The sequence below is a fragment of the Triticum urartu genome, chromosome 4A (assembly GCF_056163025.1).
Source record: "Triticum urartu cultivar PI428250 chromosome 4A, HENAU_Tu73, whole genome shotgun sequence".
NCBI lineage: Eukaryota > Viridiplantae > Streptophyta > Magnoliopsida > Poales > Poaceae > Triticum > Triticum urartu.
Genome location: NC_141876.1, coordinates 293,654,566 through 293,726,654, shown reverse-complemented (window position 1 = coordinate 293,726,654; position 72,089 = coordinate 293,654,566).

Below are 72,089 nucleotides of genomic sequence, written 5' to 3'. Positions count from 1 at the left end.
ACAGGTCATAACGAGTGGTATCCGGACCAGTGGGGGCACGCCAAGTGCACACACTGGGTGTAGTCCCCGAGACCGCGGTCGACTGCGGGCAGTCGGCAGTGGTCTGAGAATAATTGCTGGCTCCCTCTTTTTTTTTCATTTGACTGGGTAGACCATGTCGAGTGGAAAGTCGAACCAGTGGGGGCACGCCAAGTGCACCCACTGGGTGTAGTCCCTGAGACTACTGTTGAATGTTTGATTCGGCAGTAGTCTTAGATCTCTTTTAGCTGTAATGACTTGAACTTGTATCTTTTTGCTCAGAAGTAATTGATCTTTTGTTCCTGTCGACTGATGTATCTTATTCATTGACTGCAGAAATCTTGTCAACTCGGGGTTTAGTTTGCCAACTTAGAGAGGAAACATATCCAGCTCAATCTCGACCTGGAACTGGCCAAGGAGAACTTGCAGAAGGCAAAGGAGAACTTGTTGACTGTTTCCCTTGTCATCTTTTGCTTTCATTTTTTGAATCGAGTGACTCTACTCAAACAGATGTCTGTAGTGAAAACAGACAACTCCAAGCAGGCCTTGGAGCAGAATGACCTGAACCTTGCAGCGGCTCAGAAGACGGCACGAGAGAAAGCCGAACTTGCTGACAAGAAGCTGGCTTCAGTCGGCAAGTTGGAAGAGGAAAACGCCAAGCTGAAGACCGCCATTAACAAAGCCAACAAAGAGGTCATGCAGCCGAAGAAGAACAAGGTTACCCTGACTGACAAGGTGGGAGACCTCAGTCAGAAGAGAAATGAACTGGAGGCTTATCTGGGAGGACTCACCGAGAAGGTGTTCCTTATGCTTGAAGGTACTTTCTCTTGTCCGTCTGATTTGCAACTACTGACTCATCGTGTGACTGCCGACTCATCGTGTGACTACCGACTCATTCCTTTCTTGTGTGTGTGCAGAATTCTGTCAAAACTTTCAGGAAGAGACTGGGTGGATTGAGACGCGCCTAGACCCCATTAACTCCCCCATCAAAGATGAAGCTGCGATGAATGTGCTGCGACTGGAATCCCGCCTCGCTAGCGTTGTGGAGTATCTTGCACAACTGAAAGTGGCGATGTCACGGATCGACACAGAACTCTGGCCAAAAGTGTCATTCCAAAATGACCTCTAGTCTGTGATGACTCGACTCAATGAAATCCATGGTCGAGTGGACGCATGGAAGAAGTCCTCTGCCTGGTGTGGTGTTGACGTGGCTCTGTCTCTGGTCTATGTCCATTGAAAAGAAGCTAGGGAAGAGAAGCTGGCAGCTATGAAGGTCGCTAATACCAAGAAGCTTCAATTCCAGTCCTTCATGGAGACCTTCATCGAGGCTGCTACTCGCATCGCCGATGGTATCGACCTGGACGAATTCGTCGAGCCAGCTAGCCCTCCTCCTGAGGAGTGAACAAACTTGATGCCACACTTTTATTTGCCTCGAAAAGCCGAGTGATTTTGTAACCGTTAAACTCCTTCGGGTCTGATGCCCGAGTACTTCCGTTCATGGTTCTGAACCTTGTTGGATTTATCTGATCTTGATTCTCCTTTCAATATGGTTTCTTTGTTTCTACCACTTGTTGGATCGACCCCAAGGCCATTGTGCTTGTGTCGCAGCTCCGACGAGAGTGCCGTGGACATGAGCGCCAGGTGTCGCATACGACCTGCACCTCATCGTCCTTGCAGATCAGGATGGAACGGACATTGTACTTGTTTCCGAGTAGGAGGATTGCTCTCCACTCGGAGTGTTTTTGTAACTTAGGCGAGTACGGGATTAGAACTAAGCCTCGGAGTGGGAGGATTGCACTCCACTCGGAGTAGTTTTTGAAACTTGGGCAAATCGGATTCACGGCTAAGCCCCCGAGTGAGAGGATTGCTCTCCACTCGGAGTAGTTTTTAACTTAGGCGACTACGGGGTCGTAGCCAAGCCCCTGAGTGGGAGGATTGCTCTCCACTCGGAGTGGTTTTTTTAACTTAGGTGATTACGGGGTCGCAGCTAAGCCCCCGAGTGGGAGAATTGCTCTCCACTCGAAGTGGTATTTTAACTTAGGTGATTACGGGGTCGTAGCTAAGCCCTCGAGTGGGAGGATTGCTCTCCACTCGAAGTGGGTTTTTAACTTAGGCGATTACAGGAGCTCAGCTAAGCCCCTGACTGGGAGGATTGCTCTCCACTTGGAGTGGTTTTTTTAACTTAGGGGATTACGGGGTCGCAGCTAGGCCCCCGAGTGGGAGGATTGCTCTCCACTCTAAGTGGTTTTTTAACTTAGGCGATTACGGGATCGCAACTAAGCCCCCGAGTGGGAGGATTGCTCTCCACTCGGAGTGGTTTTGAAACTTATGCGAATCAGGTTCGCGGGTAGGCCCCCCGTGTGGGAGGATTGCTCTCCACTCGGAGTGGTTTTGAAACTTAGGAGAATCGGGTTCACGGCTAAGCCCCCGAGTGGGAGGATTGCTCTCCACTCGAAGTGTTTTTAAAACTTATGTGAATCGGGTTCGCGGCTAAGCCCCCAAGTGGGAGGATTGCTCTCCACTTGGAGTGGTTTTTTTAACTTAGGGGATTACGGGGTCGCAGCTAGGCCCCCGAGTGGGAGGATTGCTCTCCACTCTAAGTGGTTTTTTAACTTAGGCGATTACGGGATCGCAACTAAGCCCCCGAGTGGGAGGATTGCTCTCCACTCGGAGTGGTTTTGAAACTTATGCGAATCAGGTTCGCGGGTAGGCCCCCCGTGTGGGAGGATTGCTCTCCACTCGGAGTGGTTTTGAAACTTAGGAGAATCGGGTTCACGGCTAAGCCCCCGAGTGGGAGGATTGCTCTCCACTCGAAGTGTTTTTAAAACTTATGTGAATCGGGTTCGCGGCTAAGCCCCCAAGTGGGAGGATTGCTCTCCACTTGGTGTGTTTTTGAAACTTAGGCGAATCGGATTCACGGCTAAGCCACCCACTGTGGGAATTGAAGACATGTGTTTACGATATAACAATCATTTAAGATACTGCAAAAATCTTGTCTTTGATAAGCAAACTGAAGGATTCTTATTACAACTCATTGATCTGAGTGTTTAGGTATAGAAATGGCAGAGCAACTCCGCATTTCATGAGTGTGGATCATCTTTCTTCGTGGCTACATTGTAGAAGTGATACGCCCCATTATGGAGCACCTTGGTGACGATGAAGGGGACTTCCCAGGCCGGAGCGAGCTTATGAGGTCGCTTCTGATGCATTCCTAGCACAAGGTCTCCTTCCTGGAAAGCTCGACCTCTGACATTACGGGCATGGAATCAATGCAAGTCTTGTTGGTAGATGGTCGACCGGATCAGAGCCATTTCACGCTCTTCCTCCAAGAGATCAACTGCATCTTGGTGTGCCTTTTCAGCTTCAGCTTTTGAGAAAAGTTTCACTCGGGGAGCGTTGTGCAGCAAGTCACTCAGAAGCACAGCTTCAACGCCATACACCATGAAGAAAGCGGTTCGGTCAGTTGATCGATTTGGAGTTGTTCTCAGTCCCCATAGGACAGATGGCAATTCAGTCACCCAAGCTCCAGCAGCATGCTTGAGATCGCACATCAGTCGGGGTTTCAGCCCTCGAAGGATCAAACCATTCGCCCTTTCTGCTCGCCCATTCAACTGCGGGTGTGCAACAGATGCGTAATCAACCTGAGCACCTTGGGAAGCACAGAATGCCCTAAAATGATCAGAATCAAACTTGGAACCATTATCTGTGATAATACCGTGAGGAACTCCACATCTGAATATCAGCCCTCTAATGAAACTGATGGTTGTGCTTGAATCAAGATTCTTGATAGGCTTGGCCTCGATCCATTTGGTGAATTTGTCGACTGCCATAAGCAAATGAGTGAAACCAGTTTCTGCCGGTCTTGAAAGGTCCAACCATATCCAACCCCCAAACAACAAATGGCCAGATGAGTGGAATAGTCTTCAAGGAAGACGCAGGCTTGTGAGACATGTTTGAGTAAAACTGGCAGCCTTCACACTTGTCGACTATATCTTTTGCTATCTCATCTGCACGCGGCCAATAGAATCTTGCTCGGTATGCTTTGGCAACGATGGTCCGAAAGGACGCATGGTGACCACAGTCCCCGAGTGGATATCATTTAGAATCATTCGACCTTCTTCTGGTGTGATACATCGTGAGTGACCCCGGTGACACTTTCTCTGTAAAGTTGACCACCTATCACCTTGAAGGCCTTGGATCGATGGACAATCTGACGGGCTTCATCTTCATCTTCCGGAAGCTCTTCCCTGAGAAGATACACAATGTTTGGCACTGTCTAGTCTGGGGTGAAAAAAACCCAAACTTCCATGATTAGGTCGACTACGACCGGGATTTCAATCTCAGCTAAATCGATAGAAGTTTTTGGTTGTGGGGGCTCCTCTGTGAAAGGATCTTCTTGGACTGACGGGGTAAGGAGATGCTCCAAGAACACATTGTTGGGTATAGGTTTCCGAGTGGAACCTAACTTTTCCAGATCATTAGCGGCTTGATTCTTGATTCGGGGTATGTGGTGGAGTTCTAACCCTACAAAGTTCTTTTCTAGCTTCCTTACTGCTTTGCAATAACCAGTCATGGTTGGACTCCTGATATCTCATTCCTTCATTACTTAATTGACCACTAAGTCTGAGTTGCCGTAGACCATCAGGCGACGAACGCCGAGTGAGATAGCCATACGCAACCCATACAACAGTGCCTCATACTCAGCTTTGTTTGAGGAATCAAAGTGAATTTCAAGGACATAGCTGAGCTTGTCGCCTCTCGGAGATACCAGAACTACACCAGCACCAGAGCCATTCAACATCTTGGACCCATCGAAGAACATAGTCCAATGTTCCAAGTGAATTTGAGTCGGTTGTTGTTGTTCAATCCACTCGGCGAGGAAATATGCTATTGCTTGGTACTTTATTGCTTTCTTTGCCTCGAACTTGATATCCAATGGAAGGAGTTCAATCGCCCATTTTGCCACTCGACCAGTTGCATCTCTATTGTTAAAAATTTCTGATAATGGAGCGTCGCTGATGATTGAAACCGAGTGGTCTGAAAAGTAGTGTGCAACTTTCTTTGCAGTCAAGTAAATTCCATAGACAAGCTTCTGATAATGTGGATATATCTGCTTGGACGGAGTTAAGACTTCACAAATATAATATACTGGGCGCTGAACTTTGTAGGCTTTGCCTTCTTCTTCCCGCTCGACCATGAGCACTATGCTAACAACTTGTCATGTGGCTACAATGTACAGTAGTAGAGGCTCTTTGCTGACTGGAGGAGCAAGCACTGGCTGGGTGGAAAGCAATGCTTTGAGCTCTAGAAACGCTGCTTCGGCTTCAGGAGTCCACTCGAACTTGTCAGACTTTTTCATCAATCGGTAAAGAGGCAATGACTTTTCACCAAGACGAGAGATGAATCGGTTCAATGCAGCCAAACATCCAGTAAGCTTCTGAACGTCATGCACACGCATGGGGCATTTCATTCAGAGGATTGCACCAACCTTCTCTGGGTTTGCATCGATCCCTCATTCAGAAATGAGGAAACCGAGTAACTTTCCACCTGGGACTCTGAATGTACACTTTGACAGATTAAGCTTGATATCAAATCTTCTCAAGTTGGCAAAGGTTTCAGTGAGGTCAGCCAGTAGGTCGGAACCTTTACGTGAGTTGACCACAATGTCATCCATGTACGCTTCCACATTCCGACTGATTTGAGTGAGCAAACACTTATGAAACATGCGCATGAATGTGGCGCCAGCATTCTGAAGACCAAAAGGCATGGTAACATAGCAAAAACACCTGGATTGGGTGATGAAGGCCGTTTTCATTTCGTCGGGTCCATACAGTCAGATCCGATGGTACCCGGAATACGCATCCAAAAAGGATAAACGCTCACACCCCGCAGTTGAGTCAACAATCTGGTCGATTCGGGGGAGAGGGAAATGATCTTTCGGGCAAGCCCGATTGATGTGTTTGAAATTGATGCACATACAAAGTGAATCATCTTTCTTGGGGACCAAGTCGACATTGGCGAGCCACTCAGAGTGGTATATCTCTTGATGAGCTCAGCTGGCAAAAGCCGAGCCACTTCCTCACCAATGGCCTTCCTTTTCTCAACAGTAGACCGACGAAGATACTCCTTAACATGTTTTACTTTTGGGTCGACTCGCAAACAGTTCTCAGCCAGTCCTTGGGTACACCCAGCATGTCAGACGGTTTCAATGCGAAGATGTGCTAGTTCTCACGGAGGAACTGGATGAGCGCTTCTTCCTATTTGCTGTCGAGTGTTGTTGATATATGAGTCGGAGTAGCATTGGGATCGGTCGGGTGAATGTGAATAGCCTTTGTTTCACCGGACGACTGAAATGCAGACTCCAAAGCAGGCTTCTTAGCGTGCAACAAATCACTCGGATCTGCAGTCTTCTTGTATTCTTCCATTTCTACTGCTGCCAACTGTTTATCGGCAATTTTTTTAGCCTTTTTGGAGGCACTCTTCTGCTCTTTGGCGATTTCCCGTGACTGTGATCACACCTCTGGGGCCAGGCATCTTCAGCTTGAGATACACGTAACATGGTCGAGCCATGAAACGAGCATATGCAGGCCGACCTAGAATTGCATGATAAGAGCTGTGGAAGACCACCACCTCGAATATCAACTTTTCCTTATGGCAATTCTTTGAATCACCGAAAACCACGTCAAGAGTGATCTCACCAAGTAAGTCGGCTCTATTTCCTGGGATGACTCCATGGAATCGCATGTTGCTCTCGATGAGTTTGGACATCGGAATGCCCATCCCTCGGAGGGTCTCAACATACAAAATGTTCAGACCACTGCCACCATCCATCAGAACCTTGCTCAGTCGGGTGCCCCCAACGACTAGGTGGACCACCAATGCTTGCCGCCCAGGGGTGGCAACGTGCCATGGTTGATTGGACTGGTTGAATGTAATGGGAGTCCTCGACCACTTCAAATACGTTGTTGTTGCCGGAGCGACCATGTTTACTTCCCTGTTAATAACTTTCAGTCGACTTTTCCTCTCGATGTCAGCAAAAATCAATAAAGTGGCATTAACATTGGGATAACCTTCATCCCCCTCTTTGTCCTCCTCCTTATCAGATTCTTTTTCTTTTTCATTGGTCTGACCCTCTCGGAAGCTCTGAATCAGGAGTCGACATTGTCGAGTGGTATGCTTGGGGTAATTCAGGTTTCTCTCTTCATCCTTCTTCGTGTGTATGTGACATGGCAAATCAAGCATGTCATTTCCCGCTTGATCTTTCACTTTCTTCGGGACTCATGGCCCCTTAGGCTTTCCTTTGAATTTCCCTTGATTCACAACTACGGCCTCTCCGGGACCTGCGGGCTCCGCTTTGCGCTTCTGCTTCCGACTGGAATTTCCTCCTCTGGTGTCCTGGGTGACTGGTTTGTTCTTGCCACTGCGGAGTCGGTCTTCTTCCTCGCCGTTAGCGTACCGAGTGGCTATTTCCATCATTCGAGCTAGGGTCATATCTCCTGTCCGACCGAATTTCAGGTTAAGTTCTCTGTAACGAACACCCTCCTTGAAGGCGCAAACTTCTTGGTGTTGTGACGTATTTTCCACAGTATGATGAAGAGTAGTCCACCTTTGGATGTAATCTCTTAAGGTTTCATTCGGTTTCTCGACACAATGGTGTAATTCAGCCAGCCCTGCAGGCCGCTTCCAAGTGCGCTCGAATGTCCTGACAAACACTCGGTCCAACTCTTCCCTACTAAAGATACTACCAGGAGCCAACTAATTCAACCAAGCTCTGGCTGAACCCTCCAACATCAGGGGGAGATGCTTCATGGCCACATCGTCATTGCCACCGCCAATCTGCATAGCCACCCGGTAATCCTCTAGCCAAGTTTCGGGCTTTGACTCATCGGTGAACTTGCTTACTCCCGTCGCCAACCTGAAGTTGGGCGGAATTTCAGTAGCTCTGATGGCTTTGCTGAAACATTCAGGCCCAGACATGTGAACTCTGCTGCCACTCAGGTGATTCCTATCTTGTCCTTCTCTATGTGCCCGGTTTCTGTCGACCAGACCTTGTACCAAAATTGATCTTGCATCAAACCCGGGCTCTCTTGGGTCGACTGGGATCCTTTGCTCATCGTCGTACAGGCGTCTATCATCGTACTGCCGCGGCACATACGATCCGCCCCTCGGAGGGGGCGTTGGCACTCGACCGTGGCCATCACGGCCGAGTCGAGGATCGTACTGCTCATGGCTCCGACCTAGGTACTGCTCTTGGCAGTGGCACGACCCTCATGTCGCAGAGGCGATCTTGGGTTGTGAGCTGACTGGACCATGTCCACCACCATAGATCTGCTATGGATCCTGTTGCATGACTGAGAAACAGTTGTGTTTTGCTCACCTGCTGCCCGGAGCAGCGCTCCGATCTGCATCAAACCTCTTCCAGCCTCTGATTGGGACGGCTGAATCGACTCTACTATATGGGCTGCAGCTGTAAGATTCTGAATCGGAGTGCGATATACCTGGGGCTCAGGCGGAAGCAACTGTCGTTGCCATCGACTGGATTCGGGGATCAATCGACGGGCACGCTCATCGAGTGAATGCTGAAGGTTCTCCAGACGCGCACGCTCGGCCAAGGTGGCTAGATGTGCGGTCTGCAGGGTCCGAGCCTCAAAAGTATCCCCCACGAGAAGGGTCCGGAGCACCTCCATGTTACGGTGATGCTGCTCATCCCTTTGCTCCGAGGTGAGGGCTTGGGGTTCATACTCATCGTGAGCATACGACGGACCATCGCCGCCACCGCCACCACTGTGACGGTATCCAGGCGGGCTGCGACGGGACTCGACCATAAGGACCTCTGCCACGGGGTCACTTCTTCTGCACTCGGAAAGAGTGCCTATGGAACCAGTCGACAGGTCGATTGGTCCATAGATGGGTTCATCTAGCTCGATTGCCGCAACTTGGGGGGTGGCAGACTAGCGGGCCACCGCATGTTTCACCCAATGCTAAAGCCACGATCGACCAGAGCGCTTGTGATAGCGTATAGCAGGGAGAGTGGACGATGAAGGTACCGGCCGATACTGGGTCGACGGCTATCGTAGGAGCACGCCGCAAGCACTCGCGCGAAAGTGTGCCGCGCCGCGGGCGGGAAGGGCCTCGACATCGAAGGGCCCCCCCTGGAGCCAGGCGGAGTCGTCTGTGATGAAGACGAGCGTGCCGAGTCGGATCTCGCGGCCCAAAGCTAGACCACCACCGGAAACCATGATGATGAAGATCGGAAAAATTGCAGCCTCGCCTAAAGTCGCTAAGACACCTGCCCCAAGGTGGGCGCCAACTGTCGTGGGAGTAAGTGTGACAATAGAATAGGGGGTACGTAGGTGGAGGCAAGATCCTAGATACGGCGAGGTTGTGCACGCAAGGTTTACGAGTTCAGGCCCTTCTCGGAGGAAGTAACAACCCTACATCTCGGTGCCCGGAGGCTTGGTCGACTGGATTATGCGTGAGAGTTACAGGGGGTGTGAACCCTTGTGCTAGAGGAGGGAGTGGCTTATATAGAGTGCGCCAGGACCCCAGCCCTCCCACGTTACACAGGGTTCAATGTACATTAAGACAGGGCGTTGCTGGTAACGCCAGTTATAAAGAGCTATAAATGATCTTTAGGAATATAGAGTTAATGCCTGACCGTTGCCATCCTGAGTGACTTTAGTCCTTCTGTATTCTTAGTGGTTTCTTGTATGGTCGAGTGACTTCATCTTGGTCGAATGGAATTGGGGTTTCTGAGTGAGGTTGGAGGTCAAGTGGATTGCACTCCTTGGTTAACTCAGTCGGTTTCTTTTGTTGTATCTTGAATGTCTTTGACTATAGCGCAGTGTCCTTGGGTAAGGCGTCTAGGTCAGGCCTATGACCCTACTGTCGGTGTCAAAACCGGCGGATATCGGGTAGGGGGTCCCGAACTGTGCATCTAAGGCGGATGGTAACAAGAGGCAGGGGACACAATGTTTTACCCAGGTCCGGGCCCTCTTGATGGAGGTAAAACCCTACGACCTGCTTGATTTATTCTTGATGATATGGGTATTACAAGAGTTGATCTACCACGAGATCGAAGAGGCTAAACCCTAGAAGCTAGCCTATGGTATGATTGTTGTTATTGTCCTACAGACTAAACCCTCCGGTTTATATAGACACCGGAGAGGGTTAGGGTTACACAAGGTCGGTTACAAAGGAGGAAATATCCATATCCGTATTGCCTAGCTTGCCTTCCACGCCAAGTAGAGTCCCATCCGGACACGAGACGAAGTCTTCAATTTAGTATCTTCATAGTCCAATAGTCTGGCCGTCCGGAGACCCCCTAATCCCGGACTCCCTCAGTAGCCCCTGAACTAGGCTTCAATGACGATGAGTCCGACGCGCAGTATTGTCTTTGGCATTGCAAGGCGGGTTCCTCCTACGAATACATCACGGAAGAATTTGAATACAAGGATAGTGTCCAACCCTGCAAAATAATTTCCACATACCACCATAGAGAGAATAATATTTCCACAAATCTAATCTGCCGACACGTTTTGGCAACATAACATTATGCCATAGCCTAGTGATTATTCGAACCGTTTCCTTTGACTAGCCCCGCTCATAATGCGAGGCAGTTTCTTGACACGTCTTGTCAAAGCAGAGATCATGTTCCCCTTATTACGGGATTTTCATCAATACGGGTGCGGGTAACCCAACCGCGCCATCGAGTACGGTGCTTGGGGGGTAAGCGAGTTTTACTAGGCTAGTGGGGGCGCATAGTTCTGGCCGCCCTTATAAAGGGATAAGGTTTAACCTTTCTCTACCCACGCCTTCTTCCTCCTTGCCTATCTATTCTTGCGCACTCGAGCTCTAACGCCCAAGTCCACATCCTACCCCTCAACCTTCTCCAAACATGTCCGGAGCGGGGGGCAAATGGATGGCTTCCTCCGTTATGGAGGGGCACATCAAAAAGCTGCGCGGCGCCGGATACTTAGCCGCGAATATCGTGCATCGGCTGCCCGCTGCGGGGCAGATCGTTCCTACCCGGAACCTCATGAGAGGGTATTTTTCCTCCACCACTTCCTCCGTGGACTGGGGTTTCCCCTTCATCCATTCGTCCGTGGTCTCGTGTTCTACTACGGGCTGGACTTTCATGATCTGGCCCCGAACTTCATCCTCAACATTTCGGCGTTCATCGTCGTCTGTGAGGCTTTCCTCCGCATCCGCCCCCACTTCGGCCTATGGCTAAAGACCTTCAATATCAAGCCAAAGGTGGTGGGCGTTGAACAAGCAGAATGCAGCGGAGCCATGGTGGGCAAGATGCCCAACGTTATATGGCTTGAAGGCTCCTTCGTGGAGACCATAAAGGGGTGGCAATCGTCGTGGTTCTACATCACCGAGCCGCGCGACACCAAATGGGTGACTGCCGCCAAGTTTCGATCCGGATTCCCTACACGGCCCACTTCCTGGAAAGAGAAGGGCTTGTCGTGGGGTTCATCGGTGGAGCTGGACGGACTCCAAAAATGTATCTTGAACATGACAAGCAAGAAGCTTAAGCTTGTCGACATAGTCCAGGTCATGCTCATCCACCGGATCCTCCCGTGCCAACAACGGGACTTTAACTTGTGGGAGTTCGACCCGGCCCAGCACCAGACTCTGAGCGAGCTCTTCTACACGACGCACAAGGATGTCTGGAAGGTGCTGTTCAAGGGTGCCGAGGTCCATTCCTCTCTCACCGAGGACCGCAGGCTAAGCGCGAAGTGCCGAGCGCATTCGGTGAGTTCTATACATCTGGTAGGATATTTATTTCCCCTACTTTAACCGTGTGTGGGGTCTGATCTCCATGCCTTTGACATGACTGGGTGGAGACGTCGGGGCAGATTAACTGTCCGGCCCGTCTGCCCGAAGACACTGTGGACGCTCTCCTGACGGAGATGCTGACTTTGGCTCCTTACAAGGTGCCGAAGAAGACCAAGAAGGCCAAGGGAACCCGAAAGAGCTCCCGGCGCCAGGTGTTATCGGACTCATCGTCCGATAACTCCGCGATGCACTCCTCCCTCGAAGACGAGGAGGAAGATGAAGATGTTCCCCCTCCAGTCGGGGGAGACAAGAAAAGGAAGGCCGCCCCTACTAGGGGGCCGAAGGGTCCAAGAAGGGAAGGACTCTCCTTCCGGACTACTCCACCACCGCCGCCGAAGGCGAAGACGAGTGGCTGCTCAGGGCCAAGCCCCTGGCGAAGTCGTAAGTATTCGGATACCAGAGTAACTCATAACATTCCTTTGTCGCACTGCTTCTCCTAACGCCGAATTATTATTGTGCACACCGCCCCGAACCCGTATCGACGTATCCTCGTCGGACGGTTCCCTGGGCTCGTCGGATATGGATAGCGATCCACTTCCGACCGCCACCTCCCCTTGCCCTACGGACAAAGCCGAGGTGTTGTCTCAAGAGGCACTGGGTCGAGGGGAGACAATCCCGGAGGCACCTCAAAGCGACCTTCCGGACTCCGGGAGCAGGGGGAGCAAAGCCCCCGAGGGCTCCGAGTTCGGCCCTCAGCCGAACACCACGCCGGAACCTCCAGTGGTTCCGGACTCGGGCAGGAGGCCTCCTTCCAAGAGGGGCAAGACGCCTATGCCGGTGACCTCTGCCCATCCAGAGGCACCGGACAATATGCTGGGAGCGCTTCGCAGCGCTTCGATTGACGAAGAGCACCGCACTATTATGAGTGCGGTGGTCCAGAAGGTTCAGTCCGCCAAGAGCGGACTGACTGAAGCCTGTGCCAGCCTTCTAATAGGCTTTGATGGATGTTTTTGAAATATAGGAGAAATATTACCGCATAGACAGTAGCCCCTAATGCTCTGTTCGGTGTTCACAAAGAAAAGCCGAACAGAGGATCAAACAATATCGCAGGAGTCTAATATAAGTATGTCTATATGCGTATGCAGGCTTCGCTGCTGGTCTCTGCCGCACTGACTACGGAGGTCGCCGCACTGAAGCAGGAACTTAAAGGGTACAAGGAAGAGCTCAGCCTTGCCAAGAGGCAGCTCGAGGAGAACAAAGGTAAGTAGTACCTAGTCTATGGATCTATATAAAAGGAAAGCGATTGCAAAATGATAGGAGTATCGTAAATTTGCCAGGGGCCACGACCGAGGTGGCGACCCTGAAGCAAGCGCTGTCCGAGGCTGAAAACAAAGCGGCCGAGGAGCGCACCGAGCGGGAGAGGCATGAGGCATAGGTGGGCGAGGTGCGGCAAGAGCTCCACGCTCTCGTGACGAAGCACAAGGCGCTGGAGCTTGACTTGAAGAAACGAGAGTCCGAGCTTGCCATGGCCCTTGAGGGTGCAAAGAGTGCCAAGGCCGAAGCCCAAAAGGCCCTCCAGGAGATTGATGCGATGAAGAAGATAGCGGTGGGTAAGGCATTCTATATGCAAAGTAAGCATGTGAAAGTAAATTACTTGTTACTTACTCGAATCCGGAGCTCTCCAGGAGCATTCACAGATTTCCCGGCAGGGTGTCGGATGCCGCAAAATTTTACTGGGCTGAGGAGGGAAGCTCGACGGAGAAGTTGTTCTGGGCCCAGTATACTGGGACCGAACACCCAGTACCTATGAGCGACCAGCTAAAGCAGCTGGTCGAGCTACACAAGGTGGCCGAACAGGCCTTGAAGGGCTTGATAGTCCGGATGTGGCCTGGCGACGCCCTTCCCAACAGCTACTTCGGCTTGGTGAGGCGGCTTGTGGATGCCTGCCCATGGCTGGAAGTTATCAAGCGGTCCATTTGCATCGAAGGTGCACGCCGGGCTTTCGCCCGTGTGAAGGTACAATGGGCCAAGCTGGACGCCGTGAAGCTGATCAAGGAAGGGCCGCCGGAGGGCAAGGAGCATCGCCACCCTGAGATGTACTATGAGGGTGTCCTGAAGGGTGCCCGTCTCGTAGCGGACGAGTGTACGAAAGATATAATATTTGAGTGAACTCGCTCGTGTAATCCTGTATTCATGAAAACTTGCTCATATGCGCTATGCAACGCTTGTTTGAATTTAAAATATTACCTTCTGTTCGGCTGTTTATCAGATCTGAGAGATGGCTAGTCGTCGGCTTCTGCCCCCATGCCACGAGTGCTGGGGTGTTCGGGATAAACCTGAGCACTCTTGTTCCCATTTTTGGGTCCTTTGAGGGAGGTGCTCAGCACAACGAACAAGGTAATCGGACTATAATGCGTTATCACTCTCACTTAGCCATAGAATTCTATAATTTTAAATTTCGGCGAAGCCCCTAGTATTCGGAAGGCCGAATCTGGGGCGCAATACACGCCTTAAGCCGGACAGGGCCAACTCCTCACTCTAAGCGGCATAAGTCTTTAAGGACTCGAAAACCTCTCGAACAGCGACCAGTCTCTCGCCTTATCATGACAGTCAGTTTTAGCTTTCTCTTCTGAGGTGCTTAGCCCAGCAGAACCGGGGCACAATCGCAGTAGTTCTCCTAGTGCTACCTTAGCTGATATAGCGGAACGTAAGGTACCAAAACATGGGAGCCGGGCAAACCCAACTATTGACCCAAGACATGATTCGGAGCTGATGCATATAATGCTATAAGTTCGGGGTGCCGCATTGTCGAAAGTGTTTGGACTTCTCACGCCGTACTGTGGGGTATGCTTAAGCCCCTAGCGTATTGGCCGTACCAGAGTGTACGGGTGCTGGATGTCACGAATGAACGTATATATGTATAAAAGAAGAATACAATAAAAGCCTTAATGCAATGCATTGTTTATTAAAAACGTGCGTTAGAGCAGAATGATACAGGTAGTGCGATAAGCAAAAACTAGGACTATGTCCCCCCCAAGGGCAAGCTGAGGAATAATATTAAAGCAAGTATTTCACTCGTTATCGTAATCCACCTGGGAGTTCCATGGTGTGATGTAGCTTTCTACGTCCTTGGTTGCTGCATTATGTGTTCGGCAATCATGCTACCGGACAGGGTTTCCAGAGATTAATGTCCTGAAAGAGAGAAAAATAACAAAGCGGGAAGCCCCTAGTGCGGTTTAAGCCGCGTCTTGGGGCGTGCCGTAGTCGTGCCCCCTTCCCCGCCTGTGCCCATTGTATTTTTAATGCGTAATTACGTACGCGTGGCACGAGTTTCGCCGTTTGGCTGGGACCAGGGTGGGGGCCGCATTGCTATGTGAGCTCGGAATGTGCCAGGCGGTCCAGTTGTCGATTACTCCGGGCGCGCTTGAAGTTGTTCGGGTCCTTAATCGCCGAACTAGTGGGTTGCCTTAAGAGGCTGCTTTGTGCTTCTGCTGCGAGGGCGGCAGTGTGCTCCTCCATTTGGAGAGAGTGCTCTATGTTTCCATTAACTATAATGACCCCCCGAGGTCCTGGCATCTTGAGCTTGAGGTATGCATAATGCGGTACTGCATTGAATCTCGCAAATGCGGTTCGCCCAAGCAGTGCATGATAGCCACTGCGGAACGGGACTATATCGAAGATTAACTCTTTGCTTCGGAAGTTATCCTAGGATCCGAAGACCACTTCCAGTGTGACTGAGCCTGTGCAATGGGCCTCTACACCTGGTATGACGCCTTTAAAGGTCGTTTTTGTGGGTTTGATCCTTGAGGGGTCTATACCCATTTTGCGCACTGTGTCCTGGTAAAGCAGGTTCAGGCTGCTGCCGCCATCCATAAGGACTCGAGTGAGGTGAAATCCGTCAATGATTGGGTCTAGGACCAGTGCGGCGAATCCGCCATGACGGATACTAGTGGGGTGGTCCCCGCGATCGAAGGTGATCGGACAGGAGGACCATGGGTTGAACTTTGGGGCGACGGGCTCCAACGCATATACGTCCCGGAGCGCACGCTTCCGCTCCCTCTTGGGGATGTGGGTTGCGTATATCATGTTCACCGTCCGCACTTGTGGGGGAAACCCCTTCTGTCCTCCGGTGTTCGGCGGTCGGGGCTCCTCCTCGTCATCGCTATGTAGCCCCTTGTCTTTGTTTTCGGCATTTAACTTGCCGTCCTGCTTGAACACCCAACAATCCCTGTTGGTGTGGTTGGCTGGCTTGTCAGGGTTGCCATGTATCTGACACGAGCGATCGAGTATACGGTCCAAACTGGACGGGCCCGGAGTGCTTCTTTTGAATGGTTTTTTCCGTTGACCGGGCTTAGAGCCTCTGAATCCGGCATTAACTGTCGTATCCTCGGTATTCTCGCTGTTAATGTGGCGCTTGTGCTTGTTGCAACGTGACCTGCCATTACTGTCCTTGGTATCCGAATTACCAGGGCTCTTTGACATGTTATTGCTACGAGCTAGCCAGCTGTCTTCTCCCGCGCAAAAGCGGGTCATGAGTGTCCTGAGGGCTGCCATAGATTTCGGCTTTTCCCATACAAGGTGCCGGGAAAGCCACTCGTCGCGGATGTTATGCTTGAAAGCTGCTAGGGCCTCTGCATCCGGACAGTCGACGATTTGTTTTTTCTTAGTTAGGAACCGTGTCCAGAATTGCCTGGCCGATTCCTCTGGCTGTTGAATTATGTGGCTCAAGTCATCGGCATCTGGTGGTCGCACATATGTGCCCTGGAAGTTGTCGAGGAATGCGGCTTCCAGGTCCTCCCAACAACCTATGGATTCTGCTGGCAAGCTGTTGAGCCAATCCGGGCTGGTCCTTTAAGCTTGAGTGGGAGGTATTTGATGGCGTGTAGATCGTCACAATGGGCCATGTGGATATGAAGGAGATAGTCCTCGATCCATACCGCGGGGTCTGTCGTACCATCATATGATTCGATATTCACGGGTTTGAAACCCTCTGGGATTTGATGATCCATTACTTCATCTATGAAGCATAACGGGTGTGCGGCGCCTCTGTACTGGGCTATATCACGACGCAGCTCGAATGAGTTTTGTCTATTGTGTTCGGCCCGGCCGGATTTACTTTTGTTGTATCTGGCGTGACGGTTATCGTCTCGTGTCATGGGGCACCCACGCGATCCGTAGATCAATCTTGTTTGTCTTGCTTTGTCCTCCAATATATCTCGCAGGTCTAGAGCGTTTCCCCGAGCCTTGGTATTTTTTGAGTGGCGCCGGGGTGCGGCTTGAGTTGTGGGCCGAGAGGCCTCTCTGTCGCGGCCACAAGGTGGCCGGTCAGCCGCATCATACGCTTCTTCCTCCAGTTGGGGTAGCAACCTGCATTTTGGGTAACTCTTGGAGGGGCGTTCGAGTTTATATTCCTCGGCCACGAGGACTTTAGTCCATCTGTCAGCTAGCAGATCTTGATCAGCTTGAAGCTGCTGCTGCTTTTCCTTAAGGCTATTTGCCGTGGCTATAAGCCGGTGCTTGAAGCGATCTTGTTCGACGGGATCCTCTGGCACGACGAATTCGTCATCGTCGAGGCTTGCCTCATCTTCGGAGGGGGCATGTAATTATCATCCTCTGCCTCTCCATCTGCCGCTCTCTCTGGAGGGCTGGCCTCTCCATCCTCTTGTCCTAGATCATGCTGGAGGGGATTGTTGCCATCTTCGGCACTATCCGGAGTGTTATTATCTCCTGTGCCGGTATCACCACTTTTGCTTTGGCAGGACTTAGAGCGGCGCCGCTGACGTCGGCGCTTGGGTTGCTTCTTGGAGAGGTCATCCTCCGCTGTCTTGTCGCCGTTGCCTTCTTTGGGTGTGTCCACCATGTATATATCGTATGATGAGGTGGCTATCTAGTGCCCTGTGGGCAGTGGTTCCTCTTCGTCTCCCGCATCGTCGTCCATACCGTCGATGTTTTCGGAGTCGAAGTCGAGCATGTCGGTTAAGTCGTCGACAGTGGCTACTAAGTGGGTGGTGGGTGGGCAGTGAATTTCTTCGTCATCTGCATTCCAATCCTGCCGGACATAGTTCGGCCAGGATCCTCCTGACAAGGAGAGAGACCTTAATGAGTTCAGTATGTCGCCAAAGGGCGAGTGCTGAAAAACATCCACAGAGGTAAACTCCATGATCGGCGCCCAATCAGATTTGCTAGGAACGAGCGCAGGCGGTTTGGAGTCCGTGGCCGGAGAAGGATCCGGCAGTCTGACAACACGGCTCTCGTGCAGGGTAAGGTCGATGTTCTGCTCGATCGCTGCTAAGGGTAAGGCCTCCATGGTGGGGTCCATCCACCCGTCCATGGACGGCGCAACTGGCTCCGAATTGGGGGTCAGAGCGGCTGCCGGTGCGATCTCCTGAACACTGTCTGATGGTGGAGCTAAATTGTACTCATCGTGACCGCGTGACGCACGAGGCAGAGGCTCGAATCCATCGAAGATCAAGTCTCCGCGGATATCGGCCGTGTAGTTTAAGCTTCCAAACCTAACCTGGTGGCCAGGGGCGTAACTTTAGATCTGCTCCAGATGGCCAAGCGAGTTGGCCCGCAGTGCGATGCCGCCGAACACAAAGATCTGTCCTGGGAGAAAAGTCTCACCCTGGACTGCATCGCTATCGATGATCGTAGGAGCCATCAAGCCTAACAGCGACGACACAGAGGAACTCTCAATGAAAGCACCAATGTCGGTGTCAAAACCGGCGGATCTTGGGTAGGGGGTCCCGAACTGTGCGTCTAAGGCGGATGGTAACAGGAGGCAGGGGACACGATGTTTTACCCAAGTTCGGGCCCTCTTGATGGAGGTAAAACCCTATGTCCTTCTTGATTTATTCTTGATGATATGGGTATTACAAGAGTTGATCTACCACATGATCGGAGAGGCTAAACCCTAGAAGCTAGCCTATGGTATGATTGTTGTTATTGTCCTACGGACTAAACCCTCCAGTTTATATAGACACCAGAGAGGGTTAGGGTTACACAAGGTCGGTTACAAAGGAGGAAATATCCATATCCGTATTGCCTAGCTTGCCTTCCACGCTAAGTAGAGTCCCATCCGGACACGAGACGAAGTCTTCAATTTAGTATCTTCATAGTCCAATAGTCCGGCCGAAGGATAGAGTCCGGCTGTCCGGAGCCCCCTAATCCTGGACTCCCTCACCTACCCTAGGTACATGTCATCGTCAGTTGTAACCATGGAATCATGTTTACTAATAAGCTTAGGATCATTAACGATACCATTCATATAATTACTCAGGTGGTCAAGCATGTAAGCATTACGTTTCAATTGTATACTAACATAAGCATTGAATTTTTCTTGTTTAACAATAAAATTATCAAACTCATCCAAGCATTGTCTAGCAGACTTATTATGAGGAATATCACCTTCATCAAATGTACGGAGAGAGTTTACCTTTTCTACCTTTGTCGGGTTATCAAGACCATGTATTTCTTAAATAGGTGGTAAATTTTTAACATCTTCAGCTTTAATACCATTTTCTTTCATAGATTTCTTTGCCTCTTTCATATCTTCAGGACTGAGAAATAGAATACCCCTTTTATTTGAAGTTGGCTTCGGAGTTTGTTCTGGAAGTGTCCAATCATTTTTATTGATCAATATATTATTCAACAACAATTCATCTTGCTCAACAGTTCTTTCCCTAAAAACACAAGCAACACAACTATCCAGGTGGTCTCTGTAAGCATCGGTTAGTCCATTATAAAAGATATCAAATATTTCATTTTTCTTGGGAGGATGATCAGTCAAAGCATTAAGTAATCGGACAACCCTCCCCCAAGATTGTGGGAGACTCTCTTCCTCAATTTGCACAAAATTAAATATTTCCTTTAAAGCAACGTGTTTCTTATGTGCAGGGAAATATTTTGCAGAGAAGTAATAAATCATATCCTGGGGACTACGCACACAACCAGGAGAAAGAGAATTATAGCATATCTTAGCATCACCCTTTAATGAGAAAGGAAACAATTTAAGAATATACTAATAGCGAATTTTGTCCTCATGGGCAAATAGGGTGGCCATATCATTTTATTTAGTAAGACGTGCCACAACTGTTTCACATTCATAACCATGAAAAGGATTAGATTCAACCAAAGTAATTAACTCAGGATCGATAGAGAACTCATAATCCTTATCAGTAACAAAGATAGGTGAAGTAGCAGAAGCGGGATCATATTTCATTCTAGCATTCAAAGATTTTTCTTTTAGCTTAACTAACAATTTCTTAAGATCCTCCCTATCATTACAAGCAAAGAAGTCCCTACCCGTTTCTTCATCCATCACATAACCCTCAGGAACAACAAGCAATTCATATCTAGGGGGAGAATCATAATAATAATCTTCAATAATATCATCAGTTTCAGTAATTTTATTATTTGTAACCCTTGCAAGTTGTTCATCAAGAAATTCACCTATTGCATTGTATTATCAAGCACAAAAGCAGTATCATGATAAGCATCATGCATAGCAGAAGTGGCATGATCCATAGCATGTGACATATCGGAACCCATAGCAGGTGTAGGTGTCACAAGTTTACTCAAAACAGAAGAAGAATCAAGTGCAGAGATAGATGGCGGTTCCGTACCTCCCCTTGTAGTTGTGGCAAAAATCTTGGTTCTTTGATCTTTCAAATTACTCATAATGATCAACAGATATAAATCTCAAGTGACTCGGAGAATAGAGCTATGCTCCCCAACAACGAGGCCAGAAAAATTTCTTGATAACCCACAAGTATAGGGGATCGCAACAGTTTTTGAGGGTAGAGTATTCTACCCAAATTTATTGATTCGACACAAGAGGAGCTAAAGAATATTCTCGAGTATTAGCAGCTGAGTTGTCTATTCAACCACAACTAAAATACTTAATATCTACAGCAAAGTATTAACTAGCAAAGTAGTATGGAAGTAACGGTGATAGTGGCAGAAGTAAGAGTAGCAGTTTTGTAGCAATCGTAACAGTGGCAACGGAAAACTAACAAAGCAAAGATCAATATGTGAAAAGCTCGTAGGCAATAGAGCCATGATGGATAATTATTTCATATGGCATTCATCATGCAAAGGATATAACATAGGGTGACACAGAACTAGCTCCCGTTCATCAATGTAATGTAGGCATGTATTCCGAATATAGTCATACGTGCTTACGGAAAAGAACTTGCATGACATCTTTTGTTCTACCCTCCCGTGGCAGCGGGGTCCTATTGGAAACTAAGGAATATTAAGGCCTCCTTTTAATAGAGTACCGGACCAAAGCATTAGAACTTAGTGACTACATGAACTTCTCAAACTACGGTCATCATCGGGAGTGCTCTCAACTATTGTCACTCTGGGGTTGCCGGATCATAACACGCAGTAGGTGACTATAACTTGCAATATCGGATAAATAACACAAATATATTCATGAAAACATAATAGGTCCATTGTCGCTCTGAACCTTCTTGATCTTCACTTCAAATTGATATCGGGCCTTCCTAGCGAAGTTTTTGAAGATCTTTTGGACCTGCAATTTATCATCCAGAAAGAACACCCATGTAAATGTTGAAAAATCATCAACTATGACTAGACCAAATGAGTTACCACCGAGACTCTTGTAGGCGTTGGGACCAAAGAGATCCATGTGAAGTAGCTCGAGCGGTCTTCTCGTGGTCATGATATTCTTCACGGGGTGGCTTCCTCAAACTTGTTTTCCTGATTGACAAGCACTACAAAGTCTGTCCTTGTCAAATATAACATCTTTTAATCCAAGGATATGATCACCTTTAATAAGCTTATCAGGATTTCGCATGCCCACATGAACTAACCTTCTATGCCACAGCCAGCCTTTCGAGGATTTAGCAATTAGGGAAGTTCTAGGTTGAGCCTTTCTAGTGAAGTCAACAATATATAGATCACCTCTATGTATACCGGTAAAGACCATTTTATGATTATCTCTATGAAACACATGGCAATCTACTTCAGTAAATAGGACATTGAAGCCAAAGTCTGCAAGTCTAGATACGGAAAGTAAGTTGTAGCCAAGAGATTCAACGAGCGTAACATTTTGTATGGAGCTATCATGTGAGATGGCCACCTTACCAAGGTCAGCCACCTTACCCTTTGAGTTGTCACCAAAAGTGACATACTTTCGAGGGCCGTCGTTTTCAGCAAGCTCACGAAACATATCTTTGTCTCCGGTCATATGATCGGTACACCCACTATCAAGAACCCATTCCTTTCCTCCAGCCATGTGGCCGTGAAGATTTGCCATAAGACCAAAGTGTCTCATAGACTCATCAAGATCAAGGTCACTATCATCATCCTCATCATAGTATCCATGTTCAACGTCGTCTTTTGACGAATCAATTCCTAGAGAGGGCAATTCATTAGATAAATGGTCATCACAATAGTCATCTTTATGGCTTTGGAGATGATATTGCTAATGATTCCAACATCTCCTTTGGCACTCGTAAGATTAGTAAGCTCAAATAGACAATCACCAAATTTGGGATCATTGGAACTCATCTTACTCAAGGCAATAGACTTATGAAGGATCTCATCTAAGTTTTTCAAGGAATAGTTTGGAAATCATTCCTCAAGGAATCTCCATATGGTGTATGCACAATCAAGAGCAGGCAAGCTAGCAAGCAAGTTTCTAGGCAAACCTCTACTGATTAAATTGATAGTTCTAAGATTACGGATCATGTCAATAGACTCATCAAGGGTAGGATGCAAAGGATCAACATGAGGTGCACAAGGGCTAGTAATGTACTTGTTCAAATGATATTCATTGAAAATCTCAAGCATCTCAATTTTCCACTCATGAAAGTACTCTCCATCAAGAATAGGCACTCTACGTCTAAGACTCCCCAACGTAGACTCATCCATCTTCCTCCAATGGTGGTTAAACCAAAGATATGGAGAACAAAGCTCTGATACCAATTGAAAGGATCGAGAAGAGGTGTCTAGAGGGGGTGAATAGACTCCTAACAATGAAAAGTTACAGTTTTTAATTTCTTCAAGTTGAAGTGGAGTTTTAGCACAAGTTTAAACATTCACAATACATATCAAGCAAGCATGAAAAGAGTATATGAGCAGCGGAAAGTAAACCATGAAATTTGCAAGAATGTAAAGAGATGGGATTGGAGTTTGCAAACGCAATTGCAGACATGGAGATTCTTGGCGTGGTTCCGATAGGTGTGCTATCGTACATCCACATTGATGGAGACTTCAACCCACGAAGGGTAACGGTTGAACGAGTCCACGGAGGGCTCTACCCATGAAGGGTCCATGAAGAAGCAATCTTGTCTATCCCACCATCGCCGTCGCCCATGAAGGACTTGCCTCACTAGGGTAGATCTTCACGAAGTAGTTGATCTCCTTGCCCGTACAAACTCCTTGGTTCAACTCCACAATCTTGACGGAGGCTCCCAAGTGACACCTAACAAATCTAGGAGACACCACTCTCCAAAAGGTAATATATGGTGTGTTGATGATGAACTCATTGCTCTTGTGCTTCAAATGATAGTCTCCCCAACACTCAACTCTCTCTCACTGATTTGGATTTGGTGGAAAGATGATTTGAGTGGAAAGCAACTTGGAGATGGCTAGAGATCAAGATTTAAGTGGTTGGCATGGAATATCTTGACCTCAAAACATGAGTAGGTGGTTCTCTCTCACAAAATGTATGATGGAAGTGTAGGCATGTTCTGATGGCTCACTCCATGAATGAAGAGTGGGTGGAGGGGTATATATAGCCTCCACATAATTCTAACCGTTACACACAATTGTCCAAACTCGGTGGGACCGAATCGTGAAACTCGGTCGGACCAATTCAGTTCATAATGTGACCGTTAGGCTTTTCGGTGCGACCGACATGATCAACTCAGTGGGACCGATGTGCTAGGGTTGGGGTAAAACCTTATCTCGGTTTGACCGATTACACAAACTTGGTGGGACCGATTTGGGTAATAAGTTAAATAGAGAGTTGGTCGAGCAAACTCAGTGGGACCGATTGCATATCTCGATGAGACCGAGATTATTACAATAGGCAACAGAGAGTTTGGAAGCCCATCTCGGTGAGACCGAGATCCCATCGGTGTGACTGAATTGATTAGGGTTTGTGGCAATGGCTATGTCAAGAGAACTCGGTGGCGCCGGATGGAAAATTTTGGTGGGGCCGAGTTTGACTTTTGGTTTGGGACATATGTGGATATGAGAAAGTGGTTGAGGGCTTTGGAGCATATCACTAACCACTTTGAGCAAGCAAGCCATTAAGCAACACCTCATCCCCTTTTAATAGTATTGGTTTTCCTAAGGACTCAATGTGATCTTGGATCACTAAAAGCAAAATGTAGAGTCTTGAGCTTTAGAGCTTGAGCCAATGTTTTGTCCTTAGCATTTTGAAGGGGTTCCACATCTTCTTGTCCACGCCACTCCACTATTGAACTTATGTGAAGTATACTAGGTAGAAGTATTAGTCCAACAAGAAATATGTTGACATTAATTACAAAAATCACCCAGGGAGCACTTGTGCTTTCAGGAACTACTAGTGATACTGAAGTCTCTTTGCAAAAACATAAATTAAGCAAATGTGAGTACAAATGTACCCAGCAAGATTACATCAGAACTATCTACATATGCATCAGTATCAACAAAGCGGTGGTGGAGTTTAACTACAACAAGCCAGCTTTGACTCAGTGGCTATCCTGTACTACGACTGCTGGTAACTCTTTCGAGGTGGCGCACACGAGTCCACATATTCACCGTATCAATAAACCACTATGGATCCGCTCCCGTCTCCCTACGAGAAGGCCATCCATAGCACTCACGCTTATCTTGCGCATTTTAGAGTATCCACTTTCACTTGTCTATGAACTGCATAAGCAACCCAGTAGTCCATTACCATGGACGCGGCTATTCGAATAGATCATGTTAACCCTGACTCAAAGGAACCCGTCCCCGTCCCATCAGCAACGTTCCCTCTTGCAAGACGTATCTACGTCCAGTCCGGACACTATGCCATGCCTTGTGTCACCATGACACATGCGTCATGCGTCACCTGCCCACACACCTGACCGCAAATGTCCGTGTAACCGCAAGGTAGGCTTTGATAAGCAAGGAACTCAATTGCTGTGAGTCGTATCACAAGAAATCCACCATGTACTCCTACATGGCCTCTCACCACTACCTTTACCAAATCGTGTTCACACATTTAGCTCTTAACTATAGGACATGTTCACACCATTCCAATCCATCCTAGATTAATCAGACCTGATGCAACTCAAAGCATAGCATGCATAACAAGCAAACACGAATGAGTCAGCACATCATGGTTCAAACAACTCCTACTCATGTTAGAGGGTTTCAACTATTTACTGTGGCAAAGACAGGTCATGCAGAGGAAAGGGGTTCAACTACCGCAGCATGTAATAGTTGAATCGTTGTTGTCCTAATGCAGTAACAAAGGGCAGGAGCAAGAGAGTGGGATTGTATCGGAATGAACAAGGGGATTTTGCTTGCCTGGCACTTCTGAAGATAGCATTGTGTCTTCATCGGCGACATCGATCTCAACCCTGGAACAACATCTACAAGAGGGAACAATCACCGGCAAAGACAAAAGGGAACAACATTCAATGCAATACAAACCAAATGAATGGCATGCCATGTTAAGGTACTGAATTGACCTAATGCAATGGTTAGCCATATTAATTGAAGTGGAATTCAAACAAGTACAAATTCCAACTCCAAATCTATTTCCCAAATATTCCATAATCATGAATTGTCCTAGTTGTTGTTGTTAACTTGCTGAAACATGCATGAACATGGCATAAACAGATTCTTCATATTTTTCTGATCATTTTTCATATACAAATTATTTCATTCTGAGCTACAGTTGAATTTCTATGATTTTTTTAAGTTTGTGCTAATTTCTGGAAATAAAAAAATCTTTTAGATTTATTTAAAATCTAGAAATGCAAATACTGCATCAGCAGTACGTCATGCTGACTCAGCTGGTCAACAGACTGTGCCAGCTCAAACTTGACGTGTGGGTCCCTTCAGTCAGTGACACAGTGCTAATTAAGTTTATATTTAAACTAAATCTATGGTTAACAAGGGCTGGCCCCACCTGTCAATGACCCAGGGGGTCATTAGCACTAATTAAGCGGCGTTTTCGCCCGAGTTTGGCCGCCGGCGAGGTGCCGCGGCGGCAGGGTGCTTCGGAAAGCCCCTGCGATGCACTGCTTGAGGTGGGGTTTGCTCATACATGCTCCCTGGAGCGAGCTACGTCGACCAATGGTGGTGGCCGGAGCGGCGGTGGTTAGGATCGACAGTGGCGACCAAAACGGTGGCGGCCGAAGTTCGGGCATGTTTGGTTTGGCGCTAGGGGGCACAGCAGGTCGAACGGGTGGGCGCGCCCGCCTCCTAGGAGCGTGTTGAGCATGGGGCAACGCTCATGCACAAGCTTCAGTGGCTGCAGCGGCAGCGGCGACATGGCCGGCATCGAGGGACTCTTGGGGACAACGGCTAGAGGACGCTAGGGACAACATGTCAATGGGGGGTCGGGTCAGCGGCTCACCGCAGAGTTGTAGGGACGGTTAGCGGGCTTGGGGACACGCCGGAGTGGCCGAATCTATGGAGAAGGGCGTCGGTGCCGAAGCTTGAAGACGATGATGAACCCGGCGTTGTGGTGTTTCCCTTCTCATGTCCATTCACGAGGTGACACGGAGGTGCTTGACGGAGTCGAGGGACATGGTGGGGAGACCTCTGGGGGGGGGTGGCTACGTCAAACGGCGACGGTGGTCGGTGGCTGCTCTCGGATGCGAGCAAGGAGAAAGAAGACGAGGTGGAGCACGGTGTCATGCCCAATATGCGACTCTATCCTAAAGGAACTCAGAGGTCCCACCAAGGATAGAACCGCATATTGACATGCTTTTGCAAGGTGGATATCATTACATCAAAGCATAACATAATAGATGGGGATACATACAAAAGGCATACAATGCCACAAGAATACATCAATAGATCATACAAGAGTACAACATCCGACTACGGATGAAAGACAAATAAAAGCTCTAACGACATCCACCCTGCTAGCCCAGGTTGCCGACAAGGAATCAAACCCAAGATCGACAAGGAAGAAGAAGAACTCCAACACAAGAAAAACACCGCTATCACGTCATGATCATTGCATTACCTATACCTGCAACTGTTGTTGTAGTAATCTGTGAGCCACAAGGACTCAGCAATCCCATTACAATGGTATCAAGACTAGCAAAGCTTAAAGGGTATGGAAGGGGTAAAGTGGTGAGGTTGCAATAGGGACGAAGCAATGTATGGTGGCTAACTTACGATTACAAGAGTAAGACAAGAATCTACGCAAACGGTCGCAATGTAGTAATGATCACTAAGTGATCCTTAACTACTTATGTTCAAACATAACCCAACAGTGTTCTCCTCTCGAGATTCCCTAAAAAGAGACAGTCATGGTTACGGAATGCGGTTGGTGTATTTTAAATGAGTTTACTTCAAGTTCTCTACAACTGGATATTAACAAATTCCCAATTGCCACGTAACCGTGGGCATGGCTCTCGAAAGTTTAAACCCTGCAGGGGTGTCCCAACTTAGCCCATGACAAGCTCACGTGTCGCAGAGACTGTAACATCCCAAATTTTCAGTTTGGAATGTTATAAATTAGATCATCATGCATATCATATTTTATTTTGCATTTTGGTTGATCCTAGAAATTCTACGCAACTCAATGACCCACGGAGAGAGTTGGGGATTTCGTTATTTTCATATTTGAGTTCTCTCAAATTTTGAGAATAAGATCATTTGATTTTATTTATTTTATCATCAATTATTTCTATTACAAAAATATGAGAGAGGGAATAAAATGACTTTCCCAAAATAAAGAAATATTGAGGATTTAATAAAAAAATCAAATAAGATTTTATTTCGGAGTTTTTTGGTGTTTTATTTGAATTTAGAAAAAATGTGCGTTTTTCAAAATTGCATTTAGGTCCCAAATAAATGTTCACCTTGTGCGGCTTGATTTTAGAAGCCCGTGAAAATTTATTTCGGAATTTTTGGAGTCCGTTTAGTATTTCTTTTTATTTTTCTTCCGAGCAGAATAATTAAAAAAACAAAACAAACCGACTTCGGGCCGTACCCGAGCGGGACACCGCCCGGGGGCAGCCTTTAAATAGCGCCGCCCCGAGCCGCCCCAGCCCATCAGCCCCGCCTCGATCTGCGCGCGCCGCCGGAGCCGTCGCCGCCACCGCCGACGATCCCGCCGCCCGAGGTTCGTCGCGCCTCGTTTTCCGTGCCGAAAAAAAGAGAATTTTTTTTCGGTGTTCGTCGTTTTTCTTTTTCTCGGATTAAATCCGCGATTTTTTGATCGCGATTCCTGATCCGAATTTTGTTTTAGTTTAACTTTTCGCTCGTTTATCGGAATCAGGCGATTCAAGCGCCTAGAGTTTCGTCTCGAAACCCTCTATCCATTTAATCAACTTAAACAAGGTTTTGTTACTGTAAAATTTGCACTAGATCCAGATTAGTAGAACGAAGTTGTTTTCTTTCGCCGTTTGTCTTTCGTTGCTTCGTTTGATTTGATTCTTTTTGCCAACCGGAGTTCTTAAGTTGAACCTTCTGGTTAGATCTCTTATTTGAGTTTTACCCGTGCATTAGATGAGTACTTATTGTATGCTTGTTTGTTTTTCTGCGATAGAGTACCCGGAGTGCGCCACCTGTTATTTCGAATCGTTAGGTTTCCCGGATCATCAGCAAGGCAAGTAACACTTTGATCATACCTTTTCTACTACCCAGTTTTATTGCATTAGATCAATACTCACACGTTGCATGATTAGGATCTAATTAAATTGTGGGATCGGAAGTAGATGAGGTAGTACCTATTACCTGTTTATTATCAAACCTTTGGGAGTTACTTCTACATTTTCTTATTATGCCATGCTATGCTAGTAGACGTGGATTGGGTGAGTGAAATCCATGACAGATGTGAGATTGTTAATTAATGGTTTATATAAGGTGGTAACTTAAACACACATCTGGGTGGATTGAGGCACCTGGGTATTCCAGGACTTGCCTGTTTTCTTTTGGACCGCCACCCAGGCTCAAAGGGATCATGAGACTATTTATACTAGAAACTTCCGTGTGCAGCCACAAGCTATTATGGGCTCTAGCATAGTTGAGTAAGTCGTGCGAACTCTTACAGTGGTAGACTAGCAGATGTAGGGGATGTAGGTGGTACGGTCTACCCGATCGTAAGGTGCTAGCGCTTCTGAAAGACTATGTCTCGGTCATCCGTCTTCTCAAACACCATGTAGTGCGAGAAACCAAACGGAGGCGATCGAGTCTTGTGGGGAAAAGTGCGCAAACCTCTGCAGAGTGTAATAAACTAATCATGGTTAGCCGTGTCCCCGGTTATGAACATCTTGAGTGTCTAGTACTTGGATTTTCATGTGAATCTCAACATGTTACTCTAAATTAATTTTGTTGGGTTTTGCTAATGATGATGCTTAATTGGGATTGAGAATGCTGTCAACCATTCTCAATGTTTAACAACCACCATGATAGTAATTAAATTTTATTCCTTTGAAGTAGGGAAAAATTGGCTTTACGCAAAACTGTAACCATAGAGCTTTCCACCAGCCAAACATGCATATAGTATAGCTGTTTCATTCCATTACTCTCTATGTGTTACCTTGCCAGCATATTCCATGTGCTGACCCGTTTTCGGGCTGCAACGTTAATGTTGCAGACTTTTTAGACGACGATTAAGGAGTTTTTAGGTCGTGGTCCTATACTCAGTGATGCCGTTGGAGTTGATGGACTCACTTATCTTCCAAGCCTTCCGCTGTTATCGTTATTAGATGGCCTTAAGCCATATTTATTGTAATAAGTTCTCTATTGAGACACTCGATGTAATAAGTGTGTGATTGCTACTCTGCTATAAATCCTTCGAGTACTATGTGGTGTCAGCATTACTGATCCAGGGATGACACCGAAGCACAGAGATCAGACCGTTTGAGGTCTGGTCGCTACAGAGATGGTATCAGAGCACACGCTGACTGTAGGACACGACCACTATGCAGAAGACCTAGATCACTATTCACTCTCTTCTCTTCTGACCTCTCATCTTTTCTACTCTTTAGGATGGTGGATGCAAGGAATAAGTTCACGCAACCGGATGAAGATACACCCTTTGGACGACACTTGAAGGAAGTCACTAGATACCTAAACATAGGAGTACCAAGCTTCACGGGAACCTACAACGCCACTTTACCTGAAGAAGAGTGCTGGATGATTCAAGTTCAAGTTCCAGGAAGAACGTTCATGCCAGTCACTGAGCCCATAGAATTTTCTTTTGATGCACCAACTTGGAGTCTAGGAAAGAGCATGGCAGCTCACATCGCCATGGGACGCATTGGAGAAGTCTACCGCAAGGATCTCAAGGATACTATCTACCAGATTTGTGGGCACCGAGATGAACACTGGGAGATGATCAGCACCAGGAAGGATAGATCAATCTCAGCTTTTATCCAGGAGTTATATCAGCACATTCGACGACAGGAGAACCAGATGTGCGCCGACATGATAGACCTGAAGAAGGAAAAGACTAGAATCAAGGAACTGGAGGAAGAACTCAAGGCTACATGTGAAGATTATGAAGAGGAAATTGATGTATTGGTGGAGAAGAATGACGACCTGATCAAGAAGATTGGAATATTTATGGGAGACCCTACGCCAGTAGATGAAGACGAAGAACCCAAGGAGATTAGCCCGGAAGACTACATCATCATCGACGACACCGACTCGGATCCAGATGGTAGCGATGATGACTATGTTGATGAAGCTGGAGCAGATATCATGGAGTCTGCAACCGAAGAATATTTCTAGTAGACCACCTCATCAGTAGTAGTAGTCCACCATGTAAATATAGTAGCCCGAGCACTTTTGCGATAGTTAGATCGATTGTATGCCTTTGTTTGATTGATTGAAGTGAATTGTTTGTTTTGCCTCATGTGCATATGGGTAGTGTTTTCTCTTTAGACCCCCTCTATTCTTATATCTCATCTTTTCTAAAAACCCTCAGATGCCTCCAACCCAAGCTCTTAGGTCACCCATGTTAGTAACCTCGCCCGGAGCAGAATATGTGGCTAGTCTATGGTGTGATCGGTTACCATTAAGGATTGGTAACTATGTTTTTCCCTCAGACCTAATAGTATTGGAATCTCAAGGATTGGATGTGATATTAGGCATGGATTGGTTATCAAAGTATGAAGGGAATATTGAGTGTGCTAGTAAGATAATTTTGCTTACCACCCCAGAAGGGAGAAGGATCAAGTATGTATCCCGGCATGTGCCAAAGAGGACTCAAGTAAATTGCCTAACAGGAGTTGTGCAGGAGGAAGTACCAGTGGTAAGGGATTTCCCTGATGTATTTCCAGAGGAGTTGCCAGGCATGCCACAGGATAGAGATATTGAGTTTTTGATTGAGCTATTGCCAGGCACAGGGCCAATATCAAAGAGACCATATAGGATGCCAGCAAAGGATTTGGTGGAAATTAAGAAGCAGATTAAAGAGTTACTGGATAAGGGATATATTCGCCCAAGTTCTTTGCCTTGGGGATCGCCAGTACTTCTAGTGGAGAAGAAGGATGGATCGTTAAGGATGGTTGTTGATTATCGAGGATTGAATGAAGTAACGATCAAGAACAAGTACCCACTACCTATGATCAACGATCTGTTTGATCGATTGCAAGGAGCTAAGGTATTTTCCAAGATCGATCTGCGATCAGGATACCACCAGTTGAAGATTTGAGAACAGGATTTTCCGAAGACAGCTTTTACCACTAGGTATGGGCTGTATGAGTATACCGTTATGTCATTTGGTCTGACTAACGCACCTGCCTATTTTATGAACATGATGAACAAAGTGTTTATGGAGTTGTTGGATAAGTTTGTCCTAGTGTTCATTGATGATATCCTGGTTTATTCGAAGAATGAAGAGGAACATAAGGAGCATTTGCGTTTGGTACTTGGAAAGCTTAGAGAACATCAATTATATGCCAATTTCAGCAAATGTGAGTTTTGGTTGAAGGAAGTAGGATTCCTCGGACATGTTATATCTGGAGAAGGTATAGCAGTAGATCCCACTAAAGTTGAAACCGTGACTAAGTGGGAAGCCCCAACAATAGTTGGAGAGATCCGGAGTTTTCTTGGACTCGCAGGATACTACCGGAGATTTATTGAGAATTTCTCAAAGATTGCGAAGCCTATGATGGAGTTATTAAAGAAAGATACCAAGTTCATATGGACAGGGGAATGTGAGGCTAGTTTCCAGGAGTTGAAGAAACGTTTGGTTACCTCACCAGTGTTGATTTTGCCAGACCAGACCAAAGATTATGAGGTGTATTGTGACGCTTCACGTCGAGGACTTGGAGCAGTGCTTATGCAGGAAGGGAGAGTTGTTTCATATGCCTCAAGACAACTGAAGCCTCATGAGTTAAATTATGCCACGGATGATTTGGAGTTAGCAGCCATAGTGCATGCATTGAAGACATGGAGACATTTTCTCATTGGAAATCATTGTGAGGTGTACACGGATCATAAGAGTTTGAAGTACATTTTCACACAGAAGGAGTTAAATCTCAGACAAAGGAGATGGTTGGAACTTATCAAGGATTATGATATGAAATTGCATTATCACCCCGGAAAGGCTAATGTAGTAGCTGACGCATTAAGCCGCAAGAGCCATGTCAATACATTAATGACGGGAGGAATACCAAGGGAGTTAGCCGAAAATCTTTGTGAACTATGTTTGGAAATAGTTCTGAGAGGTTATGTAGCAGCATTGGAGATTCAGTCAACCTTGATGGATAAAATCAGGGAAGCTCAGAAAGCTGACAAAGAGATTGCCGCTATAAAGGAGAATCTGAGCAAAGGAAAAGCTAAAGGATTCCGTGAGGATGAGCACGACACCCTATGGTTTGAAGACCGCGTTTATGTGCCCAATGACCCGGAGATCAGGAAGTTGATTTTGCAAGAGGCACACGACTCACCGTATTCAATTCACCCAGGAAATACCAAGATGTATCTGGATTTGAAGGATATTTTCTGGTGGACCGGAATGAAGAAGGATATAGCGGAGTATGTAGCAGTTTGTGATGTATGTCAGAGAGTAAAGGCAGAGCATCAGAAGCTAGCAGGATTGTTACAACCATTGCCGATACTCGAATGGAAGTGGGATAAGCTAGGCATGGATTTTATCATGGGATTGCCCAGGACTCGTTCAGGCTATGACTCGATTTGGGTTGTAGTTGATTGATTGACGAAAGTAGCTCATTTCATCCCAGTAAAGACCACTTATACCAGTGCTAAGTTGGCAAAGGTATACATGACCAGGATCGTATGTCTGCATGGAGTTCCGAGGAGTATCGTATCAGATAGACGAACCCAGTTTACCTCAAAGTTCTGGAAGCAGTTGCACGAAACTTTGGGAACCAGGCTAGAATTCAGTACAGCTTTTCATCCACAGACAGATGGACAGACCGAGAGAGTCAATCAGATTTTGGAGGATGTGCTGAGAGCTTGTGCGCTAGATTACGGATCTAGTTGGGACGATAATTTGCCATATGCAGAGTTCTCTTACAACAACAGTTACCAAACCAGTTTAAAGATGGCCCCTTTCGAAGCTTTGTACGGAAGGAGGTGCAGGACACCGTTGTCATGGGACGAAGTTGGAGACCGCCAGTTGTTTGGTCCTGACTTGATTAAAGAGTCTGAAAAGAAGGTGAAGCTGATTCGCGATAGGTTCAAGGTAGCCTAGTCCAGACAGAAGAGTTATGCGGATTCTAAACACAAGGAGACAGTTTACGAAGTCGGAGACAGAGCTTATCTTCGAGTATCTCCACTTCGGGGAACAAAGCGTTTTGGAGTTAAAGGGAAGTTAGCGCCACAATTTGTAGGACCATATCGAGTTTTGGAGCGTATGGGAGAAGTGGCCTACAAGTTGGAATTCCTGAAGGATTGTCAGGAGTACATGATGTGTTCCACGTTTCTCAGTTAAAGAAATGTCACGCGGAGATGGCTGACATACCGTTGAGAGACACAGTGCCATTGGAAACTATTCAGTTGGATAACGATTTGACGTACGAGGATAAACCAATTAAGATCCTCGAGTTTGCCAGTCGAGTCACTCGCAGGAAGGTTATCAAGTTTTGCAAAGTTTAGTGGAGCAACCACACGGAGGATGAAGCCACCTGGGAGCGAGAGGAAGATTTGCTCAAGGACCACCCTCACCTATTTTCTAGCCAACCCGAATCTCGAGGGCGAGATTCATCTTAAGGGGGGTAGGTTTGTAACATCCCAAATTTTCAATTTGGAATGTTATACATTAGATCATCATGCATATCATATTTTATTTTGCATTTTGGTTGATCCTAGAAATTCTATGCAACTCAATGACCCACGGAGAGAGTTGGGGATTTCGTTATTTTCATATTTGAGTTCTCTCAAATTTTGAGAATAAGATCATTTGATTTTATTTATTTTATCATCAATTATTTCTATTACAAAAATATGAGAGAGGGAATAAAATGACTTTCCCAAAATAAAGAAATATTGAGGATTTAATAAAAAATCAAATAAGATTTTATTTCGGAGTTTTTCGGTGTTTTATTTGAATTTAGGAAAAATGTGCGTTTTTCAAAATTGCATTTAGGGCCCAAATAAATGTTCACCTTGTGCGGCTTGATTTTAGAAGCCCATGAAAATTTATTTCGGAATTTTTGGAGTCCGTTTAGTATTTCTTTTTATTTTTCTTCCGGGTGGAATAATTAAAAAAAACGAACCGACTTCCGGCCGTACCCGAGCGGGACACCGCCCGGGGGCAGCCTTTAAATAGCGCCGCCCCGAGCCGCCCCAGCCCATCAACCCCGCCTCGATCCGCGCGCGCCGCCAGAGCCGCCGCCGCCGCCGACGATCCCGCCGCCCGAGGTTCGTCGCGCCTCGTTTTCCGTGCCGAAAAAAAAGAAAAAAAATCGGCGTTCGTCGTTTTTCTTTTTCTCGGATTAAATCCGCGATTTTTCTGATCGCGATTCCTGATCCGATTTTTGTTTTAGTTTAACTTTTCGCTCGTTTATCGGAATCAGGCGATTCAAGCGCCTAGAGTTTCGTCTCGAAACCCTCTATCCGTTTAATCAACTTAAACAAGTTTTTGTTACTGTAAAATTTGCCCTAGATCCATATTAGTAGAACGAAGTTGTTTTCTTTCGCCGTTTGTCTTTCGTTGCTTCGTTCGATTTGATTCTTTTTGCCAACCGGAGTTCTTAAGTTGAACCTTCTGGTTAGATCTCTTATTTGAGTTTTACCCGTGCATTAGATGAGTACTCATTGTATGCTTGTTTGTTTTTCTGCGATAGAGTACCCGGAGTGCACCGCCTGTTACTTCGAATCGTTAGGTTTCCCGGATCATCAGCAAGGCAGGTAACACTTTGATCATACCTTTTCTACTACCCAGTTTTATTGCATTAGATCAATCCTCACACATTGCATGATTAGGATCTAATTAAATTGTGGGATGGGAAGTAGATGAGGTAGTACCTATTACCTGTTTATTATCAAACCTTTGGGAGTTACTTCTACGTTTGCTTATTATGCCATGCTATGCTAGTAGACGTGGATTGGGTGAGTGAAATCCATGACAGATGTGAGATTGATAATTAATGGTTTATCTAAGGTGGCAACTTAAACACACATCTGGGTGGATTGAGGCACCTGGGTATTCCAGGACTTGCCTGTTTTCTTTTGGACCGCCACCCAGGCTCAAAGGGATCATGAGACTATTCATACTAGAAACTTCCGTGTGCAGCCACAAGCTATTATGGGCTCTAGCATAGTTGACTAAGTCGTGCGAACTCTTACAGTGGTAGACTAGCAGATGTAGGGGATGTAGGTGGTACGGTCTACCCGATCGTAAGGTGCTAGCGCTTCTGAAAGACTATGTCTCGGTCATCCGTCTTCTCAAACACCATGTAGTGCGAGAAACCAAACGGAGGCGATCGAGTCTTGTGGGAAAAAGTGCGCAAACCTCTGCAGAGTGTAATAAACTAATCATGGTTAGCCGTGTCCCCGGTTATGGACATCTTGAGTGTCTAGTACTTGGATTTTCATGTGAATCTCAACATGTTACTCTAAATTAATTTTGTTGGGCTTTGTTAATGATGATGCTTAATTGGGATTGAGAATGCTGTCAACCATTCTCAATGTTTAACAACCACCATGATAGTAATTAAATTTTATTCCTTTGAAGTAGGGAAAAATTGGTTTTACGCAAAACTGTAACCATAGAGCTTTCCACCAGCCAAACATGCATATAGTATAGTTGTTTCATTCCATTACTCTCTATGTGTTACCTTGCCAGCATATTCCATGTGCTGACCCATTTTCGGGCTGCAACGTTAATGTTGCAGACTTTTCAGACGATGATTAAGGAGTTTTTAGGTCATGGCACTATACTCAGTGACGTCGTTGGAGTTGATGGACTCACTTATCTTCCAAGACTTCCGCTGTTATCGTTATAGATGGCCTTAAGCCATATTTATTGTAATAAGTTCTCTATTGAGACACTCAATGTAATAAGTGTGTGATTGCTACTCTGCTATAAATCCTCCGAGTACTGTGTGGTGTCAGCATTACTGATCCAGGGATGACACCGGAGCACAGAGATCAGACCGTTTGAGGTCTGGTCGCTATAGAGACAATCCTCCATCGCGGGACACCCGACCAGACTCGGAATCCCGGTGCACAAGACATTTAGACCATTGTAAAACTAATCCAGCAAAACCTCCCAATGTGCCGACAAATCCCGATCGGAGCCGCACGTATCTCGTTCTCAGGGCACACCGGATGGGCAAGACGTCAGGTTGGCTGAGACCCTGGTTGCCTAGGGGGCGCCGGACATAGCCTGGTTTGCACCAACACTCAGAGGAGCACTGGCCCGGGGGTTGATTAAAAATCCAAGGGGGCCGGCAAGTCCCTATGCAAGTTTTAGTTGTTATTAGGCAAATGGTAAAACCAATGTTGGGCCTTGCTGGAAGAGTTTTATTCAAAGCGAACTGTCAAGAGGGTCCCATACCCCTCATTGTGTTAGGGATGCAAAATCAAGGAACATAACACCTGTATGATGGAAACTAGGGCGGCAAGAGTGGAACAAAACACCAGGCGTAAGGCCGAGCCTTCCACCCTTTACCAAGTATATAGATGCATTGACTAAATAAGAGATATTGTCATATCCCAAGAATATCCATGTCCCAACATGGAACAACTTGCAACTGCATCTAGCAACGCTATAAGAGGGGCTGAGCAAAGCAGTAACATAGACAAACAACGGTTTCCTAGGAAGGGTAAAAGGTTAGAGGCTATCATGGAAACTTGGGAGGCTTGATGAACAAGTGGTAGGTAGCGCGACATAACGGTAGCAACGAGACAACTAGCATAGCAAAGATAGTAGTGAGATCTAAGGTGACGGTCATCTTTCCTAAAATCCCGCTAGGAAGAAGAATGATTCCATGAAGAAGACGAAGCCACGTAGTCGAACGAATCCTCACAATCCCAATGAAATAGGAACTATCGAGAATGAGCATAATCGGAAAGAAGCAAACGACATGGTAAACACACAATCCATAAACAAGACATGATGCTCAACAAAGTATGATGCATGGCAAGGCTACATGATGCTACTCATGGCAAGAGCATCACATCAAAGCAAGTTTAAATGAGGCCAGAAACAACATATAACAATTCCGGCAAGTCCTTATACGCAAATTTCGAAATTGGTCCAGATCTGAACAAAACATTATGTTAAAGTTGTTAAACATCAAGTTAAAGTGCACCAAGATGATCTACATGGTTTTCTAGTCAAGTTACATATAAAGTTTGTTTAATTCGGAGCTACGACCTAGAAGATATGAGCAAAACAAGTTAAACATGGCATTGAAGCAAATGCAAGCAAAACAACATCACAAACACTCCAAAACATAGATTCAACAAGGCATGATGAAACTACATGCAAAACTAAGCAAGTTTCATATAGAGCATGCTCAAAACGGAGCAACGGTTTAACGCATACACTCAATACAAGTTTCAAATACAATCTCCCCAAAACAACAACTAAGCACTTTGCAAGAAGGAAAAAACATCCTACAGGAATCACGAGGACACAAACTTGACATGCACTTAAAGTACAGACAACAAGCTTCAAATAATGTTAAGGTTCAAGTTCATAGGCATCAGGATTAATCCAAGATAATCAATGCAAAAAGCAACTTAATAACACAGATTATGACTTAGTGAAACATGGCATACATGTGAGCAGAAATAACATGGTGACATGTTGAAGGCATGAAACAATGATGATATAGTGCATGATCATGGCAAACTAAAGCATGGCATTAAATTATAGGTTAAATATGGCAAAACATAATTACTAAGCATCTCCATATAAGCCCTAGATCAACGGAAATCAACAAGACAAGATGCAACATGATATAAGATGATTCTCGGACTTGGAGGAAATCTGGGAATGCAAAATAGTAACATTATGATGCTGACTTTGGAGGCACATAACAACAAGCATAGCAACTTTAATAATTATGCAAAAGACATGGGCATGTAGTAGACATCATATTCTTCAAATCATGTAATTGGTGCAACTCCAAAAGAGGCATAGATTAAACAATAACAAGCTCACAGCATGGCATCATGAAGTTAACAGAAAACTAGAACATCATTTAGGCATGTTCATGGCAATTAAAACATATGCTACAGGACATGTATGAGGCATCAAAAGGCATGGCATAATAGAGCATAACATGGACATCAAAACATGTCAACTAGGCATATCCAGATTATGCATGGAATAGATGGTAGCTTCAAGTTAACATGGCAACATACTGTAACAGTTACAGACTTTGCACAATCACTAAGTCTCAGAAATCAGCAACATCAAGTAGCACACTTCACAAGCTTGTGCTAGTCACCACAAGGCACATAAAAATACATGGATTGCACCACTGTAAAGATGAGATGAAGATGCTCCTAAAACATATAGACATGATACTCAAAAGATGAACACACAAAATGCAATGAAAAAGACAAAACAACAAGTTATGACAATTCCAGCAGGTTATATCATTTAGCACTTTTGCAATGATGATTAAGGCATCAATATTAACAGTAACATGCATGCAAACTACACCTTCATGTAGAGAAATCAGAGGTGAACATCTCCAGAGGACACACATGCACAAAGTTGTCATGCTCACAAGAATGCAACATGATATGATTTTTAGGAAAAGACTTAGTCAATTTTCAGCACTAAGCATCGGATAGCCAAAACAACGCACGGGCGGGTTTTAGTGACTGCTTACCATGGGCTTCGACCCAGTCGGTGAAGGGGATGCTGCAGGCCCGGAAGCAGCTGGGCCAACGAGGCCACAACTGGGCTGGTGGCCCACGGGGGCGAGACAGGCCCACGAGGCGATGCTCCCCTCGTCGTCCTATATGCCCGCCTGCACGAGGCCGTGGCGTGGTCAACGACGGCCGGGGAGGGACTCCGGGGAGGTGGGCACGGCAGGGATCGGCGGGAAGGGGGAGATCCAAGGTCGGAGAGGACGGATCCAGGCGCGGCGGGGCTCGAGGCGGTGACCAACAGCGTCGACGAGCGAGGAACCTCTGACGCGGCGGGATCCCGCGAGGGAGAGAGAGAGAGAGAGAGAGAGGGAATTCAGGAGAAAGAGAGCCGACGGGAGGAAGAAGAAGGGGTCGCGGGCAGGGGAGGTGGTGCCTGGTCGCCGACGGCGAGGGCTCCGATGGCCGGCAGCGGGGTGCTTCGGGCAGGATCGGACGGAGCGAGGGGCGACGAGAGCCAGGCGACCGGGGTGACTTGGGAGAGGAGGAGTTCGGGCTGCGGCGGCGGGGTTCAGACCCCGATGGGCTTCCCAGGGCACGATCTATGTCCTGGCGGGCTCTGTGGGAGGTGGAGGGAGACAGGGCGACGTGGCCCTCGACGGTTGGCTGCGGTGAGCGCTGAGGGGTGAGGTGGCACTCCAAGTGAGGGAGTCCTGGACTAAGGGGTCCTCAGGCATCCGGCCTGTTAGCCATGGGCCAGACTTATGGGCTATGAAGACACGAAGATCGAAGACTGCACCCGTGTTCGGACGGGACTCTCCTTGGCATGGAAGGCGAGCTTGGCGATCAAATAAGTATATTCCTTTCTTTGTAACCGACCTTGTGTAACCCTAGATCCTCCCGGTGTCTATATAAACCGGAGGACTTAGTCCGGAGGAGGGAAAATCATTACCATAGTCATACAGGCTAGGCTTCTAGGGTTTAGCCATCTCGATCTCGTGGTAGATCAACTCTTGTAATACTCATATTCATCAAGATCAATCAAGCAGGAAGTAGGGTATTACCTCCATAGAGAGGGCCCGAACCTGGGTAAACATCGTGTCCCATGTCTCCTGTTACCATCGACCTTAGACGCATAGTTCGGGACCCCCTACCCGAGATCCGCCGGTTTTGACACCGACATTGGTGCTTTATTGAGAGTTCCACTTTGCTGTCCTCAAAAGGTTTTATGGCTCCTTCAATCATCCACAACGACGATGTCCAAGAGGAGGTCTTCCTCCTCGGACAGATCTTCATGTTCGGCGGCTTCGCACTGCGGGCCAACTTGCTTGTCCATCTGGAGTAGATCAAGAGCTACGCCCCTGGCCGTCAGGTCAGATTCGGGTGCTTGAACTACGTCGTGCATATCCGCGGAGACTTGATCTTTGATGGATTCGATACCACGACAATCGCTCCCCGTCACCTCGATGAACATGACTTAGATCTGTCATCGGGCCATACCCATGAAATTGCACGTGTAACTGCTCTGGCCTTAGACCCGGAGCAGGTCGCGCCATCCTAGCTAGGCAGGAAGCTTAACACCGCCACGGAAGCCGCAGACTCCACGACGTTGGAGCCACACACAGACCTAACCTCTGGTAATGCCTATGTCACAGGAACCCCAGGCTCATTTCCGGTTAAAAGTTTCAAACTATGTGTGTTCGCGCATGTCGAGCATGATCGGTTATCGACCGCCGAATTCAGCACCGCGGACATCTTCCGGCACTCACCCTTGGGCGATGTACTGAATTCATTAAAAAATCTATCCTTAGTGGGGGAGTCACATCCGAACTATATCCGGCTCGAACTAGAAGCTGATGACAGGGAATTACGCTCCCCACCCGCCACCCACTTTATAGCCACTGTCGACGATTTAACCAACATGCTTGATTACGGCTCCGAAGACATCGACGGTATGGATGGCGATGCTGATGAGGAGCAAAACCAAAAGCCACCATTTACTGGACACTGGACGCCCACTTCTTTGTACGATGTGTACATGGTGGACACACCCAAAACAACCAACGACGATGAGAAAGTAAATCCAGTCGAGAATAAACCTCCTGAGACACAGCAAAAACGCCGGCGTCCTCGGCGCTGCTCTAAGTCACGTCGTTCAAAAGACAGCAATGCTGGCACCGGAGAAAATAATATGAGGACCTTGCTGAGGTAACATCTGAACAGGAGTAGCAAGAAAATGGGCAAGCTGGCCCCGACGAATAGGCCAGGCCCAACGACTCAGAGGACGACAGTTATCATCCGCTCTCCGAGGATGAGGAAAGCCTCGTCAACAAAGATTTCATCATGCCTGAGGAGCCTGAAAAAGAAGAAGCAGCAGCTTCAAGCTGACCAAGATCTGCTCGTCGACAGGTGGACTGATGTTTTGGTAGCCGAAGAATACGACCTTAGATGCCTAGCCAAGAGTTACCCGAAGTGAAGGTTGCTACCTCAGTTCGATGAAGAGGCACCGGAGCCCATACCTCCCTCGCTTAATGCGGCCGATCGACCACTGCGTGGTCAAGACAGTGCGGCGGACCGACCACCACGTGGTCGGGATAGAGCGGCAACTTAGGCCGAACAGCTTCCTTCCCCACCGCCACGTAAAAATAGAGACAAAACAGTTCGGGGTCATACATATGACCTCCAGTAGACCCTGAATAGTAGAGCAGGATATACCCGATCGATTTATGGATCGTGAGGACGTTTCTCGACACGTGATGATGGCTACATATTCGGACGTGACAAACCTAGTCACGCCCGAGCCGACAACCACAGACGGACTCCATCAAAGCTACGTCGCGATGCGGCCAGGTATAGAGGCGCCACACACCCTCTTTGCTTCACTTATGAAGTAATGGATCATGAATTCCCCGAAGATTTCAAACCCATTAATATTGAATCATACGACGGGACAACTGATCCCGCGGTATGGATCGAGGACTTTATCCTCCACATCCACATGGCCCGCGGAGATGACCTCCATGCTATCAAATACCTCCCACTAAAGCTTAAAGGACCAGCTCGGCACTGGTTAAACAACCTGCCTGAAAATTCTATCGGCAGCTGGGAGGACTTGGAAGATTCCTTCCTTGACAACTTCCAAGGTACATATGTCCGGCCACCAGACGCCGATGACTTAAGCCACATAGTTCAACAACCTGTAGAGTCAGCCAGGAATTTCTGGACTAGGTTCCTAACCAAAAAGAACCAGATCATCGATTGTCCGGATGCCGAAGCCCTAGCGGCCTTTAAACATAGCATCCGCGACGAATGGCTCGCCGGCCACCTCGGCCGAGAAAAGCCAAAATCTATGGCAGCCCTTATGGCACTCATGACCCACTTTTGTGCGGGTGAGGATAGTTGGCTGGCTCGTAGCAAAAACACAGCTAGCGAGGCAGGCCCCTCCGAGGTCAAAAACAACAATGGCAAGCTCCGACGTAACAGACACAAACGCCGAAGCAATGATGATAATACCGACGACACTACAGTCAACGCCGAATTCAGCAGCTCCAAGTCCAGCCAGTGGAAGAAACCATACAAAAGAAACAATCAGGGACCATCCAGCCTGGACCTCATACTCGATCGCCCGTTCCAGATACATGGCACCCCAGACAAACCAGCCAATCATACCAACAGAGATTGTTGGGTTTTCAAACAGGCCTGCAAATTAAATGCCTAGAACAGGGAAAAGGGATCACAAAGCGAGGACGACGATGAGGAGTCCCAGCAAGCGAACACAGGGGGACAGAAGAAGTTTCCCCCTCAAGACAAAACAATGAACATGATATATGCTACACACATCCCCAAAAGGGAGCGCAAGCGCGCACTAAGGGATGTCTACGTGGTAGAGCTAGTCGCCCCAAAGATCAACCCATGGTCATCATTCCCGATCACCTTTGATCGTCTGGATCATCCGATCAGTATTCGTCATGGTGGCTCAGCCGCGCTAGTCCTCGACCCTATCATTGACAGATTTCACCTGATGCGCGTCCTTATGGATGGGTGTAGCAGCCTCAATCTGCTCTATCAGGACATAGTGCGCAAATTGGGCATTAATCCATCACGGATCAAACCCACAAAGACTACCTTCAAAGGAGTCATACCAGGTGTAGAGGCCCGCTGTACGGGCTCAATCATGCTTGAGGTTGTCTTCGGATCTTATCTCAAGCTCAAGATGCCCGGTCCATGTGGTGTCATAACAGTCAATGGAAATACGGAACGCTCCCTCCATACAGAAGAGCACACAGCTGCCTTAGTAGCAGAAGTACAGAGCGGCCTTCTCTAGCAGAACCTTAATTCGGCTGCCGAGCCCACGGACACCATCAAGAGGGTCCGAACCACCCTGCAGCAGGACAGCTCGGCTCGTTAGGAGCTATACTAGCAATTCAGCCTCCGTCTCAGTCCTGGTCTAGTAGTGGCATTCGCACCACGCGTACATAACTACGCACTCAAAATTCCATGGGCATCGACGGAGGCATAGCTAGTTTGTGATCCACAGTACAGCTCAACCGACACCGGATACACACATACATTCACTTTTATTCGTTCCCTTTTCAGGTTTCAATCCCGTAGGCCCCATCTAATGGCCTGATAACCAGTCCTCTTGAAGGATAAACACACCCAGACGGCGAGAAACGCAGACGTATGGGGGATTTTCAAGGTGGTTTCATTAACAATCACTCTACCTGTTTTTCAGGACCCACATGCAGCTCTCCCTTAGTTTTTGGCATGTTAAATAGCCTGTTGCTTATCACACTACTTGTATCAATGCGCCTCAATGTATTAATCAAATTACAATGAAAACAGTTTGTGGCTGGAGCTTTAGGGACCCAGCTTATCACCTTTGCACCCTTTCTGTTTTTTTTCTTTTTCTCTTCTTCTCCCCTGTGGGTAACCCTATCAGGTAGCACCCGTACACTTTGGTATGTTTGATGTTTGCCAGGGGCTTCATAGCACCCCACACGACAGCAAAAAAAGTCCAAACACTTTTTATAGTATAGTTTGGCACCCCGAATTTAGCACTATATGCATTGGCTCCGAATCATGTCTTTGGTCAATAGTTGGGTTGCCCTGCTCCTGTGCTTGCTACCTTATGTTCTGCTATATTGGCTAAGGTAGTAAAGGGAGAACTACTGCGATTGTGCCTTAGTTTATCCAAAGGAGCACCTCAGTAGAGAAAGCCGAAAACTGACTATCATGATGCGGCGAGAGACGGTCAGCTCTTTGGAGGTTGCAAATCGTTGGAGATTTCTTCCGCATTACACGAAGGATCGGTACTTCCCGATCAGACACTTATAGCACTCTGGTTCGGATACTAGGGGCTTTGCCCATGTTTTTATTGTCAAACTCCTATGGCTAAGTGAGGGTGTTAAAGTCGTATAGTCTGATTGCCTAGTTCGTTGCGCTAAACAACTCCTTCAAGGACCATACAATTGGATCAAGATTGTTTAGATTCCATCCCGAACACCTCCGTACTACCTACATGGGGGCAGAAGCCGATGACTGGCCAACCCTCAGATTTCATACAACATGGCCGCATAGGAGGTAAAATTTAAAACATAACAAGCATTATATTACAAACCCACTTTGTTTTATCATACAGGGTAGAAGGAACTTGAATACATTCAGTCAAAGATAATGTCCTGCGAACACTGCGTCACTACAATACGAGACCCCTCCAGGACATTGCTAAAATACCGCTCGGGTATACGGTGCTCCTTGCCCTCGGGCGGCCCCTCGGTCACAAGCTTGATTGCATCCATCTTCGCCCACTAGACCTTGACGCGGGAAAAGGCCACACGCGCGCCCTCGATACAGACAGACCGCTTGACGGTGTCCAGCCTAGGACAGGCATCCACCAGCCGCTTCACGAGGCTGAAGTAACTGCCGGGTATAGCTTCGGCTGGTCATAGACGGATTATTAAATCCTTCATGTCCAGTTCAGCCACCCTGTGCAGCTCGACCAGCTATTTTAGATAATCGCTGAAGCGCACCGGATGTTCTGGCGCAAGATATTGCGACCAGAACAGTTTCTCTGTGGAGCTCCCTTCTTCAGCTCGGAAGAACTTCATGACGTTGGACACACAACGTGGCAGATCAGCAAAAGCCCATGGAGAACTCTGAATCCAGGTTAGTAAAAGATACTTGCTCTTCACATACTTGCTTTGCATACTAAATGCCTTACCCGCCGCGATCATTCTGGCCTCCTAGATCTCTCGGAGGGCGCCCTGGGCCTCACTCCAGGCCGTCTCCGCACTCTGACGAGCCTTGGCGAGTTCGGTCTCTTGAGCCTATGCATCGCGCTCCAAGGTCTCGCCCTTCCTCACCACATCCTGGAGCTCTTGTTGGACCTCGTTGACCCAGGCCTTGATCTTCTTACGGGCGGCCTGCTCCTTGACAGCCTTCCACTCGGCTACAGCCAGTGCCTTTCTCAGGGCCTCGACCTCGGTTGTCGCTTCTATACATATCATGCCACTTCGGTCAATGCATATCATTTTACTTTTTTCGAATACATAACGGGTTATCACATACCTTGTTTTTCTTGGAGCTGCCCCCTCACCTAGTCGAGCTCCTCCTCGCCCCCCTCCAGTCTCTGCTTTAGTTCGGAGACCTCGGCAGTATGCGAGGCTGCGGCCAACAGTGACGCTGGCGTATTCATTTCAGACAAATTTAGTTAGTTTCCTGCAATAAAGGATTGATCCTCTGTCTGGCTTTTTTTTCGAACAACGGACAGTGTCTCAAGGGCTATTGTCTATATTGGGATTTTCTCTTTTTTGGCGTTGCTTACCTCACAACCTATCAGCAGGCTGCTGCAGGCTTCGGTTAGTCCACTCTTGGCAGACTGAACCCTTTCAATTACCGTGCCAATAAGAACACGATGCTCATCCACAACCGAAGCGCCTCGCAGCGCTTCCAACAGATTATCCGGTGGCCCTGGTTGGCTAGGGGTCACCGGCGGAATAGGCATACCCCCTTCTTTCGAAGGAGGTTGCGCTCCGGATTCTGGAGCCGTATCGGTCTCCGGAATCAAATCTGGCTGAGGGCCGAACTGAATATGGCCCTCACCACCAGTCTCCAGGGGATTGGCTCCCCCTAGTGTCCGGCGACGGAGCCCTCACCTTCTGGCGCCTCCTGAGCCTCCCCCTGGCCTGGGAAAGTCCTTCGAGACAACACCTCTGTGTCGCCCTTGGCCATGGGGGAGTAAGCGGTCGGCGGTGACTCGCTAGCCATTGCCCTTGAATCCAACGAACCTCGTGACGAGGATCGCTGGGAGCTGTCGTGGGCCGGACTGCAATAACATAACTAATCATGTCAATACAACAAAGAGGAGAGGCTAGATTTATGGGCATGTATGCGTCTTAGCACTTACGATGTAGCCCGAGGCTTAGTGCGGGGGCATCACTCCAGACTGCTACCGATGTCCCATGCAGAGCTGCCCACGAGTGGGCCTTTCCCCTTCTTGGGCGCCTCCTCCTCCTCCAGAATTGTGGAGGCCACCCTCTTCTTCCTCCCCCCATCAGGGGGAGAATCGCTCTCCTCCCCCTCCTCATCGTCGTCGTCTTTGGTGGCAGAGGAGCGGGTCCTGTCTTCGGACATCGCGTCCGAAGCGCCCGTGCGGCGAGGGCCACTCTGGACCCCCTTGGCCCTCCCCTTGGCCTTCTTCTCCGGCGCCTTATAGGGTTCCGGCACTAGCATCTTCGCTAAACGCGGGATGACTGGTTCTGCAGGCAGCGAAGCCGGACACTGGATCTGCTTCGCCCTCTCCATCCATTCCTGAAGAAGCAATGATAATAAAAACTCAGATATCATCCTTGAAACAAGCAAGTAGGGGATGCGTTAAAAATAATATACCTCGTTGGCGAGGTGGTTAATGTCGTGCTCGCGGTCCGAGTCTGTGGCTGGTGATGTCTCGTTGCCCATGAAGAGAAACTTCCAGGCATCTTCGTGAGTGGTTTTGAAGAGCCTCTTCAGGGTATGGTGCTTCTTCGGATTGAACTCCCATAGAGGGCGGCTTCGGCTTTGGCACGGGAGAATCCGGCGAACTAGCATCACCTAGATTACATCGACAAGCTTGATATCTTTGTCCACCATGCTTTGAACGCGCGTCTGCAGCGCTATCAGCTCATCTGGCGAACACCAGTTCGGGCTCTTCTCAATACAAGAGGTTAGTCGCATGGGAGCGCCGGAGTTGAATTCGGCAGCCGCGGGGTTCTGTGATGTGGAACCACTGTTTCTGCCATTCCTTGATAGTCTCTATGAAAGTGCCTTTTGGCCAGGAGACATTGGTCAGCTTGCTCACTATGGCGCCTCCGCACTCCGTGTGCTGGCCATCCACCACCTTCGGCTTCACGTTGAAAACCTTGAGCCATAGCCCGAAGTGGGGATGGATGTGGAGGAAGGCCTCACACACGATGATGAACACCGAGATGTTGAGGAAGGAGTTCGGGGATAGATCATGGAAATCTAGCCCTTAATAGAATATCAGCCCACGGACGAAAGGGTGGAGTGGAAACCCTAGCCAGTGGAGGAAATGGGGGATGAATACCACCCTCTCATTGGGCTTTGGCGTGGGGACGACTTGCCCCTGGGCTGGAAGACGGTGGGCGATTTCCTTCGCCAAGTACCCGGCCGCTCGAAGCTCAGTAATGTCCTTCTCCTTCACAAAGGAGGCAATCCACCTGCCTTGACCTCCGGATCCGGACATGGTTGAGTGCTTTCTCAAGTGGGAAAAGGATGAGAACTTGGGCGCTAGAGCTCAAGAGTGGAAGGGCAGAGGAAGAGAGAAGGCGTGGGAGAAGAAGGGTGAATCCTTATCCCCTTATAAAGGAAGTGAATATCGAACACCTCCCCACTCGCCCCGAAACTCGCCTATTCCCAAGGGTTGTGTGAATGGCACGGTTGGGTTACCCACACCCGTATTGGTGAGAATCCCGCAATAAGGGGACACGATCTCTGCTTTGACAAGATGTGCCGATGGCAACCGCGTCTCGAAACATGGAGCGGCAGATGAAAAACGGTTCGAAATTATGACCAGGCGGATGTGATGTCATGTTGCAAAAAGTTGTCAGCAGATTGGACTCGTGGATTATTATATTCTCTATGGTTGTGTGTGGTTTGTGTGTTATAGATCCGAACAAGACCATTATGTCCGAACACCATCTTAGAGTTCGGAAGGAGGAACCCGCCTTGCAATGCCGAAGACAGATCTACGCGCCGGATACCTTGTCATTGGAGCCAAGTTCAGGGGCTACTGCGGGAGTCTTGGACTAAGGGGTCCTCGGGTGTTTGGCCTGTTAGCCATGGGCCGGACTGATGGGCTGTGAAGATACGAAGACCGAAGTCTGCACCCGTGTCCAGACGGGACTCTCCTTGGCGTGGATGGCGAGCTTGGCGATCGAATAAGTATATTCCTTTCTTTGTAACCGACCTTGTGTAACCCTAGATCCTCCCGGTGTCTATATAAACCGGAGGACTTAGTCCGGAGGAGGGAGAATCATTACCATAGTCATACAGGCTAGGCTTCTAGGGTTTAGCCATATCGATCTCGTTGTAGATCAACTCTTGTAACACTCATATTCATCAAGATCAATCAAGGAGGAAGTAGGGTATTACCTCGATAGAGAGGCCAGAACCTAGGTAAACATCGTGTCCCCTGTCTCCTGTTACCATCAACCTTAGACGCACAGTTCGGGACCCCCTACCCAAGATCCGCCGGTTTTGACACCGACAACAGGATTGGCCCTAGGGCATGGTGGCAGCAGCGACAAGTGGTGGCCGGGGAGGGTCTGGGTGCTGAAAATGAGGTAGGGTGGTGGCTAGAGCTAGGAGGAGGGGTAGGCTACCCAAAATGGAAGGGGAATGTGTTTAAATAGGAAAGGGGGTCTAGGGTTAGGGGTTTTGTTCCGTTTTGGAGTCGTTCGACCGCTATCGGGCGGTCCAGAGCGGAGGGGGTTTAGATGGGCTTGTGGGCTGTTGTGGAGGGATGCTGGGCTGCAAAGAGAAATGGGTTTAGGTTAACGCAGTTAACCGTTGGGGCATCCAACGACCTCTAAATGGAACGAAATTTGACAGGTGGTCTACCGGTGACATACGAAGGCCACTCGACAAATCTCGGCCCATTCCGAGAACGTTTTTCTCCTGCTCACGAAATAAGATCTGAGAGGTGCAACGGGTGCATGTGAGAGTGTCGGATCGCGAAACGAACAATGGAGAAAGCGACCGGATACAAGTTCCGAAAACATGAGGATGCAATGCGCATGATGACAGGGCAAAGATGCAACACGCAAGCGAATGGCATGGCAACGACAGCAAATAACTAGAAGACACCTGGCGCATCGGATTAGGGGCGTTACACACGGGGAGAGTGAGAGAGAGTCCTGGGGTGCGTGGCAACGCGAGGGATATCTAGGCAGGCAGGTGGAGAGGAGGTGGCAGTGGCGCGTGCATGCACGGGCAGGGCACACGCCCTCCTGCCTACTCGCAAGAGGTTGAAGACAGTGGTCATCGCTGGTGGGCTGGGCCACCAGCAACAGTAGCAGGCCGGCTGATGAGTGCCAGGTAAGTTCTGCTCTGGCTTATTTTTTCCCTTCTGTTCTGTTTTTTGTTTATTTATTTATTTCTGCCACTATTTTGAATTTAAACAAATTCAAACAATGCCAAGAAGTTCCTGAAATATTTTATGATACAGATATGGACCTATCCAAATGCACATAATTCATTTCATAAGCATTTGAATTTATGTTCTAAATATATGAATATAAATTCAAACTCAAATACAATAGTGATTTAAATTCATTGACCAAAATATTCCACAAAAATGTTCACTATTTATTGTTTGGTCTCAAAGCCTTGCCAAAATTATCAAACATTGATGAAGGGCATGTTGGGTTCATTGAATGAGATTTTAGGGTTCTTTGCCCTTTATTAAAATAATTATTGAGGCTTTGAATAATCCTCAATTCAGTTTCTTGAATTTAACATGATGCATGGATGCAATGCCACTAATTACAAGCATTACTCTAGGGCTGTGACAAATCACCCCCACTAAACAAGAATCTCGTCCCGAGATTCAAGATGTGAGGTAAGAAGAGAGAGGGGACACAAAACTACACAATCTTCATCATCCAACTGCTCTTCTCAGAGATGTAGATTCATCCGCATCATATAGATCTTGACGTCTTTGCCTTCGGGAACTTATTTCAACATGATGATGACTAAAATAAACTCTACTGGAAATCATCTTCTTGAGATTGGGCAACTCAAGATCAACTCATGGAGTGGGATGTAAGAACACCTATTGAGTTGAGACTCAAAACACACATGGGAGGGATGGAAAAATAACAGATGACGAAGGTTCAGTTTGGTAAGAAACAATTCCACGCTTGGCTAAGAACACGAAGGGGTTTTCGAAGTAGCGAGGAGTTAATTGCCCTTAATACCATAACGGGGCACTTTAGGGAAGGTAACTTATAGAATTATGCCCTTTAGTGGCAAAAAGAATTACTTTTGATCCATAGATCATTGAAACTTTTCTTACCATCCTGAGACAATCCACAATTGATCGTTTGAAGGAATTCGAAAGAATGGCATACGCAGTTTGGAAAGGAAACTAGAGCCATAAGACAACTCGGCAAACGGGAAGCACATTCCAATTGATACCGAGGATATAACCTAGTGTCTGAGCATGCTCTCAAGAACTTGAGCATTTCCATATTCATTAGGGTCTTACCAACATACGTGCGGAGGATCATGGCAACACATCATACTGCCATGATGAATAGTGATGGACTATGCAGATGCAAAGGAAGATAGCACTTTCTTAGATTTCACCTTGGCGATGCCAAGGAAACAAAATCTGGATGATTGACCCAGAGACATTTAGCACTCCGCTTCTAATGTTCTCCTTGATGTTATAGGTACCACGATCATGCTTTAGAGTAGCATCAACATGGTTATCAAGTAAAGGTCGGACTTGGGAGCACAAAATCCATAAGGAACAACTTCTAGAATAAGTCACATGAGATCCTCATGGAGAAGATGGTCAAATTTCTCAATCAAGATACTCCAATAATAGATCTTCTAGCTAGGTGCGTCCACTTTACCAGAACCTACATCATAGATCTTGGAAAAAGTTCCAACCACCATATATGCCTGACATTCAGATCTGGTTGTTAACAGGATACTTCAGACTCAACATTTATGAAGAAAAAGATAGTTTGCAACACAAATCGATGAGATGATGTTGCGAGATTCTCGGGAAATGAACTATGGTAGTAAGCTCCAAAACATGAGCTGGTTCTGCTGCACACATGTGAACACGCTAGCCCAGACAAGCATGACCACATAGCAGTCTTACAACAAAACACTACCGAGTTCATGTGGCGAACCATAATCGAGGATATCGTAGCCCTTACATAAGTCTTTCTCTTAAGAAGGAACTTCCTTTCCTTGAACAAATCAATCAGTGGCTTGGTGTGCTAGGGAATACATATGGAATGAAGATCATCAGTCTTTCAGACCATAGAATACTTCGCACATGCATGACTGACTTGGGATGATTCTAGAGGAAGCAAAAACAAGCTTTCTCGAGTTCACGGCGGCAACTTGCACCAAATGCACGTGAATTAGAGGACGTCACTTCTTTCATCAAACATATGTTTCATGAACGGGACATGAACAAAATGCTTCCACAAGTTTCCAACACTAGCTTAATGTTCAACATGAATCATGGAGGAGATAAACTGCTGCCGATGGGCTTAACAACAATCACCGAGATTTCCATGAAGATGGAATTCCATAACTATGTGAACAAAGTGATAGCATTGGTCAAACCCAAAATACATAATGGTGGATGCTCGAGGAAAACACCAACGAGTAAGACAACATTATGAACATCGTTGATTCTGATATGCTTTGATGATAGCCCATACTCAAATCAAAGGATTGGTTAAGACAATAAATCCAACAACTGAACACAGAGGTCAATCACGAACCCAACATAACGATCAGGGGACAACCTAGAGAAGTATTCAGAAAATCACGAACCACCATTATATTATTAAGCTCAATAACAATCTTGCTTTTCAGGGCAAGTTGGCATGATTAGAATACCAATGGTTTCAATCCTAATTCAAAGATCAAAGAGTGCACCAGAAATAAGGACAAGATTGGATGATCAATCCTAGAATAGTGATTCGATAACCAACACACTAAGAATGACATTAATGTCCATTAACTACCAAGCAACACGGTTGCTAGGATTATTGATTTCACACGTCACAGTTCACTTGTCGATATCCGATTACAACAACATGGTCGAGGAATGAATAATGATGGCGAGAAGTATCACTATATCAAGGAGTCATAGGAGGTGGTGCAATTCCCACGACAATCTTGACATAAGAGGGTAACACTACAAGGTAGAACAGAACAAAAGCTGGATTGGCCTTTTGGTCCGCGGAACACAACTACTTTGACCCAATCCTAGAAATGGATGAGGTACCGAAGATTGTTTCTCCTAGTCATTCCGAAATAGAACAGCTTGACGGACCACAAGAATAATAGGCACGGATGAACACAAATGTAAAACTACTCCTGACTATCAATTGACAGATGGAGGTCGGAAAACAACTAAAGAGGGACAACTCAAATGAACATATGATTTTCTGAGTTGTGGATGCATAGATTAGCATGTCAAACAAAGCTCAACATTCCTTCCAGATAACCCATGCAGAAGAGGAGGACTGGTAGATTCACAATGTAGAATGGAGAACTCATCAAGAGCACTCTCGTTGTGATCTTTTGGTTAAAAAACTTCTGCCATAAGCAGTTCATGGTATTTGGAAGAAGGAAATACCACGGATCTTGAGGACTATCACAAAGGTTACTAATATCCTAAAGGAACAAGCAAACACTATCAACAGGAGGTAAGTGGAGTGAATCTTAAGTTCAAGAACCCATGAATGGAATACCTACCGACTAAATAACATCACGAGATTCTTTCGAGAATGGTGGCTAGAATCATCACACTAGGAACACAAAACATGGCTAGATTACTAGGTGGTTCTCTAGGATACCCTAGTGTCATAATAATAGCTTCGACATATATGTCGAGGCAATCAAGTACCTCAACACATTGATTAGTGTGGTTAATCTGGCCTAAAGGAACATCGGGAATAGGAAGAAGAGATTTGTAAATGCATCAAACTATTTAGAAACCTGGGACAACTCGGACAACATAACAGCTGTAATTGCTCAAAAAGATTTCGAGATATCCCGCAAACAGTGGCATAACCACTCAACATCACAATATCAAGGTTCCGAGATCAACTGTGAACACACGAAAGTAGTAGCGACTGAACTAAGGCTTCAATCTAATAATCCTATAAGTCTACGGATTAGTAATACGTGATCCTAATAGAAAGATGAGAAGCGTAGTTCTTAATCCCATAGAAAAGATGAGGGTGACTCAGATCAGAAGGACATAAGGTAAAGGAGTAAAAAGAGCCTTACGTTACCTTCCCCAATCAATTCCCTTATATAACTAAAGCATTTCTCGACACGACTTCGACCAGTTTGGCTTGGTAATCCTACAGGCAGTCAGGCTCTGATACCAAAGCTATCAGGACCCCGATCCGAAGTCACACCGATCTAGCATGTAACACATCATATCACATTGCGGCCTCACGCACGGTATCCCCATGGGTGCCACCTTACCTAGCCCGGGATCATTTGCGCCTTTTGGCTCACGTATATGATAGTGTCGCTAGCATCCATATGATAGAGAACACGTGCCAACATAACTAGTCGTAAAACCAAGATGGCACTAACTTATAGGGACATGCATACATTACCCATCAATGCATGTGTCAGTCATCAATGTATGAACCCAAGTCATAGCAAGCTACAAGGACTTAAAGGAACAATGTGTGACATTTCCCTGAAGGGACAAACATAGGAGGAAAGAAGGACACATGCCAATCATCCCATGTGTTCCGGAGCAGTAGCAAGCTACCATGGCTCAGTGGAAGCACTAGGAGACATTTCCCCATAAGAGATGCTACCAAGAATAAACAACTAGATTGTCCGATCCCACGCATACCAAGCATTTCAAAATCATACACACAATATGCTCTTTGACTAGTTATGTCATCACAACAAAACTCTACGACTCAAAGTATTTATTCAGAAGGCTCCGAAGAGTCATACATAGTAAGAATTACAATCATGGGTAACATGACCCAACATACAGAGCATACAGGAAACGGAAGCATAAACATGTCCAGGTACAGACATCTAAAAAGGAAGAAGGCTTTAGAGCCTGACTATCTACAAGACCCTCCCAAGGGTACCAATGACATATGTACCTAAAAGCACCAAGTTAATATTAGAAGCTAAACAACAATTGCACAATGATGTAGTACAACACTCTTTTATAATATGTCTGTATACATCCATATGTGGTAGTCCATTTGAAATCTCTAAAAAGAAAAATATTTAGGAACGAAGGGAGTATTTTGTAACATCCAATATACTCACATATTATATGAATTAACATCTTATATTATGGGCTGGAAGGAGTTTAATGCATTCTTACAAATTACCGATTGATTAACTGCTGTTGTATCCACTGGTTATAGTTAGTTTGAGCTAGTTCGAGCTCAAATAGCCCTAAAGTATATCTAAACATGAGGGCCAGTTTGAGCCAGTTGCATCTATAACCCACCCAAAAAAACTATCCAACCCAAGAGGTGCTAATTGGAGCTAGTTCTCCTAGTGCATTTGTTGTCAATCTAACCATGCCATCCAAACAACTCTTTGGATGGAGTTATTTCAGGGTTAGTAATGAGCTATAAACTAACTATAACCTCTAGCTAAGTTGAGTATCCAAACAGGGCTATGTTTTTGTTGCTGTTGCTGCTGCTGCTCTTCTATGTATATCTAGACATGACTACAACATTAATGTATCACTCTTCCTTGTTGCTATGTAGCCTAGGATTGCATATTTAGACATTAAGTATAGTGCATGTTGCTATGTAGCCTCAGATATATTACATATGACCCTATTTAACTTAATGATAAATGGGTTGCAGATATATTCTGTTAAAAGTCTGATTCACCGATTAGTCCCTTATCAGCCGCCAGCCTATATGGTACCAGCTACCGATATCCTGAACAGTGAGCAGATCTAAGCCATGGGATCAAACTAACCTCGATGGAAAACAACAGTCGTTCCCAAAATTGTCCTATGTAGGTACATCGAGAAGCATGTTAAGCACAACAGTTCATACTTGCACATATAGAACATCACTTTGTGAATAACTGGAATAAACAAGGCATAATACGAACAATGAAAGATAGCATTTGAATCTGGACATATGCTAGTACAAACAACCGAACAATCAAAAAACTTTCAAAGATGCATATGCTAGCTATAATAGGCTTAACAACAAGCAAATATATGCATTCCTATCGGTATGTTTAAAACTAGATTGATGAAATGTACTGCACAGTAAATACTTGCAAATATAGAGCATCACATTGTGAACAACTGAAATAAACAAGGCATACTACAAACAACCAGATATACCAATTAAAATTGGACATATTCTCACTACACTACAAAAGGGACCCGACAAAACAAATCATGGGTTTCCCCCTGTGAAGAGGCATGGCAAAACAAATCATGGGTTTCCTCACTTGTCACAGATGGGCTCGTTCCCGTGGGAAGAGAACGAACCCTGGATGCACTTCATGTTGTCGCAGATGGGCTCCTTCCCCTTGGAAGAGCACGGCTGTAGGGTGCCCTCCCTGATGTCGCAGACGGGCGCTTTCCCCTTGGAAGAGCATATGGGCTCTTTCCCCTTGGAAGAGCCGGAGAGGGTGCCCTCCTCGTGGTCGTCGTCGATGAGGTGTGACTTGGAAGCTGTCGATCCCAAGCCAGCGTTGTAGAACGTGTCCTTCAGAAATGACAAAAGGGGCTCGATGGTGATGTTGAATGGAAAATTGTTGAAAGCAAGCCAGAGGAGATCAGCGGCGGGGCCATGGATGAGATCGATGGCGGTTGAACTCGAGGGGTTGGGGTGGGCCACTTAACCGGTGTCATAGCTCGCCTCAGGCCGTCGCTGTCGATGACCTCGATGTTGTAGCCGGCGGACGACACCTGGCCGCATACTCTAGCCTGGTGCTTGAGTGCCTGTCGCCAGTAATGGTCGTCAGCTTCCTTGGGACGTCGGGCGAAGAGACCGCTATACACCTCTTTTGGGCCAGTCGCTCCTCGAGCTCCACGGGAAGCGTAGCCGGGCTTAGGCTACGACGGTATGGAGTGGTGGATGGGGATGGGGATCTGTGGGAAAGGGGCGTTTGGCAGGCGTCATCTAAGAAACTCAGGGCGGCCTAGGTATGGAGATTGGTGGGTAAGCTGCACGGGCAAACTGGCAGATGTTGACAATGGAGGCCTTGCGACAGCGGCGGCGGCAGGGACCTTGCTAGGGTTTCGAGCGAGGGAGGGTGTGTGTGTGCGCACGCCCTAGGAGGTTTTGGTGTGTGTGTGTGTGGAGGGGGTGTTTGAGGAAATTACGCGGGTACTGAAAATTATATTACGCGGGAGACAAACGTGGGAGTGAAATGCCGGGCTATTGAAAATTTTGATGATAGTGCATGGCACACGGTCCGGAGATAACAACCATGTGTTATGAAACAGAAAAACCCTCTAGGAGGGCATATATTTTCTAGGGGTCCAGGCAGGAATGGGAACAAGAAACATCGCACACGGTCCGAAGATAACAACCGTGTGTTATGAAACAGAAAAAACCCTCTGTAGGATCGAAAGTATGTCTAGAGGGGGGTGATTAGACTACTTGACCAAATAAAAATCTAGCCTTTTCCCAATTTTAAGTCTTGGCAGATTTTAACAACTTAGCATGAGTCAAGTAATTAACCTACACATGCAATTCTAAGAGTATAGAAGCGGAATGTAAAACAATTGCATATGAAGGTAAAGGGAGGAGTTTGTGGGAGCAAACACAATGTAGACACGGAGATTTTTGGCATCGTTCCGATAGGTGGTGCTATCGTACATCCACGTTGATGGAGACTTCAACCCACAAAGGGTAACGGTTGCACGAGTCCACGGAGGGCTCCACCCACGAAGGGTCCACGAAGAAGCAACCTTTTCTATCCCACCATGGCCATCACCCACAAAAGACTTGCCTCACTAGGGTAGATCTTCACGAAGTAGGCGATCTCCTTGCCCATACAAACTCCTTGGTTCAACTCCACAATCTTGACGGAGGCTCCCAAGTGATACCTAGCAAATCTAGAAGACACCACTCTCTAAAAGGTAATAGATGGTGTGTTGATGATGAACTCTTTGCTCTTGTGCTTCAAATGATAGTCTCCCCAACACTCAGCTCTCTCTCATAGGATTGGATTTGGTGGAAAGAGGGTTTGAGTGGAAAGAAACTTGGGGAAGGCTAGAGATCAAGATTAATGTGGTTGGAATGGAATATCTTGACCTCAACACAAGTGTAGGTGGTTCTCTCTCAGAAAATGTATGTTGGAAGTGTAGGCATGTTCTGATGGCTCTCTCCATGAATGAAGAGTGGGTGGAGAGGTATATATAGCCTCCACACAAAATCTAACCATCACACACAAATCACCGAACTCGGTGGGACCGAATCATGAAACTCGGTCAGACCGATTTAGTTCAAAATGTGAACGTTAGGATTTTCGGTGGGATCGACATGTCAACTCGGTGGGACCGATTCAATTTGGGTTAGGGAATAACGTAATCTCGGTGAGACTGATTACATAAACTCGGTGGGACCGAGTTTGGTAATAGGCAAACAAAGAGTTGGTCAGGCAAACTCGGTGGGACCGATTCGCACATCTCAGTTAGACTAAAATGTTACGCAGGGGAAACAGAGAGTTTGCATTGCAATCTCGGTGGGACCGATCGCTCATCTCGGTTGGACCGAAACGTTATGAAGGGAAATAGATAGGTTGCGATCCATCTCGGTGAGACCGAGATCCCTATCGGTGAGACCGAAATGACTAGGGTTTGTCGCAGTGGCTATGCCAAGTGAACTCGGTGGCGCCGGGTAGGAAATTTCGGTGGGGCCGAGTTTGACTTTTGGTTCGGGACATATGTGGATATGAGAAAGTAGTTGAGGGTTTTCGAGCATATCACTAAGCATTTTGAGCAAGTAACTCATTAAACAACACCTCATCCCCTTTTAATAGTATTGGCTTTTCCTATGGACTCAATGTGATCTTGGATCACTAGAAGTAAAATGTAGAGTCTTGAGCTTGAGCCAACATGTGTTCTTAGTATTTCGAGGGGTCCACTTTCTAATCCATGCCATGCCAAACATTGAGATTTCCTGAAATATTTATCTTGAAATAGCGTTAGCTCAGTGGGCTATATGTTGTTAGGAATTACCAAAACCACCTAGGGATAGTTGTTTCAATCTCCCCTTTTTTGGTAATTGATGACAACATATAGATCAAAGCTTCGATAGAAGATAATACGATTGAAAAACAACGTCGCTTTGAGAAGTATGTGATAAGCAAGAGCTCCCCCTAAATTTTTGCATTATTTAAAATTTGCTTTTGAATGCAAATGCACAATCGATTAGGATCATGGGTTACTCTTACATGTCACATACATCTTGGTGGAGCGCTCAAAATGATAGAAATTAAAAGCATGCACTCATCACCAAGCAAGTGAATGATCATGTATGGATATAAAAGATAGTATCATCTAAGCAAGCATTAAGGTAGAAAATGATCAATCACATGATCACACAAGTATCTCACACAAGGACATAAAATATCTCACACAATAAAAAGTTCAACCAAAGGCAAAGACGCAAAACACTCTCTCGAAGCCTATGATCTATACATATTTCTCCCCCTTTGGCAACAAGTTACCAAAAAGTTCAAATATGCATAGTGCTATGCGTTTCTCAGGCTTGGTCTTCGGGAGGTGGTGTAGAGAGAACTCCAAGGACGAAGGCATCTGTTGATGTAGTTGGAGCTGGTGGAGTGGCTGCTGGAGGTGGCATTGGAGCTGTAGCTACAGGTGATGATGCTATAGCTCTAGAATCTATCACTAGCACGGCAGCAGACCTGTGACTCCTTGGCACTCACTGAAATGCATTTGTGGTTGCCTTGCCTCTCTTCTCTTTTGCTTCCTTCTGAAGCTGCTCAACTGCTATTAGAATCTCAGTTACCTTCAGATCAAGATCATAAAATTTTCTATGGTCCTTCCCAAGCTCTCCTTGTTTTGAGTCAGGGTGGCCAAGCCCTTCTCAATCCTCAATGTAGACTGGATCGTATATGAAATTTGATCTTGCTTCCTCTTTAGGAAAACTTGAGATGCCTCTTCAACACTTGGCATCTTGGCAGCTTTCTCAGCCTTTGCTTTGGCTCTCTTCTCCTGTGCTTGAACTGATGATGGTTCCACCTCATTCATCACAACCGTATTATCTTCAAAATCAGGATACAGGGGTAGATGCTCCTTATCCAACAGATATGTTCCTGTGCCCATCTTGGAGTTGATGAGCTCCTGAATGTGTGGAGCATACCCACAACTTCTCTTCTGGTGGCAGCAGTCCTCTTGATTGTTTCTACAATCAGACTCATGACCTGAACTTCTGAGGGAAATCAAAAAGCTGTAGCAGCATGTCGATAGAGTGCCCTCTGATCATCTTGTGATCTATTGACTTGGGTAGCAGAGTGTGCCTTAGGATCCAGTTGATAGTAGGCAGACTAGACAACAAGAAATGTACATATCCAAGCTTGTGAGTCTCCAAAGCTTTATCTGGGATCTCCTTGTACATGTTAGCCATAGTGTTGTGGTCCTTCTTCTTCTTGGCATACACATCCAAGTCATCTTCATGTTCGTCTGGGGCATTTATCAATTTTTCCCATTCTTCAAGAGTGGATTGGTACCTAGTACCTTCTGACATCCATATGATCTCCCCATCTGGGTAAAAGTGAGTAGTGGAGTAAAACTGCATGATTAGCTCATCATTCCATTTTGTGAGCTTCTGTCCAACAAACTCATCTACTCCACATGCTTTGAAGTTGTCATAAACTACTGGAAAGTCTTGCTATGCCTTTGTATGAAACTGGTAGTCAACTGCAGTCCTCCTCCTCACAGCATAAGGATCAGACTCTCTCCACAATCTCAGTCCTGAATCTTTCCTGATGTGCATGTTCTCAGCGACTGGATGAGCATCATTGTGGTTTGGAATCTTGGGTTTCAATTTTCTCAAAATAAGAGACTCATCATCTTCTTCATCCTGAGGCACTAGGGCCTTGTTCTGGTGTTCCTCTTGGGCTTACTGGGCTTCTGAGCTGGAGCTTTGGGAGTTGTCTTGGCCTTTCATGGAGCAGCGCCTGACTTTATAGCATCTCCCATAAGCTTCTGAGCTTTGGGTGCTGGTGTGGCATCCTCTTCCTCTTCCTCTTCTCTAGAGGGATCTCTCATCATGGAGGGCTTGCCAATGACTCTGGCAATGGTCTTCTTGACCCTCTCCTTCCTTTTCATTCCTTCTCCACCTTCTTTGGGTTCAAGAGTGAACTCCATTGTCTCTTCAGTAGAGGATATGGCCTTAGACATAGGAATTCTCTTTGCTGGAGCCTTCTTATTCATTCCTGGCTTAATTATAGCAGCTGTGCCATAGTCCTTTTTCAGCACCTTCTTCTTGGAGCTTACTTGCTCCTTAGTGGAAACATAATCCTCATCCTCAGATTCTGAGGTTCTCTTCTTCCTAGATCTGGTGGCTGCCTTTGGCAAGTTGCTGGGAGTGCTCCTGTTGCCATCATCAGAAGTGCTCGAGGGATCTGAACCCTCACTCAGCTGCACATGTTTCTCAGACCTGTTCTGACTGTCACTCTGATCAGACATCTCTACAAACTCACTGACAGCAGACCTGGTGAATAGATGTAGATGATATAGAGTGGATGAGCATCGCAAAGTGCAGAGTTTTTGCAAAACAGTTGACTTAAAAACTTAGTTTTAGTTCTCCATAAAAAGCATTTCGGAGCTACCGATTTGTAAACTCGGCGATACCGAAGCAGCTTTTGGAACCTAAACTAGTGAACTTGGTCAGACCGAGTCATAGTTCGGTGGCACCGAGACTGCTAGGGTTTCACAGAGAATCGAACTCAGTCACACTGATTTGCAGCTTTCGGTCAGACCGAAAATTGCAAATGCTATCGCCTAAGCCAAATCGGTGAGACCGATTTCGACAACTCGGTCGGTCCGAGATGAGTTCGGCGGAGGCCTTACCCTAAATTTTCAAATCAAATCTAACCTAAAGGATTTTTTCAGTGGATAGAGTGTTTGCATACGTGGTAAGGATCATGGTAAAACAATGTGCTATGAATCAAAGGTAAAAGAACAGCACAAGAGTCAAACCCATACCCTAGTTCGGTGGAAGTTCGCTACGGCGACAACCGCGGAGAAGATTTCCGTTGACGGTGATGGAGACCAGCGGCAGGAGGTCGCTGGCGGCGAGGATGCGATCCGGAGACCCGAGGAGGCAGAGCAGGACACACACGCGAGCTAAGGAGTTTGAAGAAATTTCCAAAATCTCACCCGTGGGTATATATATATATACCGACCCTGTTGGTGTGACCGAGTGGAACAACTCGGTGGCACCGAGATGCAGAATCGCAAGCGGTTACTGCAACTCGGTGTGACCGAAAAGTTCAAATCGGTTGCACCGAGATTGAAAACCTAGATGAACTTAGTGATCTCGGTGTGACCGAAATGGATGACTCGGTCATACCGAAATGCACAAAGAAGTTTTGGAAGTTTAAGTCTATGACGAATAGGGGACTCCGAGTGATCCTCACACAGAATGGTTCGAATCTGACTTGGTCAAACTTTGTGATGTAGCATGAATAGAGTTTGAGATGAGAAAAGTACAGATATCTAGAGGAAGTCCTTAGGCATTCTTGACCATCCATTTGGCAAAAGAGAAAAAGCCAAACAATCAAGGCAACAAATGGCCTCGAATGAGTAAAATATGCAACCAACATGCTCACACAATAAGATGGCAAATGAAATATGTGGCAAAGCATGCACAATCACTCTAGCATCTATCAAGCAATTTGGCGACGACTAGGTCATCTATATATGAGTATATTGACTAAGGAGTCAAATGAGAACATTTGATCGTAGGTCATACTCATCGTTTAAGGACAAATGGGGTTACCACTTTTACATAATGCATTGTTGTGTTCACATCGTTAGAGTTGCTTCAGCTCAATTGATTAGAGTAAAGCTCCCCCCAGATGTGATATTCCCCCTAGGAGGGATGAACTAACCTTGGGTTTTGTCGATGATGACTTCATGTAGGTGTTGAAGATGTAGGTGCTCATAGTTGATGTAAATAATTCGGAGCAATCCTTTGGAGTCAGTTGCACTTTCAATACCTACACGGGTTAGTCCCGCAAGGAACAAACAAGGATATCCATAGCCACAAAGTGATATTCACATGAGATGATGTCCATAATGCATTAGGTTGTCTTGCCAACAAGAGGGTTTGTGACTCCTTGAACTAGTGCAAGATATGGAAGTTGTTTGCACTTGTACTTGCCAAAATGATATGAGTGAAGTATGTTGGCGGAGTCACCCTCAAGAACTCTCTAGTTCTTCTTCTTCGGGATCCACACCATCTTGATCGGAATCCTTGGAGTTGTAGTCATACTTGATGAAGTAGAACTTGATGTATTCTTGGGAACACACATGACCAATGCCTTAGGGGCTTCTTCAAATGCATCAATCTCCTCTTGAAGCTTGTCCTTGCCCTTTAGCTTGTGGTCTTGTGGTGGAAGATCATCTTGAGCTTGTGTTCCTTGGAAAGAAGTAGGATCATACTTTTCTTGTCGGGGAACAAACTTCGTCTTGGGGTATTGATCTTCTTCCCACTCAAATCCATTGGCATTGAACTTTCATTCAAAACCATCACCTTGATTCTTCAGGTGTCTTCCTTGCTTGTGTACAATTTCCTCAAATTGCTTACTTCCGGCAAGACTCTTGTAAACACCTTTCTCTATAATTCCCTTCAATAAGCTATTTTCTTGCTCAAGTGTAACTTGGCTAAAAGAATCATTAGTGGAATCAAGAGAACTACTAGAAGCAACAACATTGGTTTTAGCAGGATTATTGTTACTACTAGAAGAAGAATCTTTCTTGCTCTTGTTGCTAGATTTAACTTGTGGCATGTAAGTAGACAAGAGTAAACACTTGGTAATGTAAGAAGGAGTTTTCTTGCAAAGATCATCATTGATTGCCTTTAAGAACTCATGCTCTTGCTCAAGGTTGAGTTGTTCAAAGGGTAGCTTCTCATGAGTCTTTAAAAGTTCTCGATGATCTTCTAAGGTAGTTTCATGAGCTAACTTAAGAGTGTTTAGTTCTTTAGTTAGACGTTCAATCTCCTTCTTATGACTGTCATTAGTTTTATCTTGATTAGCATGATTAATAGCAAGTTCATCATAGTTTTCATAACTAGAGTTGTCAACAAGTAAATCATCATCACCTAGCAAATCATCTTCATCACTATTGAAATCAACATACTCGGGGTGTGATACCTGTGGGCCTTTAACCATGAAGCATCTTCCAATTCCTTCATTTGGTGAGTCAAATATGTCGTAGGAGTTTGTTGACACAAGTACTAGACCGGCAACACCTTCATCTTGATTGTATTCGGAGTCGTCGTGGTAACTTCTTTCGGAGTGATTGTCGGAGTCGAAGTCGGATACCCATTCACCAACATGAGCTTGATCTCTTCGTTTTGTGTAGCTCTTTGATGACGTGTCCTTCCTTTCCGAATCCTTGCTTTTCCGAGAGGGTCTTCGCTCATAACGATCATCTCTACTCCTTCTCTCTCTAGGTGGTGATTCTTCTCTTCTACTTCTTCTTTTGGGACAATCTTCTCTTCTTTTGTAGGAAGCTGTACACTCATTGGAGTAGTGTCCGGGTCTTCCACAATTGTAGCAATTTTCACGACTTGAAGATCTTTTGTCATTGTAGGACCTTGACTTGGAACTTCTTTCCTTGCTTCTACTCTTGTAGAACTTGTTGAAGTTCTTCACCATTAGGCTCAATTCTTCATTGAAGGTTTGTTTCTCACTTGATGATGTGGGAGCATCACATGAGGCTTTGTAAGCACCACTTGACTTGTTGTGGAGCTCTTCCTTATCCTTAATTGACATATCATGAGCAAAAATTCTTCCAACGACTTCCATTGGCTTGAGATCTTTGTAATTGGGCATCATTTCGACCAATGTGCACACGGTATCATATTTTCCATCCAAGGCTCTTAGGATCTTCTTGATGATGAATCTGTCGGTCATCTCTTCACTTCCTAAGCCGGCAACCTCATTTGTGATGAGAGCAAGCCTAGAGTACATTTCAGCGACACTTTCACCATCCTTCATTTTGAACTTGTCAAGTTGACTTTGAAGCACATCCAATTTGGATTCCTTGACGGAGTCAGTACCTTCATGCCTATCAATCAAAGTATCCCAAATTTCCTTTGCATTCCCAAGACGGCTGATTTTGTTGAATTCTTCGGGGCACAATCCGTTGAAGAGAATATCACAAGCTTGAGCATTGTATTGCAGCATCTTCAACTCTTCCGCGGTAGCTTCACGGTTCGGTTCTCTCCCATCAAAGAATTCACCTTGCAAGCCAATACACACAATAGCCCAAACGACGAGGTTATGTCCAAGAATATGCATTTTCATCTTATGCTTCCAACTAGGAAAATTAGTACCATCAAAGTAAGGACCTCTACGATGGTAATTTCCCTCGCTAGACGCCATACTCTCCTAGGTTGTGAAACCAAGGCTATGATCACCAAAAGCTATGGAAATCAAAGCAAATGGAGACCAAAGCTCTGATACCACTTGTAGGGTCAAAAGTATATCTAGAGGGGGGTGATTAGACTACTTGACCAAATAAAAATCTAGCATTTTCCGAATTTTAAGTCTTGGCAGATTTTAACAACTTAGCATGAGTCAAGTAATTAACCTGCACATGCAATTCTAAGAGTATAGCAGCGGAATGTAAAACAATTGCATATGAAGGTAAAGCGAGGAGTTTGTGGGAGCAAACACAATGTAGACACCAAGTTTTTTGGCGTGGTTCCGATTGGTGGTGCTATCGTACATCCACGTTGATGGAGACTTCAACCCACAAAGGGTAACGGCTGCTCGAGTCCACGGAGGGCTCCACCCATGAAGGATCCATGAAGAAGCAACCTTATCTATCCCACCATGGCCATCGCCCACAAAGGACTTGCCTCACTAGGGTAGATCTTCACAAAGTAGGCGATCTCCTTGCCCGTACAAACTCCTTGGTTCAACTCCACAATCTTGACGGAGGCTCCCAAGTGGCACCTAGCCAATCTGGGAGACACCACTATCGAAAAGGTAATAGATGGTGTGTTGATGATGACCTCCTTGTTCTTGTGCTTCAAATGATAGTCTCCCCAACACTCGGCTCTCTCTCATAGGATTGGATTTGGTGGAAAGAGGGTTTGAGTGGAAAGCAACTCGGGGAAGGCTAGAGATCATGATTTATGTGGTTGGAATGGAATATCTTGACCTCAACACAAGTGTAGGTGGTTCTCTCTCAGAAAATGTATGTTGGAAGTGTAGGCATGTTCTGTTGGCTCTCTCCACGAATGAAGAGTGGGTGGAGGGGTATATATAGCCTCCACACAAAATCTAACCATTACACACAAATCACCGAACTCGATGGGACCGAATCATGAAACTCTATCATACCGATTTAGTTCAAAATGTGAACGTTAGGATTTTCGGTGGGACTGACATGTCAACTCGGTGGGACCGATTCCATTATGTTAGGGAATAACGTAATCTCGGTGAGACCGATTACACAAACTCAGTGGGGGGGGGGCGATTTTGGTAATAGGCAAACTCGATGGGACCGATTCGCTCATTTCGTGAGACCGAAACGTTACGAAGGGGAAATAGAGAGTTTGCATTGCAATCTCGGTGGGACCGATCGCTCATCTCGCTTGGACTGAAACATTACGAAGGGAAACAAAGAGGTTGCAATCCCATCTCGGTGAGACCGAGATCCCTATCGGTGAGACTAAAATGACTAGCTTCTTCTCCCTTTGCTCCGCCGGACAAATTCCCCACCGCCGGACATGTCCGCACCACCGCCCGGGCCAATCCCACCTCGGCACGTCACCACCGCCGGCTCTGTCTCTCCTCCACGCCGCCGGCCCGCGGAGCCCATCGCAGGCCCGCACGGGCCCAAGCCGCCGCCGCCGAAGCCCGGTTCCACCGCCCCGTGCGCCGCCCACCGGAGCCTCGCCGAACTATGCCGTGGGACGCCGACCTCCGCCACCTCGCCACCGGAACCCAACCCGCGCCGCACCTATGCCCGGCCCACTCCGCCGCCCGCGCAGCCCGCGCACCGCGCCGCCCTACACCCACTGCTCCACCACCCATGCCCCGCGCCGCTGGAGCTCCCAGCTCGCCGTCCCCGTCGCCAAGCCTTCCCCGCCACTGACCGTTGCCGGAGACGGCCAGATCCAGCTGCACCACGCCAGATCTGGGGACCCCCGCCCCAGATCCGCCCCTCCCTCGGCCTCCTGTGCCCCACACGGCCGTCCCCGTTGCCACGCTCTTCGCCGCCGCCGTCGTTCGGTCGTCGGGAGGACGACAACGACCAGGCACGCCGGCCATGTGGGCCCTGCAGGGATGCGCTGACCCAGCCCACCTCGTTCCCGCGGGGCTGCCTCGCCTCTTCTCCTTCTTCGGCCGAGCCCACTGGGTGAGCTGCCCCTAAGTCTCGCCCTGAGCACGTTTTACTATTCCCCGCTCGTTCCTTTTTTTTCAAAACGACTAAGTCCACAGATACTCATAATTTGTGCCCCTCTTCATCATTTACATCTCCATTACCATAGTTCCAATTCATGCATATGATATGTCAAAATGTTCGTCTCGTTGAGCTCTTCATGTTAGCAGCACCTACATGCATGTTACTGCCCATTATTATGCCATTTTCATTGATGCAAGAGTGCTATAAAATGTTAGGAGCTGGTTCTTATCAGATCATGAGGTTTTGTCATTTTGTTGCATTTGATGTGTGCATCGTATGAGCTTGAGATATACATGAGTTTTGAACTACATCATGCCATATTTACAAAGGTGTTTGTCTTGTATTTTTTTGATCTATGTGGTTACTAGAATAAGCATGCAAAGTAGGCTTCGCAATATTGTTGTTTTCAGGGACTTGGGATTTTGCCGAGTCCTTTTCCTGATGTTATTTTGATGCCATGCAAACATGATGCTTCAGTGATATTCGTTCTTGTTTTGGGATACTTTAGTAAGGATGTTTTGAACATGTGGTTACGCTCTATCCATCCATGCCCTTGTTTGCAATTTTGGAGTTGGCTAGCACGTCATTTTATTTCTCTACTTTTGCTATAAAATGTTCCTGGCAGAATGTTAACATGTTAATCAATTTTGCCATGGTTGTTGCTAGCGATCCATGCATCCTATGAACTTGCTCTTGCCATGGTTAGCTTCGTGAACATGTCATCTTGCTATTGGTATTCTTATGTTGTCATGAACTGCTTTGTGGTGAGTGGGTTGAGCTCGCAAAGTTTCTATCATAATTCTGTTTATGACATGCTCTGTTTTTCTGCTAATTCTGAAATGTTAATAAAACTTGCTATGTTTACATGGTGCCATCATATCATCTGTGCCTTTTTGGCTCATGTTCAGTAAGGGACTTTTGATCTATGCTTTTAGTAGAATCATGCCATGCCTTTTTTGCTATGATATGTTCCTGTAGCATGTTGTTTGCTTGCTCAAACATTGCTTCCTGATGTTGTTTTTGACATGTTAGTATTTTCCCTAAGTCCGTGATGCTGATATCTTTTGCACTTTTGCCATGCTTGTTTGAACCTGTTCTAGTGTGATTTAGCCGTAGCTCAGTGTTAATGAATTGTCAAGCATCTCTTGTACATCACTGACATATGCTTTGTTGCTATGTTGGAGTGCAGTAGCTTAGTTTCTTGTTGCATTCTAAGTGGCATCATGCTGTTAATCACAGTTTTGCACCATTCTTGTGATGCTTGCCATTTGCAAACCGTGCATCCGTTTCGGTGATCTTTATATCAATTTCAACCAAAATCATCTCATCTTTCCAGTGGCACACTTGGTTTGCCAAGTTGATGCCTTGATCATTCTTTCCCTTCCGAAGCACGCATATGCATTGCATATCATGTCTTGCATATCATGCCAGGTATTGCCTCATGTTGCTTGCGCATTGCATCGTGATTGATTGTTGTTCCATTGCTTGTGTTCTTGCTTTGGGTAGAGCCGGGAGACGAGTATGTGACCGAGGAACCTGTTAAGTATGCTTACGAGGATCAAGCTTTTGACAACTCTGAGAACTTTGCAAGCAAGATGACCATACCCTCGAAATCACTTCTATCTTTGCTTGCTAGTTGTTCGCTCTATTGCTATGTCGCGCTACCTACCACTTGCTATATCATGCCTCCCATATTTCAATGTCAAGCCTCTAACCCACCTTTCTAGCAAACCGTTGTTTGGCTATGTTACCGCTTTTGCTCAGCCCTCTTATAGCGTTGCTAGTTGCAGGTGAAGATGAAGTTTGTTCCATGTTGGAACATGGATATTGTTGGGATATCATTATTATCTCTTATTTACTTTAATGCATCTATATACTTGGTAAAGGGTGGAAGGCTCGGCCTTATGCCTGATGTTTTGTTCCACTCTTGCCGCCCTAGTTTCCGTCATACCGGTGTTATGTACCTTGATTTTGTGTTCCTTATGCGGTTGGGTGTTATGGGAACCCCTTGACAGTTCGCCTTGAATAAAACTCCTCTAGCAAGTCCCAACCTTCATTTTAACATTTTCCACCTAAGCCTTTTTCCTTGGGTTCTGCAGACTCAAGGGTCATCTTTATTTTAACCCCCGGACCAGTGCTACTCTAAGTGTTGGTCCAAAATAGAGCCACTTGCGGTACCACCCCTAGGCAACTTGGGGTATTGTCGGTTGCCGTACGTAGTGTTCATCCGGTGTTCCCTGAGAACGAGATACGTGCCACTCCTATCGGGATTTGTTGGCACATCGGGTGGCTTTGCTGGTCTTGTTTTACCATTTTTGAAATGTCTTGTAACTGGGACTCCGAGATTGATCGGGTCTTCCTAGGAGAAGGAATATCCTTCATTGACCGTGAGAGCTTGTGATGGGCTAAGTTGGGACACCCCTGCAGGGTATAAACTTTCGAGAGTCGTGCCAGCGGTTATGTGGTAGATGGGAATTTGTTAATATCCGGTTGTAGAGAACTTGACACTTAACTTAATTAAAATGAATCAACCGCGTGTGTAGCCCTGATGGTCTCTTTTCAGTGGAGTCCGGGAAGAGAACACGGTCTCGTGTTATGCTTGAACGTAAGTAGCTTCAGGATCACTTCTTGATCACTTATAGCTTCTCGACCGTGCGGTGCTTCTCTTCTTGCTCTCTTTTGCGTATGTTAGCCACCATATATGCTAGTGCTTGTTGCAGCTCCACCTCACTACCTTTTCCTAACCATAAGCTTAAATAGTCTTGATCTCGCGGGTGTGAGATTGCTGAGTCCTCGTGACTCATGGATACTTCCAAACAGTTGCAGGTGCCGATGATACCAGTGCAGGTGACGCAACTGAGCTCAAGTGGGAGCTCGATGAAGATCTTAGACGTTGTTTTGTGGCTTTTCCAGATGATCAGTAGTGGAGCCCAGTTGGGACGATCGGGGATCTAGCATTTGGGGCTGTCTTCCTTTATTTTGGTTCCCTAGTCGGACCTTTGATTGTACCATGGATGATGTATGGATTATTTATGTATTGTGTGAAGTGGTGATTGGAAGCCAACTCTTTATCCCTTTCTTATTCAGTACATGGGATGTGTTAAGATTACCTGTCTTGCCACAAGCCTACCATGTGGCTATGCCTCTAAGTTGTGCCCCGACATGTGGGAGATATATCCGCATTGTGGGTGTTACACCCTCGACGGTCGATGCGGTCCATCTCATGGACTTCTTCAAGCCCTTGTGGGGGAGGAAGACTGTAACGCCCCGGACACACCCCCCGGTGGTCGTTACTCCTGGCGGGATCTAGACTTGCCCCACAGATCAATACTAGTTTTTTCTGCGCACTTTGTCCTCACTCCTACGCACCCGGGAGCAACTTCCCGGTCAGTCACCCATCCTAAAATTACTCCAAGCTAAGCATGCTTAACTTTGGTGTTCTTTCCGAATGGGTTCCCGGAAAAGAAGGAATTCCATATTGATATGAGTAGTCTGTCATCCCTAATAAGCCAAGCTATCACATACACCCCCACTGAGACATCATGAGGCTCCGCCCCTGTCTTGAACCATAACTTCATAGTGATGGGGCATGCTCACTTTTGCTAGAGGCTCTTCCAGCCAAAGGTGAGTGACGACGGTAGGGCTGAGAGGACCACAGAGCCGAGAAAGCCGGCAAGACCGTCAAGGCATCTCCATTTGGGTTGCCGGTGGGAGTGGTACCGTTGAGCAACAACTCTCGCCAGACCGCCATCATTGCCATGATGCTAGACTTCAGCATGCACGACCTTGATTTGCTTTAGGTCGAGCCAAAAGTGGAGGAGGTGCAGGCGTTCTTTGAAAACTTGTCGGAGAAATATGTCCGCGACGAGCCGCTGCTCATCCGTGACACCACCAAGGAGGATCTGGACTACATCGCCGCCAGGGCAGCGGAGGCGGAGTTTGCTAAGGAGTCTGGCAGCGCCGGCACCATGGCGGACGAGGCCGACACGGCTGCGGAGGATAAAGAGCTCGCTGGGTGGGTGAAGTCCGCTGGGGAGGCCAGCAGCGCCGACGCCGGGGCCCCCCTCGTCAAAGACGTGGTCGAAGAGGAGGCCAAGACGGACGACCCCCCGGCCACGGGGAAGGAATGCGTCCTACTGCGGGCCAGCTCCGGCGAGCCGGTCCAGCCCGGCAGGACCGCGCAGCGGCAATAGGCTCAGGAGCAGCCCGTGCGCCAGACGAGGGCGATGAAGGCTGCAACAACGATGAAGACGGCGAAGGCTGCGACAGCGAAGAAGACGGCGGCTGCCTCTTCTTCCTCCAAGTGGCACAAGACCCCATCCCCTTCTCCTCCTCCTTTGGACAGCACTCCGGAGGCCGAGTTTGATCTCGGGTCCATTAGCCCGAAGAGGAAGGGGAAGCCAGTGGAGGAGGTGGAGGACGAGTAATTACTTCGCCCCCCATCATCTCCTGTCCCCAAGCCTGTGTTATCCTCCTTTAACTTGATGTTATCTTCATAGGGACATGGAGATGCTGGCCCAGAGGGTGGCGAAAAGGGCCAGGGCTTCGACGAGCGACAAGCCCTCGGCTGGCGCTCCGCACATGCCGGTGGTGGTGGAGATCAGCCCGGACAACAGCCCCCGACACAGCCCCCGCTTCAGCCCCCAGCGTGAGTTCATCACTCACTCTTCATTGATGGGCATCGGCACACGAATCCTTGGTGCTGACCTTGCCGGGTTTGCAGGAGGAGAGCGGCGATAGGAGGAGGAGCCACTGAGGGCCACCCCCAACACGCCGCCCCATCGACCACACCGCCTAGAGGGGCGTCCCTTTCAAGGGCACCAAGCACCGAGCCCATGCGCACGGAGGAGGAGGAGGCAAACTTGGGTGTCAGTGGCTCCGTCCCGGCGACAAACATTGGCGGGAAGGGAAACACTTCTTC